The 61537-nt window shown below is 32.5% G+C and overlaps 3 protein-coding genes across 4 annotated transcripts; 1 reads left to right on the forward strand and 2 right to left on the reverse strand.

Moving 5' to 3' along the window:
* Nucleotides 1-11331: 11331 nt before the first annotated feature.
* Nucleotides 11332-13556, reverse strand: LOC111401364. Its single transcript, XM_023029065.1, has 2 exons — nucleotides 12733-13556; nucleotides 11332-12290 (listed from the first exon to the last, which is right to left on the reverse strand). Exons 1-2 carry the CDS (start codon nucleotides 13365-13367, stop codon nucleotides 11552-11554), a joined length of 1374 nt encoding a protein of 457 aa, XP_022884833.1. The 5' UTR covers nucleotides 13368-13556; the 3' UTR covers nucleotides 11332-11551.
* Nucleotides 13557-29652: 16096 nt separating this feature from the next.
* Nucleotides 29653-31993, reverse strand: LOC111401365 (inactive poly [ADP-ribose] polymerase RCD1-like). Its single transcript, XM_023029067.1, has 4 exons — nucleotides 30829-31993; nucleotides 30376-30614; nucleotides 30148-30287; nucleotides 29653-30017 (listed from the first exon to the last, which is right to left on the reverse strand). Exons 1-4 carry the CDS (start codon nucleotides 31815-31817, stop codon nucleotides 29922-29924), a joined length of 1464 nt encoding a protein of 487 aa, XP_022884835.1. The 5' UTR covers nucleotides 31818-31993; the 3' UTR covers nucleotides 29653-29921.
* A 16006-nt stretch (nucleotides 31994-47999) lies between these two features.
* LOC111401366 (RNA-binding KH domain-containing protein RCF3-like) lies at nucleotides 48000-55032 on the forward strand. Of its 2 annotated transcripts, none has more exons than XM_023029068.1 (9): nucleotides 48000-48087; nucleotides 49205-49982; nucleotides 50635-51054; nucleotides 51160-51414; nucleotides 51613-51963; nucleotides 52225-52304; nucleotides 52389-52500; nucleotides 54010-54165; nucleotides 54582-55032. In XM_023029068.1, the coding sequence occupies exons 2-8, from the start codon at nucleotides 49239-49241 to the stop codon at nucleotides 54151-54153; spliced, it is 2106 nt and encodes a 701-aa protein (XP_022884836.1). In that variant the 5' UTR covers nucleotides 48000-48087; nucleotides 49205-49238; the 3' UTR covers nucleotides 54154-54165; nucleotides 54582-55032. The 2 variants fall into 2 exon arrangements, with proteins under 2 accessions (XP_022884836.1, XP_022884837.1); XM_023029069.1 differs by having other exon boundaries at nucleotides 49212-49982.
* Nucleotides 55033-61537: the final 6505 nt, after the last annotated feature.

Genomic DNA, 61537 nt, shown 5'->3' on the forward strand with positions numbered 1-61537 from the left:
TAATGGCACCGGTTCTTGCAATTTTGACCCGATTATTCCATTTGTTATTGGCAATGAACCTGATTCCCATGGCGGCTTGTTTTTATCATATATCCTATTGGATTGTGAGGTAGTGTGAATGGAGATAGAGTGGGATAGATCAGAAGCGTAGGCAAGTGTTGACGAATCTGAGAAGACACGTTGAAAAACTCGTTGAATTTATCACTATTCCAATTGCTGAATAGCGTGTAAATCTACATTTTTGGCAATTAATGGTGTTGATCTTTCGATTTCTGAGTTCTGGTTTTGGTGTACTTGGGGATGGCAAATTATCTCATCGACTTGGCTCGAAAAAAGACCGAGCAGACCTTTCTCAAGTCTAGTTTAGCCCAAGCAGGCTCAAAAAAATTAAAAATAAAGAGCAGCAACAGGCAGCGTGCCTACTGCCTTTAAAATGCAGTTGGCACACTAGGCAGTAGGTTGCTACCTTCATGAGGAAAAATAAACGAGTCTCGATTTTTTGGCCTAACCCAAGCCTCGAGTTTCGGGTCGCAAACCTGCTCATCTTGGCTCATTGACACCTCTAGATGTACTAATATTTGGAAAATTATTAATATACCATTTTACCCTTTTCCAATTTGGTCAAAGTCAACTTTTTTGGTCTAAAGTCCTTGTGGTTGAAACAAAGTGAACGTTGAGCTAAAATCTAAGAAAAATAGAAAAATTTGGGACCGCCACTACAATTATCCCCAATTTTTATTCTTTGAAATTAGATTGTTTACAACCATAGCAGTTAAACTAACAACTAGAAAATCTTTATTACCTGCTCAACGATAATTCACCAATCTCCATTTAGCTGAAAGGGACCGTCGCGTTTATTCAATCTGAGACCTATAATTTTATTGATAGTAGCTCAACTTTAATTTATTTCAATTAATCACTTAATTTATTTTTGTTTTCAATTTGGCCATTATGTCCATAAACGTTGTATCCGTGACCTGGCTTGTTTTTATGTCAATTATTTTTATTTTTTTATTTTTAGTGCTTAATATTTCAATTTGTTCTAAAGAAGTGACACGTCCATGATGGTAAATGATATTCGGCTCATTAAATTCGCATAATGAATGTAAGTCCATCTAAAATTCATTTTCTCTCAAACTCATTTTCAACGATTCATTTCATTAAATCAGTATATAAGTTTAATAATCAATTGAAATAAATTGAATCTTAAGCAGAGTTTAGAGTATTTTTTTGCTGAGTGTAAAAGTTTTACTTAAATAAATAAGTTTCAAAATAAATAATTTTTTATTAAAAATTTATTTATTCAAATATATTTAGAAATAAAGTTAAGTTTGGACTATGCTCCAATAAAAAAATCTTTACTCATTTTTCACCTAGGTCCCTAGTCATGCATGCTACAAAATTCACATGCAGCCTAGCATTGAAATTTTTTTCCTTTTATTTTTACATCCATATTTGATGGAGATTAAAACTAAAATTTTATAAGACTTTGATAAAAGTTGATAAAAAAATATAAATAAATAGTTGTGAATTTCGTAAAATATATAGTTAAAAATAATTATTACTTTGATTTGAAATTTTAATTCAAACCAAATGGGACGTACTAACAAATTTCAACCGCTCCCAATGAATTTGAGTAGCCAGGCTGTATGATTATTTATTTGGGTCCAAGGATAAATAAGGGAAGTCAAGTTGGCAATTGGCTATTTAAGAGATTCTTTATTTATTGATTCCTTCTAATATTTTAATGAGTAATAACATATGAGTCATATTACCAATCAACTCCAATATGATTTAAATAATTTATCAAATAAAGCATTTGTATTTATAATTTATTAAATATAATAATTATAAAGTAATTTGAAAGTCAAATCTTGTATTTAAAGAGTGTATTGAAAAGGCTCTTAATTTCATAGTCGTATTCCAATTTTTCTGCATTGTATTACAATCATCGATTGACATATTCAACTCAGTCCAATCTTAAAATTGGAAACTTAATTATATGAGAAATAAAAAATCGAAGTAAAGTTTTACATTCGGCCCTCATTATTCTCCATTAAATTATATTTCATTTTTTTTCTCTTCTTATCAATCACATATTTTTCAATAAAAAATATTATATGTGAACCCAAATTTTTTCCTTTTTTTAGTCACACATTTTTCAATTTTTTTTTTATTATTCCTCTCATTATAATGTGGAATAATGGGGGCCAAATGGGCTAATCTTGTTGCATAAAATCCATATACTAAATATATGTTTGACCAAAATAAAAGGAATATTACTTATTGTACATAAGAAGTGACAAAGTTTTTTTTTTTTTCTTTTTTTGGTTGAAGAGAGTTTGATTCAATCATTATATCTCAATACATTATGTATTTGCAAATCAATCTGTAAGCGATGATGTACGTGTAGTACAATCGAAATAAAAATTAGATTATAGAAAGTTCGTCATTTGAAATATGTATATAAAAAGTGAATAAAGTTATGGACCTTATGAAATATGTGAATAAATACTTCCCGAGAAAACTCATTGAAAGTAGGATTTTCTTTATTTAATAAGATAAATATGGGTTTTCAATGAACTTTCCTTACAAGAAAAAGGATTTTTTTTAAGGTTCATTTATTTATTTATTATTATTTTTTTTAAGGCAGTGCTTTGACAATTATCTCTTGCATCATAGAGTCGTAACATTTGGATTTTGTCTCATTGATGAAAAAAATTCAGGATTTATTTATTTACTTAAAAAAAAGAAAAAAAGAAAAAACAAACTCGTCTGATTTTACCTTGATGTATAAGTTTCAACGCTCTAATACTTAACTTCTTACTTTGCTCTCACAAATTTTAAACAAGCAATTTGTAAATTCTCAAGAGGTTAAACGAATACCTATTATCGCAATATTCACTGAAAAATTAAAATTGCAGAAAAACTTCGCCACAAAGGCCCAGATGTTCAGCCTTACGGCCTCTCACTACGCTAAGCATCTACTAAGTAGATTTAGCTCTAGATCCACTAGAAAAGAACCAAGAACGTTACAAGTGTACGAAGAAACACAAAGTTTCTTCACTGTCTTGATCTCTCCTCACACACAACTATCACAACACCACCACTAACTCGCACTAAGCAATATCACAATTATAGATCAAGTGTAGTATCAAAATCACTCAGATTTACAGAAGTAATTTTGACTCAGAAAATATCGGTGGTTTGAGAGAAAAAGAGAAACCCTAGAATACACTAAGAATAGATCTCTCTCAAAGAGAAAATGAGGCGTCCAAAACGTTTTAGTTAGGTAAGTCAAAAGTCATTGATCAACGGTGAGAAGATGGCCAGATGTATGGCCAGATATATCTTCAAAGAAGGCATAAATCACATTTCAAGAGAACACGCTTCTCTTAGTAATTGGATCAAGACCATTTCAATAAACCCGGCCCAATAGCTTTAAGGGGCCAAGAATGTCAGGCACTATTATTTGGGCTCAACAATCTCCACCTTGCTGAACACGTCTTAGCAATTTCTAGTGGCTAGATTACTACTTGTTTCATATTCTCTTATTCTCCTGTAAAACAAAAACAGAAATTAGTACCCCAAAAAAAAATTTCAGTTAGAATTTACTAAACATGATACCCTTCAAATAATGTTTAGAATATTCAAACAGTTTTTAAACTTGTTTAAGGGTAGAACCTTAGTTCCCAAATCAGAAGGATTATATTCAGTTGAAATTTTCTCTAACTTAATTAGACCTTGTTCAATCATATTTCTAACAAAATGGAATTTAACATCAACATGTTTTGTGCGATCATGATACATTGGATTTTTGCTAAGATGGATGGCATTTTGATTATTAGTATAAGTTTTGACAGAGCTATTTATAAAACCAATTTCATTCAGAAGACCTCTCAACCAAAGACTTTCTTTAACAGCATCACAGGCAGTTATATATTCTGCCTCTGTTGATGATAAAGACACTAGCTTTTGCAATTGTGATTTCCAATTAATGCAACTATCACACAAAGTGAAAACATAAGATGAAGTTGATCTCCTTTTATCTAAAACACCAGCAAAGTCTGAATCAGCATTGCCCTTAAGAATTATGCCATCATCACATCTTTTAAACAATAGGCCCAAATTAGACATTCCTTTCAGATATTTCAACATACATTTCATAGCAAGCCAATGTAGTTCACCGGGATTAGACATAAATCGATTTAATATGCTTATACCATGAGCTAAATCTGGTCTAGTACATACCACGAGATACATAATAGATCCTACAGTGTTAGCATAAGGAATTCTTTCCATTCTTTTAAATTCTTCATCAGTCTTTGGTGATTGTTCAGTATACAATTTAAAATGGTTGGAAAGTGGTAAGGAAACAGGTTTGCAGTCAAGCATGGAGAACCTTTCAAATATCTTATGCACATAAGCAGATTGTTTTAGGATTAGTGTGCAATCATTTCTATTTCTTTCTATTTCCATCCCAAGAATTCTCTTAGCTTGCCTTAAGCCTTTCATTTCAAATTCAGATTTTAACTTTGCTTTAATAATATCAATTTCAGATCTGTAAGGCATGCAAGTAACATATCATCTACATACATAAGTAGATAAATAGATTCTGGTCCACCTGACCTTTGAAAAAGAAACAAGAATCATAACTACTCCTAATGAAACCCAAGGTCTGAACATAAGAGTCAAACTTTTTATACCATTGTCTGGGGGCCTATTTTAGGCCATAGAGGGATTTCTTTAACAAACATACCTTTTCCACAATTGATTTTACCTCATAATCTTTTGGTTGACTCATATAAATAGTCTCCTCAAGAAGAATTCTTATAGAAGTGTATTTAACAACAGGAGAAAAGATTTTATTATAGTTTATTCCTTCCTTTTGAGTGAACCCCTTTGCAACAAGTCTTGCTTTATATCTTTTACTTTTAGTAGTAGGATCTCCTTCTTTTATCTTAAAAATCCACTTGCAATCAACAACCTTTTGGTTTTTAGGTTTGTTGACAAAGATCCAAGTCTTATTTTTGATTAAGGAGTTCATTTCTTCATTCATAGCATCTTTTCATAACTTGGAATCAGTACAGGTTATAGCTTCTTCAAAGGTGGCAGGTTTTGAATTTAGAGAATTTAGGACAGAAAATAGGGTAACAAATTCATCATTATTATATCTGGTGGATGGAATCCTATTCCTTCTTTCTCTATCTCTTGTTAACTAGTAATTAGTGATAGGATGATTATTAAATTCAGTCTCAATTTCAGGTTCACTCAGATCCTGATTAATATCAGACTCGGAAGTCTCCACCTCAATAAAATCATTTTGATCATTAGTATTGTAAAGAGGAGATTCCAGAGTATTAGGCAATTATTACAACAAGATATTCCACTAATTCATTAAGGGTTTTTGCATCATTGTGCCACCCTTACAAGTATTATCTTCTGGATTTTCAAGAACAGTTTCTTTCACAGGTATGGATCCAGTGGGTTCAGTTTCAGATTTTATTTTGCAGGGAAACTCATTCTTACTGAAAATAACATTTCTACTAATGATCACTTTAAAACCCTTTTGACTCTTAAGCCAAAGCCTGTACCATTTAGTTTCCTCCCCATATCCCAAAAAAAAAATACATTTTTGAGATCTTGGTTCAAGTTTACCTTCATTTTGATGAGAGTATGCAACATAACCAAAAACTTTAAGTCTACTATAATTTGGTGAAATATTTGACCATAGTGCTTCAAGGATTTGGAAGTCAATGGCACGAGAAGGACTTCTATTTACCAAAAAGGTTGCAGTTTTTAGGGCTTCTCCCCAAAAGAATTTTGGAAACCCTGAACTGTGTAACATACATGTGACCTTTTATAAAAGGGTTCTATTCATTCTTTCAGCTACCCCATTCTGCTGAGGGGTGTATGTCACAGTTCTATGCCTTAATATTTCAGATTCTTTACAGAAAGAATCAAATTCTAGATTACAAAATTCAAGACCATTGTCAGTCCTTAGTGCCTTGATCTTCTTATCAGTTTAATTTTCAATCATAGTTTTCCATTGTTTAAAATTTTGGAATGTGTCAGATTTTTGTTTTAATAAAAAAGTCCATACTTTTCTAGAAAAATCATTCACTATGAGTAGATAAAATATAAATCCACTAAGGGTATTAGTGGATGCTGGACCCCACAGGTCAGCATGAAGATAGTCCAAAATGGAGGTGGGTTTGTGAGTCCCAGATTTAAAAGGTAATTTACTCTGTTTACCAATTACATAGTCTTTACAAAAGCTTAGTTTTTCAAGGTTATCTTTTCCTAGAAATCCCGATTTGTTTAAAATAGTTAATCCTTTATCAGACATGTGTCCAAGTCTCCGGTGCCAGATCAAAGACTTATCACATTGTAAATCAATAGCTGCAGAGCTGTAACCTACCAGAGGTTCAGCTTGCAGAGTGTAGATACCATTGATCTTAGGAGCAGAGACAACTTCTCTATCATCAGATATCAGCTTGATAGAGCTTTTATGGATTCTTATGTCATAGTTTTCATCTAACTTTCCCAGAGCAATTAGGTTCCTTTTTAGTTTAGGTACATACCTCACTCTTTCTAGTTTGAGTACAAAATTATTTTCCATCAAGAGATCCACCTTTCCTAACCCTTTTATCTGACAACTCATATCATTTCCCATCTGCACTTGCCCCCCATTCAGGTTAACAAAATAAAAAAATCAATCTTTAATGGGGCACATGTGAAAAGTACACCCAGAATCTAAAACCCACTCATTTGGGTTCCTATTGATGGTATTAACAAGGACAACCCCTTGTATATCTGGTTCTCCTTTGCAGACAACAGTTGCAGAACCATTAAAATTCTGTTTTTCTTTTGTATCCGATAACTTCTTAAAACAGTCTTTGATCAGGTGTCCTGTTTTACCACAATAGTAGCATTTTCTAATTTGATATTTGGATTTTACTTGGTTTCTGTTTTTATCTCTGAATTTTGGATTTTGGGATTAACCTCTTTTATGGGAGTTGAAGTTACACATAGCATTCTTCTTATTTTGATTCTGTTTTTCTTTTATGTATAATCCTTCACCATATTTGAAATCCTTTAACTCAACTTTCAATTCAAGTTCCCTATTTCTTAGGGAAGAGATTATTATGTCAACTGTAAGATCTTGCCCTCCATATTTCACAGCATTTCCTATCTCCCTATATCTGTCACTTAAGGAGTTTAGAAGGCCAACAACTTGTTGATCTTTAGAGAGATTTTCATCACAATTTTCTAAATCCTGGACTAGTTTAACATATTTACCAATGTTTTCTTCTAGACCTAAGGATGTATCAAATCTAAAATTGTAAAACTGCCTTAGAAGATAGCATTTAGTTGGAATAGATTTAGTTAGGTAAAGGGATTCCAGTTTATCCTACAAAGCTTGTGCAGAGGTAGTTTCACCAACTTTTCTAATTACACCATCAGACAGATGAAGGAAAATAGAACTCCAGGCAACATCATCTAATTCTTGTCTTCAATATGCACTAGTTTCAGCAGAATAAATGTTATTAATAGCATGTGCACATCTCTGTTATAACAACAAAGCCCTCAATTTTTGTCTCCATGAACTAAAGTCACCATTTCCATTCCATACATCAATCTCAATTTTATGTGCAGTGGACGTGATGATAAATATAGTGAGAAAATCACAAATATTGTAATTAAACGTGCAATTCTCAATTCTTGAAAAGGTTTAAGGAGTGGTTAACCTTTGTTCCAATACTCCCTCAAATTCTCTGGTCCTCAAATGAGACCTTGAACAAAGGAAAGCATTGGAGGGTGACTTACCTTAATAACCAGTTTCAAAGATTGACACAAGTAATCAACAATAATAAAAAGAGGGTACAGAGTATACCGAAGACAATGCAAGAATTTAGTATAAGCACAGACAGCTGACTGTTGATAGTGACTCAGTGGAAACTCAGTAAGAATCAGAACGTGTTGACTCAGCTCACCAAGAACTCGGAATGAGTCAAGAAATTAGAACGTGTTGACTCAGCTCACCAAAGACTCGGAGTGAGTCTAAAAAAAAATTGACTCACCAGAGAACTCAGCCCAAACAACAGATTACACAAAGTTAAGAACAAGTCAGAAAAAGAACTCAATGAATATCAAGAGATCTTGCAGATCAACCCAACAAAGTATACAAGATTTCAAAGAATACAAAAATTTTTACCATCAAATTTTCAAAGAAATATAATGTTTTTAAAAAAAAAAACTTCAAACCTCAAAGATTTGTAAATAAAAAACAATTTAAACAAAAACTTAGGATTTTAAAAAAAACGTATCCAGATCCTCCAGAGAAGATGGTCTGATACCACTTGTAAGTTCTCAAGAGGTTAAATGAATACCGATTATCACAAGATTCACTGAAAAATTAAAATTGTAGAAAAATAGAAATTGAACACGAAGAATTTTTTCGCCACAAAGGCCTGAATGTTCAGCCTTACGGCTTACTAACCACGTTGAGCATCTACTAAGTAGATTTAGCTCTAAATTCACTAGAAAAAGAACCAAGAACGTTACAAATGTACCAAAAAATATAAAGTTTCTTCACTGTTTTGATCTCGCCTCACACACAACTATCACAACACCACCACTAACTCGCACTAAGCAATATCACAATTATACATCAAGTGTAGTATCAAAATCACTCAGATTTACAGAAGTAATTTTCACTCAGAAAATATTGGTGGTTTGAGAGAAAAAGAGAAACCCTAGAATACACTCAAAATAGATCTCTCTCAAAGAGAAAATGAGGTGTCCAAAACGTTTTAAACAGATAAGTCAAAAGTCATTGATCAATGATGAGGAGATGGCCAGATGTATGGTCAGATCATATCTTCAAAGAAGGCAGAAATCGCATTTCAAGAGAACACGCTTCTTTTAGTAATTGGATCAAGACCATTTCATTAAACCCGGCCCAATAGCTTTAAGGGGCCAAGAATCTGAGGCACTATTATTTGGATTCAACACAATTTAGTTAATTTCCTCTTTTTGCTTCACAATGTTTAAAAATTGTTTTATAATGATATTAATTATATTTTAATTTTTTGGAAAAAATTCAATTTTTTTATTTAGGTGGGAGTTTTTTTAATTAAAAAATATATATTGGTGAAAATATTATGTTATTGTTAAATAACATTACAATCAACGTATTTTGGAAATATATATAATTTTTAAAGACAAATCTAATATTTAATTTCATTTAATATTACTAAAAGGATTATGACAATATTTCGCCTACGTTTTGCCCCAATTTTTCCAAAATTCATTTTGAACTACACATTTTTCAAAAAATTACTATCTCAAAATTTATTTTCCTCCAAATTTTCATTAAAATGGAACCCAAACAAGTACAATGTTGTTGCTTGTATTAAAATAGAATATAGTGAAAAAAGGAAAAAAAAATGAAAATTATAATTCATATTAATAAATAACATTTCCAAACATATTATGAATAAAAAATAATTGTTTTTATTTTCACTTGTATTATTAAAAAATGATTTTTATAATTTTTGAAAAGAAATGGCATGTTCGTATAAATATCTATAACTCTAGGTGGATTTTCAAACATTGTTTAGATTAAATCATATCTTAATTATTAAAGTGTCTCTACCTGGTGCGAGCATATATCGGATTTTCACGCCAAATCTTACCAACTAAGTTTAAAAAGAATAACCCGTTTGGTAGTCATTTTTTTCAAAATGTATTTTTCTCTCTTCTTTTTAACCACACATTCTTTATTAAAATAATATTACATGTAAATAAAAAAAACTTTTCCTTATTTTTCAACCGCACATTTCACATTAATTTACTATTCTAAAATGTATTTTTACATTAAAAAATGTCTATCAAACACCCCTTAAAAATAATGCTATCTCGTAGAACATTAGTTTAGATGACGTTAAGTGCTAAATTCAATGAAAAGTACAATTAAGTAATTTATTTAATTAATAATAAATTAAAATCAAGCTCAGAGCACGATACAGCTAATGCAATCACACCAATTCGAAAAGCATTACAGCTATCATCCACATTAAATACTAAACTACTAGAATTATTCTACTTGCAAACTAAGTATTGACGAAATTTAGATCATTAATTTTCATTGATTCCAAAAATTATTTTTAAAATAATTGGCTTAAATGTTGTAAATACGTAGTTTGTAAACCAAGTTTGTTATCCGACTTTGTACAAATAGCACCCAAAACCCAAATGATTTCATTTTTCTTAAATTTTATTCAACTATCTCCAAAGTGTCTTCATCTACTATTCTTCAAATTCACTGTCAAAATTTATCTATTGTACGACTATCTAATCGTACAAAGGAATTGAATCTTGAATTCGCACTTTACACCGAGAGGCAATGCCCTTTTTCTCTTTCTTGTCTACAGCTGCTTAGAATATTTCTAATGGTAGTGTAAAATTGAATGTAAATCAATTAACATCTTCAGAATCATTTTTACATTTTTATTTACATCCCAATATGTCTAAATCCAAATTCTACTCCAATAAAAAGATTAAAAAAAATAAAAATGAATACAACTGATTTGGTAACTTTTTGTCCCTTATGAGCCCCCCCCCCCCCCCCCGCCCCCCATATATGAATGATTTAATGAGTATCGATGTTCGTCTTATGTTAAGCACCTGTGAAATGTCATATAAATTTATTGGTGAATTTTCTACCAAAAAATGCATACTCTACATTGTAAAAGATTTTCGACCACTTTGAAAATCTAAATCACACACAATTGGAGATGATGTTAGTATGTGTGTAGTTTCCTTTGAGCAACTACTGAGTCGGAACAGTGTGTCTGTACTCTGAAAAAAGAGTGAATCCCAACTTTGATGACCCCGCCGTCCCGTCCCTAGAGCATCGTGAGGAAGGTAAATCACGAAATGTACCCCAGCAGACCAGAAAACAAGAACTTGCTTAAGCACTGGTGCCTACAAATAGTCCAATTCGAGATCTCATGAATCGAACCTTNCCCCAGCAGACCAGAAAACAAGAACTTGCTTAAGCACTGGTGCCTACAAATAGTCCAATTCGAGATCTCATGAATCGAACCTTCACACTACGACTGCCAACAAGGTTGAGACTATCTCACTCCTGTCATTTGCACTACTTGGTTATGCTCGGGGGGCAAAGTTGTGTCTGTACTCTATCGTAGGCAAAATGTAGAGTTCACTACTACCTCTTAATTTAAGATTTGAGCATTTTTACATTTCAAAACTACATAGACTTTGTCAGGATTTTGCCAAATGCAAAATAAGAACGCTCAAGTCTCAACAAAGAACAACGTAAAAGTTATAAAAGCTAGCCAGCCACACACCTACTTAAAAACAAAGCGTGCCCTGTACTACCCACTATACACAGCTCCCCCAATTCATTCTTCGTTAGCAAGTAAACCACTAAAATTAGCTAAACTCTAAAATCCATCATCACCCACAAATTTTTTACTCAATGAAACAAAAAGTAAATGACAAAAAAAGTCAAATTCTTGCATTACTTGAGTAAATCCTGAGCAGGGCACAATTCTTTCCGGAGCTTGTGGGAGAAAAGCCTGCAAGCATCCATGCTGAGATCAATGGCGGCCGACAATGCCACAAAAGCTGCTGCATCCTCCGTACAGTTTACGTGCTGCACGCTTATCTCCACCGTGGGTTTGCTACTGCATTTTCCGCTGGCCCCTTCACCTTCTACACTTGCAGACATCACGAATCCTCTGTACATACAGTAGGGCCAGAGTCCATACCCATAATCTCCGCTGCCCCGTGGACTGCACACGGGAGATGTGGCACTGCTCGGTGTTGACCTCCCATTGCCATTATTGAGGTTACGGTTATTCAGGTCGATGACAAACTTTCCACCTTTGCTGCAGCTGAGTGTCGACTCTGCCAAGACAATCCCAGTACCAGCTGGGGCTGAGTCAGGGATCAATTCAAATCTATAACCAAGTCCATCTGTTGAGCCACGTTCACGCCAAGCTTCCAGACGTCCCCAGGGTTTCCAAGTACCGTCACCTAGACGAAGAATTAGCCATGAACCAGGATTAGACCGGCTCACTCGGTCTGAACCGGGAGATGCAACAAATGGGGTAACCATGGATGCAGTGGCAACCGGTGAACCGGAGAGGTCATGGACTGTGATGGACCATCCTTTTCTTTCTTTTCCGGGCCTCTCTCTCCCACTTCCAAATGAACTTAACCAACCTCTCGCTCCACTTAGCTCAGATGGTAATGATCTGTAAATCATCAATTTTCTTAATTAACAAATTCTACAAGTAAAATTCACTCAAGATTCAGAGTATGATAAAGGCCGAATACTTCATTCACAATCAAGATTCCCTTGCAAAGCAAATTAGTACATAAATAAACCTTAATCAAGTACATTAAAGTAGATTTGGTATTAAAGTATATGATTTTGCTTTAACTTGAAGTGAGAGTGAGACAGAAGCCTTCAATAACCAACTGTAGAAACAGTTACTAATTATGAACACAAGAAGCTCCTTTCAGTTTTCAGTTTTCAATTCAGAAAGTAAAGTACCAGAGATTCATTTGAGCGCTAATTAGACCCATTTCCAGCAAGAACAGAATCAAAATTTTGACCGGCAAATTGGATTAACAACATATAATCAAATAATTAAAGAAAATTTAGAAAAAAAAATTGTGTGTGTGTGTGTGTACCTGCATCTTTGGTTGCGCTCGCCAGTTGAACGAAAACTGAATTTGCAAGTAAAAACTGGCTGGCGAATACTTCCTTGAATTTGAAAAACTTGCGGGCTGCATTCGGGATCCCTATCGAACTGGAACACGAATCTCGGATCTGGCTCCGACTTCACATTCAAGTGAAACTGAGCAATCGAAGAACTTTTCACTTTACCCACATTAATCCATCCGTTGTGGAAGAGTACAGCCCGAGACTCCGTTCCTGCAAGATCCAACGGCACGGAGATTTTGCCCAGAAGTCGACCGGAGTTCACACCACAGGTGGAGCCGCGGCGGCCGGTGTAGATCGAGATTTTGAGTTCAGGTTTCTTTGAGGTGGCAAACAGCAAGGACTTTCCCGTGAGCCGATCAAGATCAGACTTGCTAAGGTGAAAACTGGCGGCGAGGGCTTGTGGGCTTCCGTCAGGGAACTGAGTGTTCTCCGTTGCAATGCACGGAACCACCGCCGTTTGTAACGAGAAACTCTTAAGCTTAATTTTACAGAAACACGGCGACGACGAAGGGTGCACCACCGACCTCTCCGGCTTCGAAGCCACCGGAATCTTCAACGCCAAATTCCCTACACTTAACCGTACAAAAGGACACGGATCCATCACTTTTTTCTCCCAAAATCAAATATATAAACAAAAGCCCTAAAAACCCAGTTGAGAAAACAATGTATTTAACAGGAATAAGACTTGACTTTAAAGGATTTTGCTGGGTTTAATTAAGGAAACAAGGAAGGCGTATGCCAGTAAGACATCAGCTAAAATGCGCTGGCAGTGTCAGTGTAAAGAAGAATTGNGTTTAATTAAGGAAACAAGGAAGGCGTATGCCAGTAAGACATCAGCTAAAATGCGCTGGCAGTGTCAGTGTAAAGAAGAATTGCGAGACGAAGAAGAAGACTCCATAGGAATGCGTGCGAAAAGAAACACATGAACATGGTCCGCAGTACTCCCCTACCACTCCTTCTTCAACGATACTCCCACTCAGTACAAATTTTTTTGAACTCTGAAAAGAAAAATAAAAATAAAAATGCAATTCTTATCTTATTATTATCTGGATTCAGGAGAATGGGACCCTATCTTTTCAGGTTTTGAGGTTTTGTTCAATGCAAAAGCCTCTAAAAATCTCTCTCTTATAACATTTTGAGAATTGAACCATTGGTCATCAACTTATTAATATGTAATTAATGTTACTTAATTATCACCTAAACTTATATTCAACACCATTAATGATATAATTGCATCACTCTTAACTTTATTATTAAAAAATTGGATTTATATAAACAATAAGAAAGTAAATAGAAAATAAAAAAAGCCAATTGGAGACTTGGAGCATTTAACGTGATGCAAGCTAAGAGAAACATAGACCAATTTAGGGATAGATCGAACACAAGAGTTTGCAGTTGGCGTATAGGCACAAGTATTGATTAAAGAGCACGATGATAAAATTTCATTTTTATTTATACAAAACATTAATCGCATTCATTGCATATATATGGTTAATAATTGAATATATAGTAGGGACCAACTATGCTACAAAAGTAGAAGGTTTAAGTGTGTTTCTACCCAAACTTATATGGGTTGAGGACCAAATTGTATTATGATCCATAAAATGAGGACTAATGACACAATTTTCAATTATAATGTAGAAATTTTGAAAAATTTCGTTTGGTGCGTAGGGTGGACGCTGCATTTAGTTTGCTAACCTAAGTACGTGTGGGTTGGAATACAGCCGGATACAGCCTGTAATTGATTCTGTGCCCAATTTGAGATACTCAAAGTTCTGACATAATGCAAATGCAACGTGGGGACCACTATTTTTTCTTGACTAAATTGCCCTTATGCTTCCCCCAAATTTACCAAACTGTTTCTGACCCCACGATTGAATGACTAGATAGTCTTGCGGTATCTTTCTGCCACGTAGCGTGACTTTAGACCTTAAGCCCTGTTTGCTTCACATTCTTTATCCCTAAAAATAAAAAATATATTCGTTCTCCATCACATCAAGCCACCTTATTTGACTTCATTTTTCTTGTGTGGATCTCGTAATGACTATATTTTTCATTCTCATTCTTATAATAATGGAAATTGAACGAGGCTAACATAGTATTTGACAACCTTAAAACTAGTTTTAATGGTAACTAGAATGTTCTAGATTTTTCATTTTTTCCTTGCCCTTGGAGTTGCGGTCTTATTAGTAAACAATGATGTAAAAATATTGTGCATAGAATAATATTATCTAACTCGATTAGTTTTAGAGCATCAATTTATATGACATTATATGTTATGTTCAATTAAAAATGAAATTATGTAATTTATTTAATTGTAATTTTTTAATTTAATGACACTTAGTACCACATAGACAGTATTGTAACATTAGTTCTGCTAAATATCATTACTCTTGTTCATATTTGATAAAAATTTGTTAATTATTTTTTTAAAAATTATTTCTAATTATACATTGTTTCATCAAAAAATAGTTTTATACATGGATTTATAATCTTTCTCTATTTTCTAATAATTTTTTTTTTCACAAAATCTATTTTGAGAAAAATCTGTATCAAACATAAATATTTCTTAGAAATATGTATTAAGAAAGTCATTAATTTTGATAGAAGGTCAAGATACTCTGTGGTTTATGTGATTAATCAAGTATTTATTAATTTTAATGAGCTTTTACTATACTTGAACGTTGTCAAATTAATTAGAGATATTCAAATTGCTGTCATGAATAAATATTGTCAATTGAATAATGTTATTTATCACTACTGATATTAAAACATTAGTTTAGATGGCTCTAATGTGACATTAAGCCCTTGATTGAGCCACATTATTTTGGGAAAAGTGCATTTTTTGAATAGTGTATTGATGAAAAATGTGTGTTTAAAAAATAAGGAAAAGTTTTAGATTTACGTGTAATATTATTTTATTGAAAAATGTGTGATTGAAATAATGTCTAATTACTATTTAAAAATGAATTTTTTTCAAATAATGTGGATCAAACGGGGCCTAAATAAAAAGCACATCACAATTAAATAAATCATTTAATATCACCTTACATTGAACATGTTGTTGAGAATTATAAAGTCCAATTCCATTTTACCAAGAACAATCAATACAATGAGAGAAAAATAAAAACTAAAGAACGGGCATGATTTATAGAAGTTTGCTTTAGTGTGAAATTACGTCATCTCCTGTCACTGAGGTAATGCATTATAATGAAAAATAGTTTATAAGAAAAAATCACACATATTTCTCTTGCCTTTCTCTCTTTTTTTTATGATAATAATAAAGCCTAAAAAGGACTATTTATAAGATAAATTAGATAAAATCAAATTACACAAAGATTCAAATTTCTTTATAGAATTTACTAGAATACAAATTCATAAACAGTCTTTGAATTAGAATTTTGATTCGAAGAATCCACCCCAGCACCCCCATGGAGGTGAGACATCCATAGCAACCTCACCACAAAGGTTGATCCGCAACTAGCTATGTGAATTAGCTATAATTAAGATTGACAATAATTAGGTTTCACAACTTAACAATCTCCCACTTGAAAGCTAATTCACCATCAATGATTCCTTTGTAATAGCAGCAACTCCTCATTCATCAAAAGATAAGTCTAACTGAAGTTGTATGCTACTTCAGTTTCTTGATCGGCGCAATCTTCTTCAACATGTTAGCTAGATTTTAGCTTCTCTGAATCTTCACAAGTTTCATGATTTCATCCCACAAAGTCGATCTAATGATATGATAATGTACCTATATATGCTTTGTCTTTGCATGATAAACACGATTTTTTGAAAAGTGAATAACGGTCTAACTGTCACAATACAATACAATCTTCCCATACTTGTGATTCAATTCTTCCAAAAAGGTATACAACCATATCATGTCATTGCTAGCTTCAGTTATATCAATATACTCAGCCTTAGTAGTGGAAAGAGCTACTATCTTCTGCAACTTAAACACCAACTGTTGTACCAACCCAAAGTGTATACATATCCAGTAGCACTCTTCCTGCCATCAATATCTCCTATCATGTTAGCGTTTACAGAGCTCTATAATCAAAGACCTAATTTTCTCAAACATAAGGCTAAATCTAAAATACCTCTCAAGTATCTGGAAATCTACTTTACTGCCTCCTAATGTTGTTTGCATGGATTGTTCATATATCTACTCACAGGTCTTATCACACATGCTATATCCGATCTTATACACACCGTAGCATACATGACATTTCCAATAATGGATTCTTAATAAACCTTGGCTATTTAGCTCACTTTTGCTCTGTAGAGGGTTACTGCTCATTTGATAACCTGAAGTGATTAGTCAAAGGAGTATTAACTGATTTTGGATTATCAATATTGAACGTACTTAACACCTCATTCACATACTCTTCTTTTCACAATTTCAAGTGATGAGTCTTAATTTATATTGTATGCTTCCATCGCATTATTCTTTTAACCGGTAAACCCATTTATTCTATCTTTTGGTAACTCTATCAATTGCCATGTTGATTGGATAATAATTTGTCCATCTCATCCCTCATGGCGAACTCCCAGTCAATTGATTCATCAACCTATATAGCTTCATTATAACTTTATTGTTCATATTAATCACTCAATGGAAATATAATGCAATGGTGAGAATATCTTTGTAGAGGCCTACTAATTTTGCTTAATCATCTTGGTTCAATCAGAGGGGTGTTTTGATGTACTTTTAGAGCTATATTTTCTCGATTTTCACCATCATCATTCTCTAAGTTAATCATTAAAAGATCTTAAATGAGATCACCTCAGATTTCTTAACTTCAGGACTTGAGTCTTTGGGGTATGTTCTTAACATGTCTTTGTACAAGACACTTTCATTGAAGATCACATCTTTGCTCCTGATAATCTTTCGAGTTTGATTAACCCAAAAATGATACCCAAACTCGTTATCACCGTACCTAGTATAGAAATACCTTTTTGATTTATCATCAAATTTGCTTCTTGCAGTAGAATCAATGTTAATGTGTGAACCACTTTCAAGTGTGAAAGTTTTACGTCTTTACCGCTCCAAACCTATTCTACAGTAAAGTGGTATGGGAAAGACCTCTGTTGATTACATAAGTTGCAGTACTGATAGTCTCAGCCCAGAACATCTTTGGTACCCCAGCATGTAATCTTATACTTCTAGCATGCTCATTTAAAGTCATGTGCATCCTCTCAATCACACCATTTTGTTAATATGTTCTTGGAATGGTCTTCTTTATCTTGATTCCATTATATATATAAACTTTTTGAAATCATCATTTACATACTCCCTCTCATTATCTGACGGCAAACAATTCACCTTCAAATCTATCTCGTTTTCAACCATCACTTTCCATCTTTTGAAGGCACCAAAAACATTAGATTTATTCTTTAGAAAATAGACTCATACCTTCCTGCTTAAGGCATCAATAAATGTCGAATAATAATTGGAACCTCCGAGGAAAGTAACAGTTGAAGACTTCCATACACCCGTATAAATCAACTCCAATTTGTAGCTTTTGGCTACCTACCGATTTTAGAAAACTAACCATTTTTTTTTTTTTTTTTTTGTAGAAAATACAATCTTCCAATAGTTTTCTTTTAGATTGAAGCACTTTCATTCAATTCTCACTCATGTATCCCAATCTACAATGCTACAAATCAGAACTAATAGCTGAATCAGCAACTGTAGCCATGTCTTTACAATTGAGAGTAATGTAAAAAGTTCCAAATTTATTTTCTCGAGCAACAACCATAGCTCCCTTAGTAACTTTCTAAGCACCAGCCCTGAAAGTCACATTATGACCTTCATTATCAAGTTATCCAAATGAGATCAAATTATGCATCAATTTACGTACATGCTTCACCATATGAATTTTCTATAAAAACTAGTTTGACATCCTCAAACTGACATCATTAATACCAACAATATCCATTAGTTCTTCAATAACAAGATATACCTTTTCATAATTCCCAAAAATGTAGTTTTCCTTAATCTCATGGTATATGGTGGTATGAAAAGAAGCCACTGAGTCCATCATTCAAGAATCAATATGACTGTCAACTGCTAAGAGTAAAGCATCTTGTACCTCTTCAATCATTATATTAGCACTTCCATTATTCCATTCTTCATTCTTCTTTGGTGTTCTGCAGTTCTTCTTCATGTGGCCAGTCTTATCACAGTTCCAACATTCTACATTCATTCTAGACCTGGACATTTTTCTACCATTCCTCCACTTTCCATCGTTGCATTTATTGAAATTTTTCTCGAAACCCTTCTCGACATGAAGGGAAAAACTCAATATTGAAAGTTCTTCGAAATCTTTTTGCGAAATTCTTCAACAAAAATAGTATCATGAGCGTCACTAATTTACAGTTTCGCATTGCCTATAGAGTTAATGGACGTAGCTGTCATAGGCTCCCAACCATTCAATAGTGATGCCAATAGAATAGGATACAGGCGTCGTCATCAAATTGGATCTCAACAGTTACCAACAGATCAATAATTGTATTCAACTTATTGAGATGCTCTATTGTTAGAGCATCTTTAGCCATCTTTAAATTAAATAATTTTTCATCAGATGTCCTTGTTATATGTAGATGGCGTCTCATACATATCGGACAGTGCCTTCATCAAATCCACTGTAGTTTTCTTTGTAACCACGTTATGACCAACGTTATTTGATAGTGATAATCGAATAACACCTAATACCTAAAGATCAAGTAGTTTCCATTCATCATCCTTCATTCATTCCAGTTTTTCATTCAAAAGAGGATTATGCACTTTTTTTTACTGTAGGAATAATCCTCAATCTGCATCTTCCAAAATGTAAAATTCAAACCACCAAACTTGCAGGTTCTTAATGACATTTTTTCTTCGGCGTCAATAATCTAAATCATAACTAGAAACTCTGATATCGATCGTTGAGAATTATAAACTATAATTCTATTCCATAGAGAATATGGATGTAAGTTTGGCTCATCAGCTTGATTCGAAAAAAGCTCGAGCCAACCTAGAGGAACCAAGTCAAGCTCTGGCCATTTTGACCCGAGCCGACAAAAATATGAAAAATAAGTGCCAGCAAACAAATTGTGTATATATATATCAGCAAATTTACTATCGATTTGCAGTCAATTAAGGCAATTTTATAGCTGCCTGCCTGTGTAAGACAGCTACACTGCTTCCTTAAACATGCAGCAATTATGGTGGGAACAGGCCGAGCAACAGACGAAATTTGAATTTTAAATTTAGTTTAGACGATTTATTTTTTTGCTATAAATATGAGTTAAATCTCTGAGTTTCGTATCAATTTTCTTCAGTTTTAATTTGCAGTATTCTAATTTCAAATGTCATGTCATTTTGAGGAAAATATCAGATCATATTTTCTCCCAAAAAACGTAAGGTTTGTTACTCCTTTACCATTGAAATATTAAGCTAGAAATCATACACATTAAATGCGCTTGTTAATTGCTAATTGTCAAGATCGACAGTTCAAATATAAATCTCGACATTTCATGACTGTCGGGATAGATAATTTTAACTTTTTGTCTAACCAGTTTACAACTGTTTGGTAACATTTATTCTTATGCACCTCGTGTATGCAATTTAAGTTTGATATATTATATTGTGCATAATGCTTTTCATTTCATTTGCTTAATTTCAAATATGAGTAATAATTTGAGATGCATCATGTCGCATGTATTTACAACTATAGATACTTTCGTTATTGTTCCAAGTCAATTTCTCTTTGACAAGAAGAAGTTGTAAATCAAAACTGCAGTTACTTGGTTTGACAAACAAATTCTAATTTAGGATGAACACAAATTCCAAATCTGAATTATCCGTACACACAAAGAAATTCACTCACTGTAAGCAAGTTGGACATAACAAGCAAACATGTACCAACCCCATTCCAATGCCTATCACTTAATGTTCAAGTTTGTTTTAATGATTTATGTGATCATTTTGTAAATTACAATGATTACATTCACTGTTTGTGTATTATCATCACGTTCGTATTATTACCACTCCGCATTTAATTCGTTACAAACACCATTCAACTAAAGATGACACCACACTAAATTGAACATAAACAAATTGATGTAAATATGTACGTAAATTATGACCACACACTAAATTGAACATAAACAAATACATGCAAATATGTAAGTAACTAAAAGGGGTAAAATGATTTGGCCCGGTGGCGCCCCTAGATTTGGCCTTGCTTAATTTGGCCCTGGCTTTAAGCAGGGCCAAACAGCACGATCCAAATAATATACATATCCAATTACTTGAAAAATCGTTCGCCAAGCATCATCCATATTTGACATGTCATTATCGTTATCGTCCAAAACATATACGAATTGCTATGTACTACACAATAGAACTAATTTTTCTCATATGAACATAAACTCCACACATCCTAAAATGGACATAAACGTTTTTCTTGACATCATAAATCTATAAATCAGTCCAGACAGTTGAACTATATGCCTCGAAATTTTTCACTAACTTTCTCGAGAGTTTGGAGTGCTACTAATTATGTGAAAAACTTGCTTACAAAATGCTATTTACTATGCAATAAAAAATTGTATTTTAGCAAATAAGCATGAACTACACAAATCTAAAAATGGACAAAATTGTTTTCCACATAAATCCAGAAACTAGACATGAACGTAAAAATCTTCAAAATACGACAAATTACATATTCAAAAAGGTTCATATGGTTTTCTCATTGAAGAAAGTCTTATTGCTTAATGTTCTCTCTTCTCTTTCGTCCACTCCTAATGTAGAGAGTCAGTTTGACACTGACGATATTTGAATGCGCGTTGAGCGCCACTTCTTTATCACCACCACTTCTTCATCTTCCACTACATCTGTGGCATGTGAAGGCCCCTCCAAGATATCCCCGGTACTATAATATAAGGATAAATAATGTTCAAGAGAATCAATTAGCCCATTAAAACACCTATATGGAGTCAAAATCAATAGCTACAATATTCTTATAAATAAACATGAACATGTATTAAGTGTGAAGCTATTAGTTGTCTTCATGTACATTAAAGTGTACAACTTTAATTCTCTACATCAATTTGTATATGAGTTCAATCATACATTCAACATTTTACTAGGAATAAATGTCATTCTAAAACAACTAAAGTGATCATCTTTGACCCATTGTCATCACAACTTCAAAAAGTATACTAGCACAAATAAAATAGTCATGGATCTTGTTGAAAGTCCTTCAAGGCTTCTTTGAACTTGTCAATTCCAAGTACGCAGTGCTTCGTCTATAATAACTCTCCACAAATTAGTGATAGCTCAAGAACAACTAAACAAGAGAAAGGTGATTAGTTTTAAAAAAAAAAAAATTCGAAAAATAAACTTAAATCAAGTAAGTTAAGAACTTGTTGACCAATTAATCATCGTAAACAAATAAAAGCAAGTAGATAAATCAAATAATAAATATAAATGGAATAATGATAAGTTAAAGGGTAGAAAGGATGCAAATGATATAATTGAAGAGATTCGATCCAAAGTAATGATTTACGTCTTCCGTTACCAAACTCTCCGATACGAGCAAGACTTTTTACTATATTGATTGCCTTGTGATAAAATCTAGTCTTTTACAACTCTTTCAGATGATTTACAAACAAGGAGCATTGATCCTTATAAAATATTAAGTTTTACAAATCACAATATGACCTACACGGTGACTTACAACAAGGAATACCGATCTTTATACTATTGAGTTTTCAGAAGTCCTCAATACGTCCCACAAGTCCGGATGACCAAAATATAGTCGTTAGCGTAATGGGTCAGAAGTCAAAATAATCAAATTTTGATCTGTTGGGTATTCCAATCGGATCCTCGCTTCTAGCTGGACGTCCAGTCGGTTGAGGCCAGTTGCCACCGATCTAGCCGATTTTCCCATTTTTGATCTTGCTTAATCCAATTTAAATGTTTTGACAATTATACACTTTTGGAATGTGTTTTTAACTAGCTTTCAAGGTAAATGATGTTTTAAAAATATGATCTAAGTTCAAGCATCATTTTGAAATCAGCTTAACTTAGTTCAAAGATATTATGCAGGTGATAATCAGAATAATTTTTTGTGCACAAAATGATTTTTGAGTTTTAAACATTCATTACCAAAGATCAAAATATTAGTATTGTTACATTTGAACTAAGAAGTTTAATCTTTGATTTTAATTTTGATTCTCTTCTTGATCTTTCTTTAACGTTTAGCTCTAGAACACTTGATCTTGATCTTTCTTCACGTTTGTCTTTTAAGTTCTTGTCTGTAATGATTTGGTTTGAATGCTTTACTTCAACTCGAGCTTCATTGCGAGTTCAAATTGTAATTTGATGTCTTTTGACAATGATTGATTAATTTTAATGTTGAATGCTTTGAAAACTATCATCAATTAAAATCCATTTTTAAAAAAAAAAAAAAAAAAAAAAAATAAACTTGTTTGTTATGATAAAAAAAAAAAGCAATATAAACTTGTTTGTTATGATCAAAATATTAAAGATAAAGTCAATCATAAGTAAAAAATTAGCCAATTAGCACACATCAATACATTTTTTTAAAACTAGAATATCAAAAAATCAACTGTCCTATACTGAAAAAACAAAAACCAAGGAAAAATTAAAAGAACTTTACCTTCAAATATCTCGGGTCGATTTCAATAGCTCTTGTAGAATTCTATATAACACTATCATACTTTTCCACTTTGGTGTGTTCAAATGCACAATTAGCCCAATATACTGCATTCTCACTATTCACTTCTTTCACTTGTGTATACAAATCAATAGCTTAGAATATTTATGAGTTGAAATAAAAACCCAAAATTAAAAAGATCAAAAGAAATAAAAGTATAATAAACAATGAAAATACAGATATAAAACAGAGAACGAGCGATTAATTCTATCACCTTTGAAGGCTTCATTTGCGAGGAGTTTGAGTTCTTCAGCTCGAGAATGTTTGTGGGCATTTCAGTTTCCTTGGTAAGGAAGGGAGCTTCTTGGTTTTGCAAATGGAAGGGAGAGAAGGGATAGAGAAAATAGAATTTTTGATATGAGGGTGGGGTGGGGTGGAGTGGGGGTGGGCTTGGTGTGATATTTTTTCGTTTTTGTACAATTTTTTCATCTACTCAAAACACATTTAATTAAGGACATGCGAGGTATTTTTTCGTTTTTGTACAAGGTTTACTTCTAATAAAAGAAACACAATTTTCACATAACCAAGGCCAAATGAGACTCATTTTGAATTATTCAAACTCTAAAGTTTGACTTAACTTAGCCCATATTTGAGTTCTATTCTTTAAAAATTAACTTTTCTCCAAAATTATTTTCAGTCACGTATTCTCCTCATAAAATAGTTTATAAATAAAATCAAAAAAAATTCACACTTTTTAATTACACATTTTCAAAAAATCACTATTACAAAATAGATTTTCTAAAAAAATAGGGCTCAAACAAATCCTTAGTAGCTAATGCTGGCGTCTTCCCCTATCAACGATGATTGTTGATATTTTTTCCGCAAGATGATAGTACCATGAATAAATAATAAAGTGATGACTAAAGTATCGTCCTACAAAAATTAATTATTAATTTTATCATCATTAAAATTAACCATAACAAGAGCATACTAATTAGATTTTGGTTTTAAGATTGAATTTTTCCTAATTAACTGAAATATTAATGTAAGCAAGTATCAAAGTAGAAATCAATTAAAAAAATAGTTAGGAATCCATATTTAGCTCGTGTTTGATGGTCATTTTTGGGAAAAATTAATATTTTGAATAGTGAATTTTTAAAGAATGTGTGGTTAAAAAGTAAGAAAAATTTTAAATTTATGTACAAAATATTTTATTATATAAATATGTGATTGACAATGAATATATAGAAAAAAAATTTATTTTTAATTAAAGCCCGTCAAATAGGGGCTTAACTAATTAAACTCTACTCATGTTCAAGGTTTAGTTATTGTATATTTTAGATCATTAAATCAAAGTAAAATGTTTAACTATTTAACTCTACTCATGTTCAATTCATATTGTGGTTTAATTATTAAAATATAAATCATTAAATTAATGATTAAATGATAATATTTGTATCTCGTTACTAATTAACATATCCCTAAATATAAATTTTTCGTCTTTTGATTAATCATAATAACAAAAGACAACCGCATGAATGGTTAGAAATTTCTCAATTTAATAATAAATTCATGAAAATCAAAATTGAGTATTCAACATGCAATCTTTCGATTTAATATATAACAAATATAATTTAATTTAATTCTCATTAACAAAAATAAAACAATTCAATCCAACACGATTAATAAGAAAAAATCCAAAATAATTATTAAAATTTTAAAAAAAGTCAATCCATTACATCATTTGTTCTAACAAATAATGTAACCAAGAAACATGATTAAGAAACCAAGATAAGAAGAATTTTACGAATGACATTTGAATGGTGTTTTACACATTTATCGTTATTTAAAAAGTTCTATTGATAAGTGATTATTTTATTCTCAAAATTTAGGAATCTTCTTTTATCCCTGTTTGAGCTCAATTTTTATTTTAATGTATTTTTTTTCTTTCTTCTTTTCAAACTCACATTTTTAAAAAAAAATAATATTACACGTAAATTTAAAACTTTTATTAATTTTTTTTTCAAAAAATCACCATTTCTATGTATATTTTTCCTAAAACTTCATTAAAATAGAGTCCAAACAAGGGCTTAGCCATATGTAGATATATGTTACGTCTTTGATCTACATAAGTTAAATCGCAAATAGGGTATCAGTTTATACATTGTGGAACAACTATATCATGAAAATCCGTGAAACAAACCTTAAAAACAACTTCAAATTATTATGAAATTATTGCAATCCACGATGTAAGTTGAGTATGTGTTTGGGGAACGACGCATCATATCCAAACATAATAAAGATTAATTTCAACAAAAGGTAGTTCAATAACATTTTACAAAAATAATGCAGTATGTATTGCCTATTTCCAATGAGACTATATAAAAGGAGACAGAATAAAACATATTTCTTTAAAATTCCTCTATACTCTTGAGATGTAGAAGACTGATAATATTATTCAATAGATTTGCTCAACCAATAATGTGATCGATCGATTCACAAAAGTATTATCAACATTTACATTCAATAAATTAGTTAACGAGGCAAGAATGCGTCAACTAAAAAAATTTCAACGATCAACAATAGAGAAAGTAGCTTTTCTGACAAGGTTTTAATAAGACATTTATTTTTAGATTTTTTTTAAAAAAATAATTGTTCTCTTCTTATTTCGTTTGATACTTTACATCAGATAATGTTCTAATAAGACAAGTATAATATAATGAGTTATTCAAGATGAGTTTTGTAAATTATATTATAATCAATAAACGATCATTACATCCTAGCAACCCCAATACTTCCCCTATAAATATGGAACTTTGCCCACATTTGGCATCCTTTAAAATTTATCAATTTAGCTTAAATTTTTCTCTCTTATTTCAACAACACAATTTTCACTAAAATAATATTTCACGTAAATCGAATTTTTTTTATTCTTTTACAACCATCCATTTTCAAAAAAATACTATTCCTTATGGGGTCATACGAGGCCAAACAAATTTATTAACTTCTTTATTTTCTTCTCAGTTTCTCTGTAATAATTATATTATTCTGTGTGGTGAAAAATGGATTTCCTTATTTTAAGATTGTAAAATCCCGCTTTTTGGAAGAAATATAAGATCATCAAAATCACGTGAAGTTTAAATTAATAAATCTCCATGGAACAACAACACGACTATCTTCATCCCAAAGATAACCTACCATAACATATATGTTTCCACACGAGCATCGAGAAATTTTTCCACAAAAGTTCTATAAATCATGAAAGGAACTTCTGATTACTCATCAAAATGTGGCTTTGGTGCCACAGTCTACAAAAAAATGATCAAATTACATATAAGTAGAAAACCTTCTGAAACCAGAATATATATAAAATTCCTAAACCATTTTGGCATGATGAAGATTTGAGTGTTAAGCAATCCGATTTTACCGGTTTTTAACAGATTTTCAAACCAAACCGTTTAAAACGGTTTGAAAAAAACCCAAACCTAAACCAAACTATTTTGAACGGTTTGAAAAAAACTCAAACCTAAACCTAACCGTTTGGTCCGATTTTAAACTGCCGGTTTTGCCATATATTTTTTTGCTTGTCTACTTTTATCTCATTAATTCATTGAATTTAACATATATTTATAACTCGCTAGTAATAAATTTAAAACAAACTAAGCCCATGTTTGAAACAAATTTTTGGAACAAAAAAAATGAAAATTTGGATCGTTAATCCACAAGTCCAGCCGCCTTTGTTGACTTGCTATTTCATGTATGGGACCCAGCCTCCTCTCTAATAATCAATTTTCTCATTATGATGATATGAAAAATATGACTCAAACAGGAGCTAAATATATCTACTATAAATATAAATATCAACTAAATTAAAGTGAAATTACAATAAACTAAAACATAGTTTTTTTTTTCATTTTTGTTCACATTTTTTAGGCTAATGACGATACAATAATGTTACAATACAAGTCTACTAAACTAGATATAAGATACAAAAAAATAATGATGTCTAACAAGACCTCGTGATCATCATATTTGAAAAAAAAGATACTGATTAAACAAAGAAAATAACCAACCACAATAATAAAGCAATTGTTTGTAATATCTAAACATAACAATTACACAAGTTTACATTTGTATGATGTTACGAAACACATTTAATTTCAAATCTTATCTTAGTTTGTTCCAAAAAATTATTGATCTGAAACTTTATTTGTAACAAATATTATCACCGAATGTCTAGGATCTTTGTTTGTGATTTGATATATTGGACGTTAATTCAACTTTGAAGAGGCATGAAAAATTTGAAAAAGAAGTATGTGGTGCCGGTGGCTCAAAACTATGTTGGGTGTCGACTGGAGTTTATCTAAACTATGAAGAGGAAAAATGATTTTGATAGATTATGTTAGTCTTGAAATTATTAAATATATATTAGGATTATTGGATGATGATGATGATGATGATGATGATGATGATATATCTATATTAGAAAATTAAAAATTGACAAAAATACCCACAAATAACAAAACTATTGAATTTTACATATTTTGATGAATTTTCAAAAAATTTCATTTTTATATATTTTTTTGCTGGTTCGGTTTAGTTTTAAACCGCAATTAAAATTTTCAAACCTAAACCAAACCATTTTGACTGGTTTGGTTTGGGTCAAAACCATTTCGTTGATCGGGTCCACGTGGCAACAAACCAACGATTTTTAAAATACCGTTTCGATTTGATTTTGCGATTTTTGCTTACAGCCCTATGAAAAGGTAATTTGTGATTATTTATACAAAAATAAATAAATAAATTTGTAATTAAAAAACGAGTAGAAAAAAAAAATCGAAATACACTCAAATGGCAGGAGAACTATGGAAGTGTGACACACTGCAAGTAGAAGATCGGGGAATAGCCTTCCGGGAAAGCAAATGGTTTGACATAAGAGATGTTCTGCATATCAAGGGCCCCTAAGTGATCAAGGAGATGCGTTTTCCTTTATGGCAAGCTACAATCACCAGAGGAAATATTTCTCTACTGACGAGGCTGCTGCAACAGCTGATAGGTATAATGTGAAGAAGTTCCCCAGTCTTAGCCCTTGCGTTCGAAGGTGCTTGATTCCTTAGAAAGTAGACCGTGTCACAAATCAAGGTTTCAATAGAATGTGCAGGGGGTCAAGGTGATGGACATAAGCGCCACACACCAATGATTTTTAGAAATTGGTAGCCAAAGGGTCAAATTGTAGAGCATACAGAAGAGCAAACAAAGAGAAGAAAACTACTTCATGACTTCCATTAAAGTGAGCTATATAAACTACATTCATTCAGTCACTGTTTTGCCTTCTTTCTCACCTTAATGAGTGAATCACTGAAGCAAATACTACACGTGTTCAACTTCTCTTCCATTCTTCTCTAGCCGTGTTACATGGTACGACAGACGATGAGAAAATGGGTAATTTCAGCTTGAATTGCAACCATGAGAAGACAACACCGTCTTCCCTGAAGCTTGTGATTTGGGTTGTCAATAAGTATTGTGGAACCTAACAACCATATGACACTTGAACAAATAACCATATCAGCCAAAGTCAATTTTTTGAAAACACCAGATGGATTAGTCCCCCCATCGGATAGTTTTAGAAGGATCAGAGCAGCACAATTGATTGTTATGACTCAAAATGAGATGTTACTCGGCATGACAATTACCGTGCCTTAATCAATAGAGGCTGAAGATTATCCAACATGGCTGCAACATATGTTAAGACAGAAGATCAACGGGAAACTAACTGAGGATTGCATATCTAGGTGACAGGGCTTTTGGGGAAACAAATGGCAGACTAAGTTTGAGCAAGGGGGATTGTTAACCTAAAGTGGAATGGCCACAAATATTTTTCTGAAACAAATTTTGCACGCTCCTATCATCAACAGAAACTGCATATACAAACAAGCTATACATGGAAATATCTCAATATATATTGATTCTATATGAAAAATACTAATATTTAATGGAAAAATTATCACCAAGAATCAAAGTCATGATTTCAATTAAAACCCAAGTCCCATTCCATGAGCATACAAACATCAAGTACATAAAAGGAGAAAACTCATCACAATATAAAAGAAAAAGAGCACCCGACTGACATGCTAGCAACACATATATTGGATTCAAAAACCACCTAGCTTTGCCATAGCTACTCGGAACATAAACTAGAGACAAATGGACTACAGAAGGGCATGAATCTAATTTCAATATCTCAGAATTCAGAACGAAGCAGAGGATAAAGACAAATCATTTCTACTAAAGGGGGGAATATGAACAACATAAAAATAAAATCTAAGTTCTAGGCCTATGTTTATCTTGTTTTCCATGTCAGAATGAATCATTGTGTGTCATATGAGTTGTGACAATACACATTGCAGTACGAAATAGACATGTACAAGAAAAAGTTCCAAGTTTTTTCATTGCAAAAATACAAAAGAAAAACCTAATTCTCAGCCACGAATATCACTGAAAGCAGACCGCAATACATCATCCCCAACAACAGATCGTAATTTTGTCATGAAAATATCCTTCCCCATTTTCCCTTCCTGCAATGCCATCAAAGTAAATATGTAAAATCGATGCTAAAATTTTAAACCTGATTCCTTATTATTATATAACTTAACATATTGGGTAAAAAAAAAAATGGCGTAGGATCTAAACGCAATGAATGCTTACCTTATATGCACCGCACAACGTTTGGAATTCTTGAATTTTAGGGAGAGAGAGAGAACTTTTCAGTTTGGAAAATAACTCCACAATCAAGGAATTCGAACCATGAGAAACCCAATTCACATTTGACATACCATTTTCACGATCTGAGAGAGAGAAAGATCGTAATAATCAAATCAAAAGTTGCTCCCCTTACTTTGCGATGTAGATAAATACAAAGAGATCAAGATTTACCTGACACGTCTATGGGTATGTAACTGACAACACACTCCGGAAGAATGTGGGTATTCATGTTGTCACACCACACCACATACCACTTAGGATTCTTCAAATCATCCACACCGGAATCATACTCCACACTCGAAGGATGTAACTGCCGAGACCCTGCTCCAATCTTCTCACATTTTCCCAATATCACACGACAAAGAATTATATGCTTCTCCCCATTCTCATCTGTCTCTGTAAACATTGCACTGGATCAAGTTTTCACAACCAACCAATAACATGAGTAAACCAGCAAACTGAATGCACTATATTCCAAATAGGGAAAGCAACCGAAAGGCACACCATAATACGTAAATAAACAATATAACACATATCAGACGACTAACAAATATAACGGGAATTTTCAAATGTGAATAACAACTGCAATGCAAATATAGGTAAAAATACACATAAAAGACACACCTATTGTCGGGTGATCGTATAGGAGATAGATAAATCCCATCGCCATATCCTTGAGGACCAGGAACTTTGCCAGGCATACCAAACCCATGTTTCAAAATGCTCTCCACACCCTTGGCCGAGGTTCCATACCACGCAAAAATTGTATTACTATCCCCTCTGGCGATTTTTGTGATCTCCATCTGCTTCAGAAACATTACATGACGTGCCTGATCCAATGGACTGGTCCTCACGCATCGATGAATCGAAGTAATTTTAGCACTGTGCTTCAACATCCCCATCCCGGACAAAAACAAATTCTTCACTATTAAATATCCCTTTTCATCTGCTCTCAATACTCTCAGACCCGGCCACCTCGCTGAGTGAATTTCATTGCCAACTATTTGTCTCCTTTTGGCATCATTAAAATTGGATGAACTCCCTTCAGCTTTTCCTTTTTCTGTACTTTCCAAACACTCTCTCTTCCTCTTATTCAAATTTTCGCATTTATTCAAATCCCAAGAATTCGAACCCTCTAAATTCCCCGAATTTTCGCTTATTCTTATCTCGATTTCTACTTTAACACCACTCTCATCGCAATTCTCGAGAGTATTCTCATTATTTCGATTGCCATCAACAAAAACCATGGGGAAAAAACACTTACCATTAACATCAATCCAAGCAATTGACCGTTGATTCCCTGTATCCAACTCAAGCTCGAGCATCCTGTAGAAGTCAAAAAGACATTTATACCCATCAATTTTCCCCTCAATCACCGGTTGGCCCCCCACAAAACCCATTTTCAACAGTTCAACCACTTCTTCCGGATAATCGACCCAGGATCCGTTGTCATAGTACATAATCCGGGCCGGTTCGGAGCTCCGCTTGAAATTCCGGTAGTTCTGAATCAACATCCGCGCATGGTCACAAAACGACGTTGTCGATGATAATCTCGGAACCATAATTTTGATTGGACATTTCATCAAATCAGAAGAATCGGAGATAGAATTCATGGCTGAAATATACAATTCGAGAAGCTCTGTACAAATAATCGCTGCGACTCCGCCAGAACTTCTGAAAATATCATTTCTATGCCGCCTGGGTATATAAGGAAGGCTTGGATCTGGAAATACATTTTTGTCCCTCGGTTCAAGTCGGCTGGGAGAGAACTGTCTGTTAAAATGAAGGGCATTTTAGGAATTCAATATGGTTTGTAACCGTTTAAAGTCAATCACGGCATTGATGGGCCGGGTTTACTTGATTCGTTTTACTTCGGCCCAAAGAAATAGATGCACAGGGACCACGCAAGAAATGTATATGAGGGTTTTTCATTTTTTTTTCTATGACTTTTTTCTGTATTATATTCTGAATTGATAACCTCGTGAGCAAGTTAACTATTATTAGGGAAAAATTGCATTGTTGGTGGACCTCTTAATATATTTGGCTAAAGTTTATAAAATATTTATAATCGATTAAATCACTTTTTATCTACGCATTTACGAAATTCACAAGTTTTACTCACTCATTTCTATATATTCATAATTTAAACAGTTTATAAACATTTTACAAGCAACACTGATAGCAAGTTTGTCTCAATTTTTAAAAATGAGTAAATTAGTCTTCAACATTTTGTTTTAATAGAATAACGAGCTTTGAAGGAGGTAAATCATCGTAAATTTGTCGTATGAAGCTTATAGAATTATATCTCACTTCAATTTTTGGACACAAGGTCGAAAAGAATAGAAAATATCGTAATGTTTGACACATACGGGTCATGTGACATTGTAATAATAATTTGAACGGTTTCGATTTGCATGTATTAACTGCAAAATTATAATGGTCAAATGTTTAGGACCAATTATACAAAGCAAAATATTGGCTTCGTCCTTGAAGATATTCTTCTTAGAGTTGGATTGTCTTGGATCCAACTATGGGGCCATTGGTAAATCCAAGTTTTTGTGGACTGCATAGTGATTTCATTAAGAAAATCAAATCATTTTTGGATAGTTATTGAATTAACGACTTAGTGCATAAAAGAAAAAGTCGATGGCTCATTTCCAATGTTTTTCTTCTTCTTCTTCAATTTGTTTTTCTCTATATACCCTTATTCCTAGAGTCGGCTCTAGCATAAAAGCCACCAAGGTGATCGTCCAAGGCTTTATGCATTGGTAGGGTCCAAAATTTTTGAAACTTAAATATTTTTACATTTTTTTATTAGAGAATAATTTTTTAAAAGACCTAAAATAAAATCTATGGCATCTCAATAGTTAAAGGTGACACTAGTACACTTGGAGTATATCGAATAGACCACATGTCGTGTTTAATTCTATAGCATGACCATGCGGAGTATTAAATTCCACTTGACCGTTATGTATTCATCTAAATCTTTTAACAAGATTATGTACATCTTTTCTGATTTTAATGGTTATTTGATTTATCAATAGGTGAGATCAATTTGATTGGTCAAATATTTCGATGAGTTGAGAATTTGAGAATGAGCGAAGTAGAAAACATGAATTCGTGTTGGGAATTGTCACCCTGAAAATGAGTAGAGTGATTACTGAAATATTTTTTGTTGAACAGTTAAAATCTGAGCTCAATATTTAGTGACGGCTAAATTTCGATATTTCTAATTAGTTCATAAAATGATTGAAGAAAATGGTACTTGAGTTAGTGAGAATAATTAAAAGGGCGAAACGGTAATTTATGCGCGTACCTAATTATCAAATCTTAGACGAAGATAAAATACATATACGACAGGTTAGAGAAAAGTATTACTGATTTATTGGTTTCTGTGATTTTATATATTCCAAGAGTTCAGTCTTTTATTTTTAGTGAAAAAAAGTAAAGACTGATAATTAGATTGGGTGACCTATAGTCGACAAGATAGGATCAAATAATTTGAGCTTGGATAATGCATGTCTAATTAGATCCCTGTCGTAGCTCTGTAAAGTATTGTAACTTAGTTACATTAATTATAGTAGTTTTGGATTTAATTATAATTACAACAAAATTTTGTACTTAGTTATAATTACTATGAAAGTTTTAAACTTAATTATAATTGTAATTGAAGTTCCATGACTACATAAATATAAATTAACTGGATTTGGACTTTAATTAATTATTATGAGTAAATTACAGGAAATAAAATGTTTAGAGATTCAATTTCATAAATCATAGGTGAAGTTTAATATTTTAAAAATCAGATATTTTGTTAATTAATTAATATATATAAAATTAATCCCAATTCATCCCAATACCGTTTCAAAAACCCACCTTCACTCTCTCATCTCCCTTCTCCACACCGCCGTTACAAATCGGTCTGGTGACCCATCGTCGCTGCAAATTCGGCTTTTCTCTAGCAAGACACACGTCAGATGTGTGTGCGCATGTTTGGCAGTGCTGCAACGCTCCGTGAAGAAGTCGTGCGTCCCGCATCACTCTCTTCTCCATTCTTCATGCTCTTTACAGATTCGTCTTTTCTCTGACGAGTGCGTGTTTGGCGGCGCTGCAACATTTCGTGAGCGACTATTTCACCGTCGTGGCCAAGGATAGTGCCATTGCATCTTGATCTGACGCTATTGTTGATTCTGCTTGTGTTGCTGATTTGGGCGGTGTTGATAAGGTTGTGGGGTGGTGTATTTGGTAATTTCTGGCTATGGTTATGGTCCTATGGCTGTGATGATTTTCGACAGTGGTCATGTTGACGGTGGAGACGTTGGTTATGTTGGTAAGGTTGTGGGTTAGGTATTGTTGGTGTGTTTGGTAGTGGTGATCGTGGTGGTTTTTGGCGACGGTAAAGGTACTCGAGTTGACAGTGGTTATGTAGGTAGCGTTGGTGAAAAGATGTGGGTTGGGTATTGTTGGTGTGTTTGGTGGTAGCAATCGTGGTGGTTTCTGGTGGTTGTTGGTGGCTAGAGATCTAATAGCGGTGGTTGTCGTGATTCTTGTTGGCAGTTGATTTGAGCTAATAATGGCGATTTTGTTGGAAGTGATGTTGTGGTATTCGTGTTGGGGGTAATGGGTGCGATGGTAGTGATGGTTCTATCGACGACGACCGTGGTGGTGCTGTTGAAAGTAGTAGTGAGATGGTGGTCGCAAGTATTTGTGGTGGTCACAAATTATTTGGTTGATTGTTACCATTAAATTGGTTAATTTATTACCAATAAACAATATGTAACCCATAAAAAATATAAATTGTGATAAAAAAAATAATGTGTGACCTAAAAAATTGTTAATTTGTGACCGATAATTTGATTATTTGTGACTGTATAATAAGTTGTTACTTGAAATATTTGTGATTTGTGATCAATAAATAAATCTTGGCTTATAATTTTTTTGAATTGTGTCCCTAAAATAATTTGTGATATAAAATTTCTGATTTGTGATAAAAAAAAATAAGCAACTAACTAAATCGTTAATTTGTGATTAAATTTATAGATTAGTGATCTAAATATATTTAACAAATAAATAAATTAAATCATAAATAAAATTTAAGTAAAAATTTGATTTTTGAAGTTTGAAACTTATTTTCTTGATTTTGAAATGTGTGATACTTAAACTTTTACTTATGAATTTTTTTCAATTATTATTGTACAAGGATTAGGACAATTTTATCTCTATAAATAAATATTAGATGGAACCTAAACATTCTATGGAATTGTACAGCAATAATAATTCTATAGTGTTCAAATGTGGAGAGACAAAATAATTATTTTTTCGCTTTATTCAATTGTCCAGCTCAAAAATTAGTTTTTTAATTTAATTAAAAGAATGTGTCCACCTACCAATTTAGTCTTGACTTTGAAAAATACTATAGAAGACTCGAAGATTTGAAGCAGTTATTGCAATTAAAAGTTGGAGTTCGTGATAAAAAAGAGTAGAAGTTTGTAATTCAAAATTAATTTAAGAATTGATCATCGAATTTAGATAAAAATTCGAATTCTTTAATCTTGATATAATATACACATGAACATCTAGACGATCTTATTTATTGAATTAAAAAAATTTATTTCTGGACAGTTTGGCTTGGAATTCTAACAATTGGTATCAGAATAATTTAGATCGTCCATGTGCTTGTTGTTTCTAAATCTTAATTGAATGATTTAATCAAGCAATGTATAGGAATAATTTATTATATATTGATTGAATGATTAGATTATTTTAAATTGTGAATATATTATTTATGACAAGTCTTACAAAATATTTTTTAATAAAAACGAAGAGAAAATTATTTTATTGTATTGTAGTATACTAGTATAAGTATTTCTAGTTTTATAGTTATTAATATTGAATATGTGATGTTTTAATTATTATATAAAATGTTAACATAAATAAAATTAAAAATTAAAAAACTTGGTACATCATAGAACTCAAATATAAGTATTGGACAACCGCTTTGAATAAAATCAATTTAGATTTTCATTTACTTGTACACAAATTTATGATATTGGCTGTTAAAAAAAAAACTCGTAGTTTAATTTGTTCATCATAAAATTAATTTAAGCAATTGGATTATAATTTGAAATTAATTTAAATTTAAAGATAAAATAATTTTTTTTAAAAAATTCAAAGAAAAAAATCAATTTAAATGTCATATATATTATTTATCAGTAATTATAGATATAAATTTAAATTCAATGCAAAAAAATGGTATAAGATTAAATTATTTTATTTACCAAATAAAAAGTTCACACAAATAAAAAATACAAAAATAAATTTAAATTAAATGGGTTGGATCATACAATTAATCCCAATAAAATAATTATAATTATATTAACTCTATTTTTACAAGGCCCATATAATACATTAAAAATTGGGCTCACAGTACACATTAAATTAGGGCAAAAACCAATATTCTTTATGCAATTCCGCTCCCTAACTCCTTTTCTTCTCCTTTTGCGATCGTGTCCTAGTACAAAATCAAGGATTCGATCCATATCCTGTGTCAATGTATCTGTGTCATGTCGTGTCGACACGGATACTCTTTCATTTTTGGAGAGTTCGATCATCATTGATTGTACCATGGTGTGCAGCAGCTTGCCAGGCACAACGGGGTGTGCTCAGATTGCTTGTCGCGGGGTTTTGAGTTGACTTTTGGCTCGGGTTCTTTTTTACGAATCGAGTCAAATCTGGATAAGTCAGATTTTGGAATTATTTTTTACAGGCATGGTGGAGGAGTCCAATTGCTATAGTTGGATTTTTGAATATTTTTGGGTTGAAAATCAAGATTTAATATTTGGACCACAAATAATTGTTGATTTTATGGCTTTATAAATGCTTTAAATTATTGTTTAAAATATTATCGTTCCAGATATCATGTCATATAAATTTATTTATGACATCGTTCGTAATACTATGAATATAATGCATATCATTGAACACAAATTTTTCTTTTGTTACTTTAATTTAGATTAAATCTTTCTGGATGGAAAAATCTTAATAATTAAATTGTATATTAATTTATTAATATGAACAATTGATAATTATTTAATTTTTCTTGATTAATTTAATTTAATTTAAATTTTTGTGGAAGGAAAATTCATAATACTTAACGTGAATGGTTAGTAATCATTTATAACTAAAATCCATTATTTTAAAAATTTTGAGTGAGAATAGGTGTTTTATTTAAATAAAACATATAGTCTCTTTTAGTCAATCCATAAATAAACTAACGTGTTTGTCTAGTACCAATAATGTAATGGACTCCCTATAAGAGGGTTGCATAGTTCTAGTTACTTGATTGGATTCTTTTATGGTAAGATCGTCTAGTTAAAAATATAATTTATAATCATCCTATAGATAATGAAATTACTTTCAAGTGTCTAAAGATGTAGATAAAGGTTAACACTCAAATCGAGATCATCTACGAACATTCTATAGATTCTATCGTTTATGATCTTGGTGATCAAATAAAACGATGCTAGACTTATATAGACATTTATTGTTAAATATGGTTTGTCTGGTGGAAGGGTCCCAACTGGATTAGTGAACACAGTGACCTTTCCTACATAGGGGTTTGTTGGATCACAAGGATAAAGCAATCATTGCATTATTGTAGTTAAATGGATCTACATGTGCATTCATGCATCATATACTAAATTGTTATTTGCTGCCTAATTTTAATATGTAATCTATGATTATTTTTATATGAAATATCACTTGGCAAAATTTTTTCCATTATTCTAAAACAAAATCAACTAATCGGGAAAAATTATGTAGATTGGAAACGTAATTCAATGTTTGTACTCAATGTGGATAAACATAACTTTGTGCTAAACGGATATCCTAATGGACCTACTAAGACCATGTGACAAGTTCAAAAGGTTAGATATATTAAGTGGGAGACTGTAGACAACATGTATATTTGTTTCGTTTTGACTACAATTTTAAATGTATTAAAACAAAATGCTTGAAAGTCACCTCCCATGTCGTGCTATATACCCTTCATGGCATCTTTGGTTGTCAAAGTAGAAATGCTCTTTTAAAGCCATTTGTACCTTATAGAACATTCACATGAAATCGAGAGTGCCTGTGAAGTTTCATAATTTAACTATGATTGCAAACTTCAAAATGGCTGAGAGTATGGGTGCAACCATCTATCAACAAGACTTAGTTTGACATAGTATTGAATTCTTTACTTAATAATTTTTCATAGTTTCTATTACCTGCACAAGATGAAGATATCATTAACTGAGTTGATGATAGAGTTGTAATGTGGAAAGTGACCTTAAAGGTACAATGGCAATACTTGTGCATCATTTGGTGACACCTCCAGTTCCAAGTTAAAAGGTAGATTTAGAAAAAAGGAAAAGAAAGCTATCAAGAAGCATGAAAGCAACAAAAGATTAAAAGTAGATGGAAAACCTTGAGCCATGTATTCCAATTGCGATCGAAAAATGACACTGGAGAAAAATTGCCCAGATGCACCAGCTAGAAAGCAAGGTACAGGTGAGGTATTTCGTTACTTAGTATTGTTCAGTGATTGATAGTACAAATTCTCAAGTTGTAAATTTTGGAACCACTAATATTATTTGCATGTCAATGCGGGTGCTTCAGGAAAGTAGAATTCTTAGTAAAGGCCAATTTAAAATCATCATTGACACGAGAGCAATAATTTTTGTAAGAGCATATGAGTATTTTTTTTCCAGTTTTGGTAAGCATTTGGTTCTTAGAGACTGTTATTATATTCCGCGAAGGAAACAGAGATTTGATTTCTATTTTTGGTTTAATTGGATAAAGTTATTCTATAAAATCAATGTCTGATGATGTGCTTTGCATTTTAATGAATAAAGTTCCTATTTTCTTTGGATATTTAATGAATGGTCTTTATAATTTAACTATTCCATATATGAAATAATAGTCACTTTTACAAACTATAAGCCATAAAATATCGTTACATACTTGTGACATATATTTATGGTATCTTGGACAAATCAACTTTAACATAATACAAAATTTGACTAGAGATGGTCTTCTCAACTCGATTAAAATTGAACCATTGTCAGTTTCTGATCCTTATCTAGAAGGTAATATGACCAATATATCATTTTTTGATAAAATAGATAGAGCAAAAAAGTATTGGAACTAGTGTATTATGATATGTGTGGACTTGTAAATAAACTTGAGAGAGGAAACTATGAGTATTTCTTTATATATGATTATTCTAATTTCACATATATTTATCTAATGGTTTGAAATTCAAATGCTTTTGAGAAATTAAAAGAGTATAAAACTAAAGTCGAGAAACATTTGGGTAAGTGTATTGGAACACTCCAGTCTAATCGAGGTGGTAAATAACTCTAGGGAGAATTTAGACAACTTAATAGAAAATGATACTGTTTCTTAATTTAACACGCCTAATATATCCCAATAGAACGGTGTTAGAAAGAAGAATCACAACATTGCTAGATATGGTGAGGTCAATGAAGAGTTTCACAACTCTACCTATCTCATTTTGGGATATATACTGAAAACAATTGGACATATTCTTAGCTTAGTTCCTTCTAAGTTTATTCTCAAGACTGAAAGAGAAAACTAAAAAGTTGGAGTGTGGGTTAGAGATGTGCCTGTTTATGGGATATCCTAAAGATACCAAGGGATAATTTTTTATAGTCCACTAGATAGGAAGATCTTTGTTAGCACAAATACAACCTTCATAGAGGATAAGTATATTAATGATCGTCAGTCCAAAAATAAGGCCGTGTTGGAAGAAATAAGTGCGAGTAATTCTATCTCATCAATTCGTGGACCCAACATGGGGCAAACATCCCATGGTGTCAAATATACTTGGACAACGTGATTTGAGTGAGAGAGATGATTTGTCATCTGATCTAATAGATCAATAGAATGTTGAAGGTAACGAGTAGTAATGGCATCACCTAATGGTAATGCCATCATTGAGAAATACTACGCTCCAAATGACACTACATTCCTAGATCAATCAACCCTTAGGTACTTGTTGAGTGGAGAGTCCAACATGGTGATCTCCGTTGTATAAGTTGATGATCTGACTTCATATGAGGATGTTATGGATGCAGCGATCTATTTATGGATCAAAGCAGACCTTGCGATCTTGGAATAGGGATTCAACAAAGTGATTAAAACATATGATTTTAATCAAGACTCGATGAACCCCCTATCTATAAAAATATATAATACAAAATTATAGTTTTTCTAGTGCTTGTGTAAATGATATTTTACTTATTAGAAATTATGTGGGTGCTTTATCATCTACGAAAGCAAGGTTGGCCCAACAATTTCATATGAAGGACATTGTGAAGCTAACTATCTTTTAATTTTTAGATCTTGAGGGATCAAATGAACAAGATAATAGTTTTGTCCCAAGTCTCATATGTTGACAAGATACATGTTAGATTTTTATACAAAATTCTGCCCTCAGGCATAGAATCCAACTATCTAAGACTTAGTCCTCTAAGACTCCTAAAAAGATTGAATGCATGAATAGGATACCTTATGTGTTGGTAATAGGTAGTCTCATGTATGACATGCTATGAAATAGACTTGACATTTGTCATATTGTTGGTGTGGTGAGTTGAGATTTTTTTTTTAACTCTAGGATCAAACTATTGAATGTTGGTAAAGCATTTCTTTTAGTACCTCTAGAGAACAAGGAATTATATATTTCTCGTCAAATCTTGTTTTCTACAGGTTAGAAAAATTTGGACTTCCAAAGTGACGAAAACTATCACATGTCTACATCAGTATTATTGTTTATATTTGGTGGGGGGCTATTATTTGGAGAATGATCAAGCAATCATACATTGTTGATTCTACCATTAATGCCAAGTATTTGACAGATTGTGAAGCTACTAAATTGACTGTATGGCTTAAAAAATTCTTACGAAAATCGAGGTGGTGCCTGCATCTGCACAACCCTTTATAATTTATTGGGATTACTGTAGGATTGTCGCAAACGCTAAAAAACCAAGAGACATAAAAAAGGGTAAACACATTGAACGAAAATATCATTTCTTAAGAGAGATAGTTGGAAAAGAAAATGTCATTGTCAGTAAGATTGCTACTGCATAACCTTGTAAACTCGTTTAATAAGTGCCTATCGACTAAGGTTTTTGAGGGACATCTGCAAGATATAAGGTTGCAAGACATGACACATACTCTAGAGTAAGTGGGAGGTTTGTTGGATTATGTGTCCAAATAATATATTTTTCTATGATAAAATAATAAATTTATAATAAATAAATTATAATTTTATTTATTTATTATTAAACATGCGAATTAAATTGCCTATAATTACTTGTGATTATATAAGTTGGACACTTGAGTTGAGAAGTACAGTGTGACACAGCTTCTATTTTAATCATAAATTATTTGTTCAGAACCAATGTTTTCGGATCCTTTTTGAAAAATAGAAAAGGTGTCAAATTTTTAGATTCCACATCAAAAGAAAGGGATTTTCTCTATTTCTTATGATTTTTTTTGTAATCTTTGATGTATATTTATTGCTTGATGATTTTTATTATTATTCATTTTTGGGATAAAATTCTTTTAACTTCAAGTTATTCGAGCAATAATACCTCCAAGGGTTGTGAGTAACTTGCAATTATGTGTTTAGATGATGTTAATCTGACTGCATGTGAATTTTTATGCTCCATTACATGTTTACTCAAGTTTGGGGTTATTTGCTTAATGTTAGGCTTTTAATTCCAATTTTTATCGGCAAGATTGATGTATTTGGAACTTCCTAATTTTTATATGTTGAAAATGTATAGTTCGAATAGCATTACTTGTTTGAAGTATTTGAGCTCCTTGAATGTTCATATAACTTATCTTGATGATTAGATGTTGATTTATGAAGCAAAGGCATATGAGTTGATAAATGCAACCTTAAGAGTCATCCATGTCTATATCATGATCTTATTGTGATGTATTGCTCACCCATTAATGAAAAACACGATTAAATAACTGGGCGTTCGATATCCATTTTTATGGAACAATAATTCATTTAACTAACGGAGATTTATCATGTAACATTCATCCAATACTGACTCTACGAACTAAGGAAATTAAGATCAGATATGTTCTTAGTTCTTGAATTTCTTATATGAACAAATTTATTAAAAATAGTAAGTTAGTAACCTAACAATGACAGCAAATTTGGATTCCTAGTTTTGTGAAATCTCTTTCAATCCCAATTCAACAAACAAACAAATCTTTGATTTTTTTTTTCTCGTGTATGAACGATTAAAAAAAAAAAAAAAAAAAACTTTGCTTGTTGGACTATATCATGTTTCTACAATTTGAATCAATAGGTCTATGAAATGTATGATAAAAAATTAAAATAAAAACCATGATTCATAGTAATCTGGAATTAAAAATGAAGTTTGACTAGATTTTTAGCAAACGAAAACTTTAACAAGCATAGCACTATGAATGGATTATATTTATAAATATTCAAGTCATTTTTTATTCACCCGTTTTGAATAACCCACAAGTATTAAAAATTAATTTATCACTCATTTCTATTTATTTAATAATTTAAACCAATTATAAACACTTCTCAAACATGCGCTCAACTTATAATTAATTCATATTATAAACTATTTTTACCCAACATATATATATATATATATATATATACACACACACATTTTAAGATATCCACAAATAATATCCATTTATTCACCATTTTTTTCCTTTTTTGAATGGGTCTGGCTCCATTTCATGTCGTGTATATACGATAATTCAATCGTGTCATTTCACAATTTCTACAATCTCCCTCTTCCAAGCAAAAAATCCTAGCAGGCTATATGAAAATCAAATAAAGAACCTACAAGACTTCGATTTTGATTAATTTATACAGTTTGCTATAGGTATAGAAATATTTGATAGAATTTTTACAGAAGAACACATGACAATTTTTCATTGAATTTTGACACAACAATGGCAAAAAATGCACCATATAGGTGCTGCCTTTGCGAATACGGAGAATTATTCTAATTTATAACTATAAGTTGCAAGCATCCTCAATTTTACATTAAATTTTATGTTAATAATTTTGGAATACATTTGTTGTGTCTGCTTTGGGAAACAAAATCTTATTTATTTTGACATGAGTTGAACGGTTTCTTACAGGTAGGGATGGTTGTGGGTTGGGTCGGATCGAATTTTTGCCTAACCCAATATGGCTAATTTGATCTAAAATCAAAATCCAATCAATTATGTGTTCAAACCCAAACTAACCTACACCAATTGAGTTTCGATCGAATTGGGTTGGTTGGTCAATTTGAATTTTGGCCTAATTGCACATAAACTTATTAGGAATTAGGATATACAACATATAGTTGATTTCTTCTAGATACACTATATTGTTGTTAATTTTCAATTTCATTTCTATTTTTCTTGTTATTTTTGAAACTTGTAGATATGCCTCTTTGTTTTCTATGTTTTCGTTCTTTATCCGAATATGTTATTCTCGTCTTTTGTTCATTCTATATACCTTTGTTCATATTTAGTCGTCCATAACTAATGATTGGACGAAAAGAATAAAACGAAGAGAAATTGCTTGAGCAACATAAGCTTCTGTCTGAACTTGAACAAAGAGCAAAATCGAGGAAGAGGTAGAGCAGATTTCAGTAGATTGTCAATTTATAAGATCTTGGAACATGAAACGAATGGAGATGAGAGGATTCACCTCTAAAAATAACTAAGGGATTCACTACTAAGAATGTGAAACACAAAAGAGATGAAGAAAATAAGAATTGACCATATATAGTGATTCAAACAAAAATTGGAGGAGATTTACAACTAACTGGCTATGGGAGATCGATGACTGATGTGGTTGATTGAAAAATAGTGATCAACGTGGGTGGTTTGGATGGGAAATGTTAGGCATTGAGATAGTGGAGATTAGGGGCTAGGATTCTAATTTTGTGTTTGTCTTCTGCTTTCAAACGTCTGTTTTATTCTGGAAGCAATTATTCTCATCCACGTTTTTTATATACTCATCTGCTTTAAAAAAAAAAAAAATATATTACATTTCTAACCTCAAGTAAATTTACTTAAATTGACAAAAGTAAAATCATATAAAATATATCATTTTAAATCTATCCACTTTAGGGTAAGACGACCATCACTTAATATATCTATACTTCTACACTAAGACTTAAGGCTATGATCTGCAAAGAAAATGTTCTTTTAATAGTGATGGCATCTCATGTCCACAAAAGCCACCAATGTCCTTGGCTCTTCGAATTCCAATGCAAAGAAATCCATTTTATGCAATGGAGGAAATTGTTGAGACGGGAGGAAATTTTGAGGACATAAACTTTTTCCATCATATCATCAGTTACTATCACATGTCTTAATTGCATACCAAAATCTTTAGGTAAAAACTAATTTAATCATCCTATTACAAATCTTTTCGTGCGTTTGGACTTTTGCAAAAAGGCACGCAATCACAAAATTGCAATTTTTGGATATTTCCTCACTCTAAAAAGTGAAATTTCTACTGAAAAATATCCATTTTGTACTTAACTCATTCGAGGATTGTATACAATTTTAATGTGGTTCTTTCCTTTCCTTTCTTTTTAAAATTTTATTCCATTCAATGCATTTGTTTTTTATTTTGATAATTAAGGTTATCTTTTAAAACTTCCTAGAAGAATCAGAACGAGACAAATAGTTTTGTTAACTGTAAAAAATTGTTTATCAAAAAACAACGACAGCTCATGGACTTCTTTTAATTGGCTGCATTTCTTCTTCATCAAGATCTCTTGTTTATCCATGTGTAGTTCAGTATATTGATAGTTTGTCCATTCTCGTCTCAATGCATGGTAACTTCCTGATAACTTGTAAATTATTGAGATGAAGGAAATTTTGAGGGTTGAAAATGGGGATATTTGTATTGAAATTTGGTGTGAATGTATAGTTTGAAATGAATGGATTTAATAAGGTTAATATTGAATTAAACGTGGACGATTATAGTATTTTTTATAAAATTTAAAAGTTTAATGTGGATGAACTTAGAGTGGGATTAATATATAAAAATTGTGGATAGAAATATAGGTACTTTTAATTTTCTTTTTCTTTTTTTTCCCTATTTTGTTAAGTAGAAGGGTCGAGTCAGGTCGGATGGTTCGTGGCAATTTTTATGGGTAAACCATAATTGAGTCCAACCCAAACCCATTTTTGTAGCCCAAAAGTCGAACCTAACCAAAATTCTTTCAAAAGTTGACCTGAATTGGACGGTTTGATCAATTCTGTTGGATTTTGCCCATCCCTGCCTACATGAGGGAAGCCAAAAAATTTGCTTAATGGGGCATAATATATATCTTCAAATACAAAGTCTCAAAAATTTTATATTAGATTTAGTATTTAGGCCCCGTTTGGTAGGGATTTTTTGCCCAAAAAAATTGATTTTTTGACCGTTATTTTACTATTCAAGCCGTAATTTTTGACTTCTTCTCTCATATGTGGACCCCACTTTTCTTCTAACGGTCAAAAAATCAATTCTCAAAATCCCTACCAAACGGGCCCTTAGTTACCCTATTTCTAATTTGCTTGAGTACAAATGAGGGCCTTTGGACCTTTTATAATTTCACATCCCTTAAATTGACGATGGAGATTGATTTTATACTATAGTTCATCTTTTTCTCTTGATATTTTTATGGATATGTTTCTTTACATTTTTATTCAACTATTCGTGTCTTATTAAATGGAATATCTAGTTATAAAATCATTTTAATCTCTCTTCTTTATTTTAGAATACTGCTGCTGCAACAAAAAAAAAAATGTATCTCTATATTTCTGAAGTCTTTCATAAATTTCTTTAAATTTTTATCAAATATATAGTTTGGGCACAAACATTGTTCTCTAGCTTTAATATTGGGCACAAACAGTAATTCAATGGAAGCAGTGGTAGTTTGGATCGATTTTGGAAGGTGGGGGAAGAAGAAGAAGAATTATTATTATTTTTTAAATATTTTTATTTAATTATATTATTATTACATGATTTTATGTGAAATAATATAAAAATACAATTTATATTGATCAAAATCATATATAAATACACTGGGCAATCCTGAGCCAATCATGTCAAAGTAAATTTACAATTACTCCGGGCATTTCGAGTAAAGGAAGAAGGACTGTGCTAGTTGTACAGAAGGGTGTTTACACCCTTCTCGACAGATCAGACACATAAAGAGGTGGGGGCCACGACTTTTTGCATTTTTTATTCACGTCGGTCAGCTCGGGACCCACACACATGTGAGTATCTGTCATGGAGGGTGTAAACCATTTCTGGTAGAGGAGCTTTATTCAAGGAAGAACAACCAATACAACCTAGAGATCCAAAACAAATGACTCATATTAAGCCCTTGTTTGAGTCCTATTCTTTTGATAAAAAATGAATTTTTGAATAATGTATCGATGAAAAATGTGTAGTTAAAAAATAAAGAAAATTTTTGAATTTACATTTAATATTATTTTATTGAAAAATGTATGGTTGAAATGATGTCAAAACACTGTTTAAGAATGTATTTTAAAAAAAATGAAAATCAAATAGAGGTCGAATCAAAATATTCGAATATATAAAAAAAAAACATAATTTTATATACATGTGTTTTGATCCGTCGAACAATACTATCATCATGCGATCTTAGATCTTCAAAAATCAACCTATTTGGTTAACGGTACCATTTTATCCCTTCTACATTGATCAGAAGATGTTAACGAAAATTTTTTAATGGTCAACTAATGATTTGGACTCTAGGTGCAATTTTTTTACAGATTTGATATTGTGATTGACACAAATGAAATGTTTAGATCAAATCCGCTACAAAAATGAAAGGTTTGGTGAGTTAATATTCAAAATAGTCACCGAACTTTGCCAAAAGTTCCTAGGAGATCTCCAAATTTCAAAACTTTCCTAACTAGACATTGAATTTTGCAAAAAGCTTCTAGGAGGTTACTGAATTTCAAAACTTTCCTAAATAGTCACTAAATTTTGTAAAAAGTTCATAGAAGGTCACTAAATCAGTAATGTATGGGGTCTTGATTTGCAAAGTTGAGTGACCTCCTAGAAACTTTTTGTAAAGTTCAGTCAGTAACTATTTACGGAAGTTTTGAAATTTAGTGACTTTTTGGGGGCTTTTTGTAAAGTTCGGTGACTATTTAAAAAACTTTTGAAGTTCGATGACTTCTTGAAAACTTTTTGACAAAGTTTGGTGACTCTTGAAAACTTTTTAACAGAGTTGAGTGACTATTTGGGAAATTTTTTTTTTTTGATAATCCAGGTGTCCCAGCTTAGCCGGACTAAATCCTGGACCTCTAGCCCCCGACCCCTCAGTGACTAGTGGAGGTAAATCGCAGGTTGTGCCCTTGTCAGTGACTAGTGGAGGTAAATCGCAGATTGTGCCCTTGTTGGTTCCCACATGACTTTTACTCCTTCCCCAAAGGGACCTTCCTCCATGGTTATTACATCACCAAGCTGCTACAACCCTTCCTCTGGTTATTACATCACTTGGCTGCTCCAACCAGGAATCGAACTCCCCACACTTGTTCCAGAGCCCTCAATGTGATTGTTCCGCCAACTTGGATGTGCCCTGGGGGCGACTATTTGGGGAATTAATTCAAGGTTGGGTACATTCACTACAATTTTCCCTTTAAAAATTGAATTAGAATGGGAATTTTTTTTTTTTTTTTTTTTAAAAAACATCCAAGACCTAGGCGATTTCCTCCTTGGAACCAGTTTCCTGTCTGGCAGTGATTTCTGCTCAACTTCTTCATCAACAAAGTTGGAAGGTAGTGTCGGATTTTTATAAATGTAAAACGGGCATTTTATGTTGCAATCGCACTCAATCTGATTGTTGTGAATGATTTAATTCTACTCAATTCCTTATAATTTATTTATTTTACCAAAATTGTTGTAATCTTCTTCTACCAACAGTATTTTTTCGACGTCCTTTGCCTTGAACTTTTGATGCGGTTGTTTATGGTGTTTTCCTTGCCTTAAAAAACTGGCCCAGGACCAAAATCCCGGGGGGTGGGGGGGACTCCAGGTGGCTCCGCCCCTACTTTCTTACTCTTAAGACTTCTGAGCAAAAATTATTTGAAGATTATCTGTGACGTTCTTGTACCACGAAGCAAAGTGCCCTCTTAGAAGCCCTTTCCAGAATAACACAATTTGCATAAAGATTTTATTTAATGGAACATGAGAGAGTGAGGTGAATCATCTAGATCGGTTTTGTTAGCTTTGCAAAGTTATCTCGTACTTGCAATTTTTGCATACAAGGAATCCCATTATGGAATAGCTATAAGATTAATGGCCTCGCATAGAATATTTTCTGATGCTCTTCGATAATTCATATATTCTTTCCAATTTCAGCTGTCGGTTCACTTTGTAGACTTCCAACTTGAAAACCGCCTTGATAAGATGTAGTTTCTTATTAATACTTCTCTTAAAAATGATTCAAATCTTGGACTTGTAAGAGAAATTTTGGTTATTGTCATTTTAAATTGGACAGTACCGGAAATTTTCATTTTTTCTTCCTATAAAACCTTTACTTTTTCTCATAATAATGATAAACTTACTAGTGCGTCCTTGCACTTTTAGGGCTTTACCTTCTAGTAATGAACTTAGTCCTTCATCCAGTGGTATTTTAATGAATAAATATGAGGCATTTGATGAGTATGTCATTCTCATTTACTCTCGTATGTATGTTATTTGCATTTCTATAACTATATAACAATATTAAATGAAATTAAGTAGTCCTGTTTATATTTCACTTTCTGTAGCATTTCTGGCTGCAGCGATTGTAAAATTCATGATATTAGGCTTTCCTAGGTCGACTTAGCAACGCTTTATTAGGTTTTTTCGGTCATTTTCTTGTTGATTACTAGCACTCGGAATTCTTTGCAGAAATTAGTATTCTGTTGGTTCAGTTTCTGTAAAAATGTCTGTTCCATTGACGCCTTCGAAGAGACCATACGATCGGAATCCTGGAGAGTTAAATGGTAGAGGGAAATGGCAAAAATTAGCAGCTTCTGGTTCAGAGAATTCTACATTGAGAGGACCCCCAGTTAGCAATATTATACGTTTACTCTGCCCAGCTTCCAAGATTGGTGCTGTAATTGGAAAAGGTGGGGGCGTTATATCTCAGATACGTCAGGAAACACGGGTAAAGGTCCAGGTTGAGGATACTTATCCTGGATGTGATGAAAGAGTCATTGTTATTGTAGGCTCAGATAACGAAAATGAAGTTGGCAGTGGACACAGCAAGGCAGCAGATGGTGAGGAGGCTAACACCAACGGAAAGGGTGATGAGGGTGGGGACATAGATGGACATGGAGAAGTTGGGGACACAGATGAGCATGGAGAAAATGATGAAGATAAGCAGTCTGTCCCAGTTGAGGATTCTCAATCAGAAAATGTAGTTTCATCTGTTCACAAAGCTCTGTTACTTGTGTTTGAAAGGATCATTGATGGAGAATTAGAGACGGATGGAGGGGATGATGGGGGTAATAAGGTTCCCTCGTCTGTTGTGAGGTTACTTGTGTTCTCCAGTCAAGTAGGGTGCCTGCTAGGAAAAGCTGGTAGTGTTATAAAACAGATGTCTTCAGAAAGTGGAGCACAGATTCGAATCCTTCCGCGGGACAAACTGCCTTCTTGTGCATCTTCTTCAGATGAGCTAGTTCAGGTATCTTGTCATATATTTTTACTTTGCATTTTAATTTGTATGGCTCTGATATGAACATATAGCTAATGATATCTGCACTTTAGGTTTACTTTCTCTTTTTCAGTACTTGTTACCAAGACTGTCAAAAGTTGCTTGTAACTAAATTTGGAACCAGCAACTTCATAAATTCTATTTTCTTTTTCTTCTAATTTATTTCCTAGAGGACCCACAATCTTCTGTCAGGTGCAATTTGTTGCGGAATTATAATGTTACAGCTAGGTGCTGACAGGTACATTCAAACACTGAAGGGCAGATGATTGTTGACATTAAGAAATATTTATTAAATGTTAGGAGCTCAATGAATTATCTTTTCTACTTTATGCTTCGTTTACTTTTGATATGTCGGATTTTTACTTCCTATAAGTTGGTGGACCTAAGGTTATTTAAAAAAATCTGGTTCAATGCAGCACAGCTGAACGCATATCCTGTATGGTTATGGTGTTTGTGTCAGTTTGATAACTAATGATTTCTTATTTGTGTACATCATTGAATTTGGAACCCAAATATTCAAATATAGGACAATAGAATTGTTGTTGTTTTTTTATTTTTTGGTTTACATCGAAGACGCTTTTAATATAAGAGTTTTTTTTTTTCTTGAACAATTTTATGGCAGATTTCTGGAGGTCTTGATGCTGTTAGAAAAGCTCTTCAAGCAGTTTCCCAGCAACTACTTGAACATCATGTTCGCGATCAGGACTCTCTCTCTTCAGATCCCAGGGGGCCCTCATCTTCTTCCTTTGGTCCTTCTCCGAGACAGGACGCATTTCAATATTCAAAACGTCCTCTCCGTGGACACGGGCCACCACATTCTTCTAGACGTCGTGGTGATGAAGCTGGATTTCTAGGCAGGATGAATCCTTCTCCAGATTTAGTTAGCTTCCGGTTATTGTGTCCGGATGAGAAGGTGGGTGGGATAATTGGAAAGGGAGGAACTATAGTCAATGCACTTCAGCATGAAACTGGCTGTGAGATCAAAGTCCTGGACCGTGTAGCTGATTCAGAGGATCGCATAATTGTCATTTCTGGCCCAGCTGTATGATTCTGAGTCTGCTAAAGTTTCATACCTTGTTTTTCTCTTTTACTCTTTTTGTTATTGATGCGATGCAGCAATGGTAAAAGTTTTGTTTCTATAATACAGTACCCAGATGAAAGAATATCTGCCCCACAAGATGCAGTACTTCGTGTACAATCAAGAATATATAGGGCTGCACCAGAAAGCAACGAGGATACATTGTTGGCAAAACTTCTTGTCTCCTCTAATCAAATTGGATGTCTCCTTGGCAAGGGTGGTGCTATTATTGCTGAAATGAGGAAATCAACTGGAGCTTATATCCGTATACTGGGGAAAGATAAAATCCCAAAGTGTGCTTCAGAAAATGAAGAAGTAGTTCAGGTGGTGTTGGATGAAGGAACTAGTGTTTCTTCATATGGTTTTTTCCAGAGCCTATTTTATTGTTGTTGTTTCTTTATCACTTTGTCTAAAGCTTTATCCCTATGCCCCCTTTCTTATGGCGTCTAGGGAACAAGTAAATGTAGCACTGGACTCATCTTTGACATTTTCTTTTTGCTTGGGTTTTATTTGCATTTGCAGATAAATGGAGATTTCGAAAGAGTTGAAGAGGCTCTTTTGCAGATAACTGCAAGATTGCGAGATCATTATTTTCGTGATGCATTTCCTTCTAGGCATCACCCTCCTAATCCAGGCTTTCTGGACCAAACACCTCAGTTTCCTTCATACATGGGAAGGAGAGAGCTTTCTCCTTCAGGGATGTTCTCTTTGGGTCCATCTTTTCACAAGTTCGATGCAAATGTTGGCCTTCCACCGCGTGGTGGCTTCCATCCCCATAATGATCGCCCTCCTTTTGCTCATGATTTTCATAGACCTGGCATGCCTCCTCACGTTTCTGAAAGAATGCCATCTGCAGCACCATGGGGACCTCAGGTAGAATTTGTCTATTATGTCATACTATGTTGCTAAGTCACTCATATTACGCCATAGTGATTTTCATGAGCCTCAGATAACTTTTCTTCCAAGTTCTTTTGTCAAATAATGCCTTTTTTTTCATTGTGATTGTTTGAAATGTATATCTACTCTTTGGTTTAAGAGCATTTCAACATAATTGACCAGTATCCTATGCTAACAGTCATTTGTGAGAAAGATGGCAGTAGTTCACGTTTTGATGTCTTACGAACTATTGCACAGGGGGTTATTGAAGACGCTGGGCTAATAGGCTTCCCGGATTATCCAGGAGCTCCTCAGAGAAGACTTGGTGGATTTGGAGGGTTTGTCCATTCTAGATTTTTATAACCAGTTATTAGTTTTATTTTTTATGGTTTTTTAATTATACATTTATTTCACCGATTTAGAGGAAATCATCCAGCTATTATCACCAGCACAACTGTGGAAGTTGTCGTTCCTCGCTCTGTTGTTCCTGCAATCTATGGAGAGGATGGTGAATGTCTTGGACAAATACGTGAGGTATACATTTTTGAAACATCCTTTGATGATCAGACTTTTCTCTTCTGCTGGAAAAATTGACATTTTCCTTTTGAAACTTAGTCCTGTTGGAATGGCAACTAGTATCCTATTATTTCTGGGATTTAGGAAGGATTTTAGTTAGTCCCTTGTATAACGATACACAGCCCATATTTTTAAACTTTGTAGTCTCTTCCTGGTTAGAGGTGCTAATTAAAAGCCAGTTCAATAGATAAAAGGCTTCATGGTTTATCTGCAATATTTGAGTAGATACAAGCGCACTTAGCTTTTAAGGCTTCTTCGCATATCTTGAATTTAGGCACCTTTCCGGTAGCATCATGGTGGATGTAAACTTTCACGGGAAAAGATGCCTGTAATTCTTCAAAATGCAGTGGCACACTACTACTCTTTAACTTTACCAGGGGAATTATATGACTTCACCGTCTTTTTAGAGGATGTGTATAGTTATAGAAAAAAAGCTCAAATTATGGAGAAATAATTGAAGGGAAATTGGTGCAAATGGTCTCAAATGTTTGCCCTTCTTGCATTTTTTGTCCAAACCTTCCAAACATGACACAGTGGTCCCAAACCTTTGCATTTTTGCACAATTGGTCCTTGTGGATGGATTCCATCCAAAAGGACTATTAGTTTTGCACCTGAAATGCACTTTCTTTTAAAGATAAATTGCATATGCAGTCTCAAATTCAGCAAAAGTAACAATCGCAACTCTAACTATTTTTTTTCAGCATATTTTTGTTCCCAATCTTTGAGAAATAGCAAAGTCAATCCCTTTTTTGTCAACTTCCCAAATCCTACGACCCCTTCTCCACCCTCTCCCACAACCTCCACCTATCCACTCCAACCCTCAATAATTATCAAGAGAACACAACCATTCCCTCTAAAATAAGTTTTTATTTATTTAGTTTTGTTTAATTTAGACTCTTAAATTGATTTACTTTAAGGGTTGGATTATTTGTCAAGTACATTGGTCAAATTCATAGGTAGGAGGACTGACTTTGCTATTTCTCAAAGATTAGGGACAAAATCCTACGAAAAATTAGTTAGAGACAAGATTGCTACATTTGCCAAAGTTGGGACTGCATATGTAATTTATATTTAGAAGAATGTGTAGTTCACTCACAAAACTAATAGCGTCATTGGATGGAATCCATTCAAAAGGACCAGTTGTGCCAAGAATGCAAAGGTTTTGAACCATCAATCTCGAGTTTGAAAGGTTTTAAAAACGCAAGGATTAATGTTTGGAACCATTTACACCAATTTCCCACGATTAAATTATGTAAATTCCCAATTATAGATTCTAGTTTTGATGAACAGCCTAAATTGTCCCTCTTGCATTATTTCAATTCGACCTTTTAGTTTTATATACAGTATTGGTGCATTTTCACATACATCTTTGAATATCCAAGATATTTTTTTAAATTAATATGTTTCAATGGGTGAATTGTCTTAAGTTCAAAGTAGTTAAATGTTTCTGTAATTATTCCGTTTCAGATTTCTGATGCAAATATTACCATCACCGATACCAAACCCGGAGCGACAGAAACAGTCATCATAATTTCTGGGACGCCTGAGCAGACCAGTGCAGCACAGAGTCTCATTCAAGCATTTGTAATAAGCGAGACCGATACATCTTGATCTTTGATAGAGGTATTTCTATAGTTTTTATGATCGCAAATTAGAAATACATTGTTTTCTCTGAGTTGATTTTTGGCATTTACTAATTAGTGTGTTTGGCTAAGCTTAAGAAGGAAGTAAAGTTTATTCCAAGTAACTTTTAGCTTCCAAACATGTTTAGAAATGTTAATTTTTCTTACTTTTTAGGGAAAAAATTACATGTTCTTAAAGTAAATTTTTCTTTGCTTTCAAAATAACTTGGTTTAAACTTTGACAAGTGGAAAGGATTATTTAATTTGAAACTTTTATTTACCTATAAGTAAACTTGCCTATAAAAGAAAATTTTCAACTTAGCCAAACATGCTGATACGTCGTCTTGTATGAGTTGTATGATTTCTTAGTAATTTGGATGCAAGACTTTAATTTGTCTTGTTGATATTCGCGAGCAGGTGAAACAGTGATTGAAGAATGTGGAACTTCCTACTTTATCGTGTGGTTACAGCTTAGCATATTCGAAGTTTTACTAGGAAAAAACTTGACATTGCTATTTATCTTATCTGGTGGTAAAAATACCTGCCCAGTATCAATACAAGGTAGCTTCCTGATCAAGTTGTACTTTGGATTGCAGAAGCTTTTAGCTTATGTTTTTAAATGGATCAAGAATTTTGTGGGGATGGGAAGAAAAAAAAGTTACATGTCTTACCCTCATTGCATGGTGTAGTATATGTGTATTTTCTATGATGCAGACGAGCTCTAAATGGCCCTGTTTACTTAGTTTCTACATTGGGATTTTGGAAGACATTGGAGGTCTCTTTTGGAACATTTTCATGTATGTTTTCCGTCCTCCATCTTCCAACATATATATGAATTCACCAATTGAAAAACAGACTGCATTTTTTACCTGTTTCTTGAGATTGTTTTATGTAATAAAATCTTGACTAGTTCTGAAAACAGAAAACATATAATTGATATTTTCTGTATCTGTAGGAAGGAAAAAATGTATAGATACAATATCAAACAAATTGAGCTTCCATTATGAGGATCCATGTGTCATAAATTCTAAAAAAACAACTGAAAATTTCCAAAAAATCTTTTGAATGAGCCCTATCTGCACTCATTTTTACATCATTTTGATAATCAAATTAGAAAGAAATGGAAATATTAGGTACATTAACAAGTAAATGAATTGTAATTAGATCTTCAAATAATTTTCCCTACACAAATTGTTGTAAGAAACCCGAAGAGAACAGCAAACACAATCCCCCCCCCCCCCCCCCCCCCCCCAAAAAGAAAAAAAAAAAAAAACACACAAAAATCAGTTTCATTGTGTTGAAAATACCCCCCCCCCCCCCCTCCCTGAAAAAAGGGAAAAAAGAAAAAGACCTGCTATACTGTGTGACTGAAATTGAAATGTTTATTGAAGTTGGTTGGTAGTCCTTTTATGATTTTGTCGACTGCAAGTTGGAAGATTCATTTTCATCGACTTCATTTTATGATGCATGTGCATGTACTGTATGTGCGATTATACCAGTCGATACACCGAGTGATATAGTGATGAAATTCTATCCAACTATAGCAAGATTTTGTTTTCTTGCAAGGTCATAATGGATTGGGATATTCATGTGCTTCGGGTTAAGGAACAGTAAATCTCAGGAGAAGTACCCTAATTTATATCCAGAAGGGAACAATGACATAGGAAAATCGGCTGTTTTGGTTGATGATGTGATTCGAAATGAAGTGGCCTAAGATGATGTAATTTTGTGAATGAAACAACATTCTCTTTGAACCCCACGAGGGGAAAGGCAATTTTCCTAGTTATAAACAATTTTACTGAATATAGAATATCAGTTTCCTGTGATCTACAACTTTACTGAATCAAGGACTAGAATAAGCCCCCAATAGGTTGGAAGTTTCTAATTCTGGTAGGATACATCATGTATTGCATTTGGTAACTAGATGACTTTTGCAAGATGTTCATAAAACTGAAGAATTCCTTGTGGTCCGATCCCAGTTTATGTTATTGTGAGATATTTGGTTTGCTGATTATATTAAGAAGGAAATCAGCAACTGCACTGATGCATTATCGAGTTTCCTAAATAGTCAATTTTCTCCATGAACATATTCGAAGGCTTTCTATCTTAGGTGGAAGGGAGTTTCTGACTTCGTGATTGCTGCTTGTATATAGCATTATGGAATAGCGATTGATGTTGAAATGTATGGTTAAAAAAGAATTTTTTTTTTTTGATATATGTGTAATATTATTTTAATGGAGAATGTGTGGTTAAAAATGAATACTGTAGAAAAAATATTGTGGTAGAATGTGGGAGAATGGTTGACAAGCAAAGGCTTAATTTATAGAGAATATTTGCCCATTTGAGCCCATTTTTGGATAAGCATGTATTTTGGAATAGAAGATTGATGGAGTGTGTGGTAAAAAATATAAAAAAATTTTGGATTTACGTATAATATTATTTTATTGTAAAATGTGTGGTTTAAAAGAAGAGAAAAAAATGTATTTTGTGTTAAATTTTATAAAAATGAGTTGGAAAAAATGGAGCTCAAACATTAGCAAACCTTGGTTAAGGTTTGCCGAACTTGAGTCTCATCATTTTCCTCTTTCTTTTTAAAATTTTTGATAGATCCTCCAATATTATTTGTTGCCATATCCCCAAACTTTGGAGTTGATTTTATTTTCGGTTCATGACTTTCTGCATCCGAATTCACACATGGACCCCAATACATTTGGGGAACATTCACACAAGGAAAAAAAAAAATTAAATAATATATGATAATTCATGCTGTAAATTCTAGATATTTTACAAAAGTAAATCAAAATTACTTACTCTCATAATCTCTCTGGTTTTTTCTATCTGAAACAGATCAACAGCTAGTAATATGGTCGCAATTAATGACATCTAGAATTGTTACATATTTTACAAAAAAAAATAAAAAATAAAAATAAAAAAATTGCTAAATTACTGAAATCCCATGCCTGATCTATTTTAAGTAATCGAACACAAATAGCCAATAAACCACTATCATATTGGTTACAACCTTAGAAATCAACTATGTTTAATGCAAAAAAACATAATAATAATAATAATAATAATAATAATAATAATAATAATAATAATAATAATAATAATAATAATAATAAATAGATGTTTGAAAATCATTTTTCTGAATCGTTAGGTAAACGAAATAATTCGTATTTTATCTTATTTTGAAACTTTGTGAAACAATATTGATGTCTTTTTTCATCATTAATGTTCCATATTCTTAATTGAAAGATTTGATCAGTTAGGAATTTACGTTAAGGGAGGCAAAAATTTTAATGTACGAACAAAATTTATATTTCACATAGTAATGTAATGGATAAAGATGAAAAAATGGGATAAAACAAGCAATTTGTGAAGGATTGGGCTGGACTTATTATTTTGGGCCAATAGTTTTGGATGTAGGCTTGCCCCATATCATCATACTTTTTTATTTATTCAAATTTTAAACACCCCGTGTTGTGTTGCACCATATGATTATTGATATGTTGGGAGATGCGCAAAACGTTACATTTCTCAAAGTATCGGCTTGTTGTGGATTTTTTAACGATGATATGTTTAGTGATTTCTAGCTTGTTCTAACTTATTTATCGCAAATCAAGCACAATATAATGTTATAAATATTAGCGTAATATATTGTATGTTACATATTAATATTCTTTGACTTTAATAGAGTGTTATAAGATATATACTATTACATATTACAAATGATACTCGTTTGATAAGATATTTGATATTATGTATACGGAAGCTCCTAATGTTTTCAAGCGATATTGTTATACATTAAACGAAGGGTGTGAAAGTTCAGAGTCAAATATGTTACAAATTTATGCACATCCTCTTCTGTTAAACCCCTCTTTCTCTTCTCTCCACACAAAAAACCAATTTCTAATTCTCCTCTTTTGTTGTTTTTACCCCCATTTTCCCTTAAATTTTGCCACCGCAATACTGAAAATCTCAGCCACCATCTCTGTCGGGACAATCTTCCCGACACCACCCTCTTCTCTTTCAACTCTTCCCAACGAGCTTGAAACAATCTATATTTTTTAGCTGACTTCTAATGAAAAACTGTTCTGTTTACAGTTTCGGGGACGTTTAATTTGCTCCCACTTGTTCCTAAAACAATGTGAAAAAATCTCCATTCAATGGGCTGATTATCGTATTGGGCTTTGTTATTTGGACAAGTTTTACAAAATTTTGGTAAGTTGCTATTGGGCCTTTGCTTTCTTGGGCTTGGTGTTTGGACTTCTTTTAGTGGGCTGACTCATACATTTACCACAATCTTGTATTATCTATGTTATTGAGTTAAGAGCATCATGTCAAACAACAAATTTGATTATTTAGTGTGTAGTACATAGCTAAAAACTATTCTGCATGGGAATTCAATTTGGACGTTTGTTTTCTCTGCATTTTTTTCATTCCTACTTGCATTTCTTTAGCTTGTACTAACGCCAACAACAAAAATTAAGTATGGCACAAACATTTAGGTCATCCTAATTCTATGAATTATTTTATCTCATTTAATAAAGATTTTGTTTGTTGGGAGATAAAGATCACTTTTCTTCTCATATATCTTTTGAGGACAATTTCATTTGTACCGAATAAAATGTGCCGAAAGTTGTCCCCACTCTCTAAGGGCGGATCCAATGGGGGTCCCCTAGGGTCACTTGACCCTCCAGTATTTATTTTTTCCGGGCTCACTATGAAATATCAAACGAAATTGAAATATTACATTCTTAATATCATTTTAAAGTACTCACACCATAGTATTTTCACGTTGTTAATGCAGTGCGAAATGACCAATCGTAACAAATGTTATGACGCGTCAAAATAGGCAGTTTCAAATTAATATTTCAAGAATTTCGATAACAAACTAACTTTAAAAAATTTTCGATGATTATATTCTAGCCATATCCATAAATTTTCTATATCCTCTCGAAACTCATTTCGAGAATTATATCATAAACATATCGAATGATCTAAATAAATATTGAAAATAGTTAAACATACGTCAAATGTGTATGCTAAAAAGAGATGTATAACTCGTTTTTTTTTTTGAAAAAAAATTTCAATTATATTACTAATGTTTATTATTTTTGCGCAAAAAAATTCTCAATATAATTTACATGATTTTATCAAGAAATTTTATATGTGGTATGACGTCAAATTTTATTTTTTTTGGACGAAAAATTCTTAATAAAATTTTTAAATAGTTATACTATTTTTTCATCTTAATTATTTTTATATCTGAAAAAATTTTATATATAAAAAAATTCAATCATTTTTAGGATTTTTTATTATTATTCTTACATTTTCTTCTCGATCAATTAATTTTTTTTCAAATGACATTAAAAAATTTATTAGGAAATTTATTAGATTATTTTTCAAAAAAAAAATAAAATTAATTGATTGAGAGGAAAACGTAACAAAAAAAAAATCCTATAATTGATCATTTTTTTTATATATAAAAAAATTGTAGATGTAAAAACAATCAAGATGAAAAAGTAGTATAATAGTTTATGACACATATAAAATAATTAAAAAAATTTCGTCGCTTTTTAAAAAAATTTGATTGTGACCCCCTAATATAAAATGTCTGCGTCCACCCTTGCCCCTCTCACAATGCATGCGGGCCCACGTGAATAAAAAAAATCCCGAAATGTGGTCCCTACCCCCCTTTGTGAGTAATAAGTAAAGAATTAGGTAAAAAAATTATGTACATATAGAATTGTCCATCGAGGCGTGCTAATGGGGGGCTGACCGAACCCCATAAATAGGGGGGAAGGCCCATTTTTTTTTTGCGAACCCCACCCCCATTTGTGTGGCTCCTGTCAAGGAGGCGGTCAGTCTCCCTGTTACAGGAGCATTTTCCTTGTCCATCTTTTGATTGTTCAATATGTAAATTAGGAAAGAGTAAATCTCCTTTTTTTTTCATCTCAAGGTAGTCTTGCTAAACATCGTTTTGACTTGATTAATAGTGACGTGTGAGGTATTACTTCTATTATACCTCATGTGCATTATAAAATTTTATCATATTTTCCTTCAGTAAAAAACTGAGGCATTCTATGTCGTTTCAACAATTTGTTACCAATATTGAAACTCAATTCTCCTCGAGCATCAAAATATTAAGGTCTAATTCAGGTGGCGAATATATATCGATCTCATGTGTTTTATAACTTTCTTCAGCATAAAGGAATTGTTTTTCAGTTATCTTATCCTTATACATCCCAACAAAATAGTTTGTTGAACATATGAATCATCACTTGCTAGATGTTGTTCAAACGTTGTTGCTTGAATCTTCTGTTCCTTTAAATTTTGAATTGAAACTTTATCTACAACAGTTTATTTTAATTAATAAATTGCTCTCTAGTTTGTTAAATTTTGTCACTTTAAATAATTAGCATCCCAGCTCTCTTGATATGCATATCTGTGGTTGTGTTTGTTTTGCTTACTTGTCACTTCATGAGAGCCACAAACCGTTTGCTCAATCTGTTAAATGCGTTTTTATGGATTATAGTATTTCAGACAAAGGTTATGTCTGTTATAATCCACGCTCTAGCATGTTTCGCATTTCTCATCATGTTGTTTTCTTTGAGAACAATATTTCTTTTCTACTCATATTGCATCTTTGCTTGTGTTTACGATTACTTATCACCCTTTACTTGCAATTCGTGTACACCTGCAGTTAAAGCTTCGAAATCTTGCACTTGCATCTTTCCATTATGTTAATTTCGGCTCCAATAGAGGTTTTTATCAATCAATCTAATAAATTTCATTTTTTGATGAGTTATTAATGTTAGAAATAACGTGGGTCGACTTTGGCTTTACAACAAAATGGAATTGAGAAACCGCAGTTGAAAATGGACACAAGTATTTACGTGGTTCACCCAATTTAGGCTACGTCCACGGGCAAGTATAGGAGGATTTCACTATAGTAGGAGAATTACAACACTCTCTAAATATAAGGAGATAACAACAATTAATCTCTCTTGTAATATGAGAATACAAGGAGGTAATACTTAGGAGAAACTAATATTTTTTTTTTCTCTCTACTCCCAATCTTCTCTCTACTCTCTAATTCCTCTCAAGTTGCTGGCATTCTCTCTCCCCACATCTACCTCTATTTATAGAAATTGTTAACCTCCTTAATGGAAGTATCTACATGAAAACAAGAAGAATTTCAATAGAAAATTTCTTCTTAAATAGTCAAATATGGTGACTAGGAGAGTTTCACTTCAACTTTGCCACTTCCAAGTTGTGATTGGTGGAAAGGAATTCAAATTCAAATGGGTCACTTGCAACTTGAAAACTTCTTCATGAAGTTTCAACAATTTTTATTGGAGTCAACA

This window comes from Olea europaea, chromosome 10, assembly GCF_002742605.1.
Source record: "Olea europaea var. sylvestris chromosome 10, O_europaea_v1, whole genome shotgun sequence".
NCBI lineage: Eukaryota > Viridiplantae > Streptophyta > Magnoliopsida > Lamiales > Oleaceae > Olea > Olea europaea.

Bases quoted from the DNA above. Each gene is read 5' to 3' on its own strand.
- LOC111401364 (XM_023029065.1), bottom strand. From the start codon at position 13,367: ATGGATCCGTGTCCTTTTGTACGGTTAAGTGTAGGGAATTTGGCGTTG. The intron at 12,291-12,732 runs GTACACACACAC...GATGATTTACAG, and splicing joins GAGCGCAACCAAAGATGCAG to ATCATTACCATCTGAGCTAA.
- LOC111401366 (XM_023029068.1), top strand. From the start codon at position 49,239: ATGTCTGTTCCATTGACGCCTTCGAAGAGACCATACGATCGGAATCCT. The intron at 51,415-51,612 runs GTGGTGTTGGAT...TTGCATTTGCAG, and splicing joins AAAATGAAGAAGTAGTTCAG to ATAAATGGAGATTTCGAAAG. The intron at 51,964-52,224 runs GTAGAATTTGTC...ACTATTGCACAG, and splicing joins CAGCACCATGGGGACCTCAG to GGGGTTATTGAAGACGCTGG.
- LOC111401365 (XM_023029067.1), bottom strand. From the start codon at position 31,817: ATGAATTCTATCTCCGATTCTTCTGATTTGATGAAATGTCCAATCAAA. The intron at 30,615-30,828 runs GTGTGTCTTTTA...AACTTGATCCAG, and splicing joins ATACGATCACCCGACAATAG to TGCAATGTTTACAGAGACAG. The intron at 30,288-30,375 runs GTAAATCTTGAT...TCTCTCTCTCAG, and splicing joins CATACCCATAGACGTGTCAG to ATCGTGAAAATGGTATGTCA.